This window comes from Pezoporus flaviventris, unplaced genomic scaffold (assembly GCF_033815535.1).
Source record: "Pezoporus flaviventris isolate CSIRO_AGI_PZ_B2104156 unplaced genomic scaffold, CSIRO_AGI_Pfla_v1 ptg000096l, whole genome shotgun sequence".
Classification (NCBI taxonomy): Eukaryota; Metazoa; Chordata; class Aves; order Psittaciformes; family Psittacidae; genus Pezoporus; species Pezoporus flaviventris.
Window position 1 is genome coordinate 3,374,376 of NW_026892644.1, and position 72,089 is coordinate 3,446,464.

Below are 72,089 nucleotides of genomic sequence, written 5' to 3' on the forward strand. Positions count from 1 at the left end.
AATGACTTTTTTTCCTTTTTAATGTAGGGAGAGTTATGGGAATAATTACATGGAATTATGTGGAAAAGAGAATGGGGTAAAGAACTAAAGGACTTAGAGTTGGATAAGCAGTCCACTTGATGAAATTAATCTTAAAGGTGTTTCTTTAGACATTTGTTGATGAAGCCAGTAGCTAAAATATTTAACAATTAGCTCAGTGCTGCCATGGAAATTGATGTGATTAATGATTAAAAAGCCTCCGTAGGAATGTTGTTTTTTGCTAAAAACTCTAATGTTGTACTTTTGTCTGTATAGCAGCACAAGATATGCAGCCATATATATGGATGAATGCTACCCTAGGCAGCAGAATTGGAATTCTAGCAAGAATTCAGAAGGGATGAATAATAAACACCTAAAAAATAGAGGTGTCATAAAAATTATAGTCTGGCATTTACTGTACCACACTTAAGCAAGTTTTGATTGTTTTCCCCAAGGTAATATTCTATTTTGCACTTGAGTTGGTTGGAAAAAACTTTATCAAAGGTGTTGGCTTTGGATTTGGGGTTTTATTAAAACAAAAATTTCTGATCTGAAAGTATATTGAAATGAGAGGACTTCTTGCATCCATGCATTTTTGTCTTCTTTTTGTGGGAGAAAAAGAGAATTCCAGTGAATTGAAAGTGCCTGATTTGATATATTGGAACAAAATGTTTCATCTTGTTTTGAAGTTTTTAATAGTTTTATTTGTTTTACATTAAATTTAGAGTGAAACATTTTGAATGAATGACACAATATTTTTCAAATTTTTCTTTTGCAGAAAATCTTTAAAAGTCAAGCTTGCAATAATTCTTTTTGTCATTTTTACTTTCTAATTCCCCTTTCCTGGTGGAAAAAAAAACCTAAAGTGTCTTGAAGTGAAGAATAACTATTTTCTGCCCACCACCAATTGTATCTAAGACAGTGTCTAGGCTAATTAAAAGCAGCCTAGATATGTCACAGAGGACAGCTGGTCTTTTCCACTTTGTCCACTACATCTCTCTGACAATATTTTTTGTTTTCACCATTGATGAATATTATTTTTGACTTTTCTTGCCTTTTTCCTCCCTCAATATTCTTCCTAATGGTTTCTAAAACAAATGGTGTTAACCAGAATTTGATCAAAAGCATACAAACAGAAAGGACCCTCAACTGAAAGCAGACCATGACCAAATAATAAAGTCCCACAGTTAAAGCTTGAAGAGCCTGAAAAAGATTAGCATGGGTATGGATTTCAATCTATTTCAGCATACTGATACAAATAAATAAAAAGTGGTCTAAGTTAGAAGTACAGAAAAGTGCAAATATAAAAATAAGCAAAGTTATTTCCATTAATATTAGCATGTAGAAACAGCGTTCAAATTTAACAGTAGGCTGACTCATTAACACTTAAGAGGTATAAACAAGACTGAAGTTTTCCTTGTGGCAAGCATCCTCTCCTTCGTGCTGCTTCTGGTAGGTGAAACCTTCATTTGAGGCACAGCTCTCTCTTGCTCTCTACCTGAGTGTCTGCTTTCACAGAACTTGAAGGCTTTTCACTGCAACACCTCTGTTCCTCTAGGTTAGATCAGCTGTAAGGTCACATACAGCCTGGCTTCAGGAAACAAGGAAAATGGCAGGGACTGAGTGAAAATTTGTTTTCCTCCTGCAGGTGTATTTACTTTTTAAATAAGCAATCATTTTACTTCTTTCAAAGTAACTTGCCTATTCCCAAAGAGGGGACGGGACATGAAGTAATTGCTGTCTGTTAGATAAGTGGTACCAGCAGCACCAGGCCCACATGTACTTAGCCTCTCAAAATGAAGTTACCAGAAAATCAAGGGTCAGCATGGGTTAAACAGGCTTCTACTAACAAATTCTGCCTTTTCTATGGCAACCCTTTTGTAGTTCTGCTTGCAGCTCCATCTTGCCTCATTCACTTTTATGCTTAGTGAAGTCTCTTAACCCAAGAGTCTCAACAGATAGGGCCAATCCCCACACCTAATGGCAGCCACTGCTCAGTTTCATTTACGAGATGCTTTGGCAGAGATTCCTGTCTGTCAGATAGATTCCCTCCCCCCTTCCACTCTCTCCAGTTTTGCTCATTCCTTCAATGAGATCATCCTCATTTTCTTCGGTTTTGCTCATTCCTTCAGTTGTAGATCATCCTTTCCTGACACACTCACCTTCAGCAGCCGCACAGTTAACAGCATACCCTCTGAAGTACTGATGTTTCTTGGTGAAACATGCAATACTTATCTTCACAGTACCATAGCAGGGTCTGTACAAATGCAGTCTGCCATATTTGCATGAGCAAGATGCTGTGAAGAGTTCTTCCCTTACAGTGAGAAACATTGGCTTATGTTTCTGATATGTTTAAAACTCTGAACAATTTGATACTGTCCTTGAAATACTGCTCATTACAGCATCATGCTTTTGAAAACACCCAATTTGAAAGCTTCAAGCAGTTGGCCATTTTAACAGTTTCTATATAGAAGGAAGCAGAAAAAAAAAATGAGAAAAAGTTATTATGTCCATTTGTTCATATTGTTTTGAAGACAAGTGTGAAAGTATTTCTCTATAAAAGATCAAGAATAGAAAAAGAGGGAAATAAAGGAAAAGAATAGAAGATGGAGGTTGGTTTGTGCCCTGCAACTTAGGCACTACCAACTGTCCTCATTGGACTATTAAGTAAAAGAACTGGTAGGACAATGTCTGCTGAGGATTTGAGGGTGGGATGGCTGGGGATAGTGGAAGGCAAAGGCAAGCTATGAATATGGACTGGCTTCTTTTTCTTCAGAAACATACACATGCCAGTGGGTAGCCAAAGAATTCACCTCCAGATGATGTTTCACCCCTGCACAATACCTTCTTTCTTGAAGAAATTTAAGCTTGACTCCCTTCAGTTCACCTTACACACCCTTCTGGTAATGTACTGAGCTCTTGGGCCTTGCAGATGAATGGGATGAAAGTGTGACAATCACATTGCAGGATCTCAGTATTTCAGGGCTGGGATAATGAATGGGAAGCTGCTGAGTAGCACTTCTGATTCTACCATTCTCCACATTCAAGAATGCATGCTATGGGCCTGCAAGGTGTAAACCACAGCAAACTAAGCATGTTATTCTCTTCTAGTCCATCAATAGGTCAAAGTGTCCAGCTTTCAGAATAATTTTCAGTTCAGTATCTTCCTTATCACTGGGGGGGGGGGGTGTGTTACCTCCCAGTTTGATAACTCCCAATTTGGGAATTACCTATTACCTCCCTTGGATCTTTGCAGTCCTCCCCTAGAGCAAATAAAATTCATATTGATGAATTTTATAATCTCACTGCAACCCATTTGTCTGATGTATACAGCAGGGCTGGGCCAAGCCAGGCATCCCTCAGAAGGTCTGCCAATATGCAGTCTCTGAATCATGGCTGCTAACAACTGTATATTGCTTATCTGAAACTGCTACTCTGATTTTTTATGTGGACAGATCTATATTCAAAGCAAATAGCTTGATTTGGTGATTCATTTTCTTTAGATAATCATGTATTTTCATATTTATCAATCACCAACTTCCTACATGAACATAGACTTATTTGAATTTCAAGCACTGGGAGACTGCCAAATTATGAAAGTAATAGTTTATCTTTTGTCTAATATTACCAGGCAAATAATGACAATGAACATTCATATTGCCTTCACTTCCTTGAACCTCTACCAGAAGAAGCAGCTGCCAGCACAAGGTAAATGAACTAGGGCAAATCTTGTTTCCTTGTTCTAGAGAGCCTTGCCTTCTTTTGCACTCCTTCCATAAGGCTTTAAAGGCCGTCCAACAAGTACCAGTGAAAAGAACTGTAAAGTTTCAGGAATCAATACTTCCATTCCAAAACATACTATAGTTTTAGAAGAACAATGTTAAATTAAGACTATTAAATGTTCACTTACTTACACACACAAGCGGTTCTCATTGCATGCGCAGTTTTACGGCAGATTTAAGGTATATATGGAAGTACTTTGAAGTGAGGTATACTGTAAAATAGCAAGTAACAGTATATATATCCCATGTGAAGTAGAAGGCAACTGAGCCCTCGGGATACATGCTGTCTCACAGTGTAGTGCAAGATCGCACAACCAGGCAGCTACCCCAGAACTCACACACTGAAATTTCCTCCCTTTGCCTAATCCCACATCAGTAAGTGTGCATGCCACCATTGTCATCTTGTACTCAGGGCTTTTTCTTTGCAAGCCCAAGGGCATACTTTTAACTGGGGGGTGTTAACCGCAGACATTTAATAAACAGTGACTACTTAAGCTTTCATCTGTAGCTTCTTCTAAAAGGAACTCACACCTTCATGGAGAAAAATCAGCCCTCATGATGCTTTTCCAAGTTATAACCAGATATTTTTTTCCCCCTAAAGAGCAACAAGCCCTGTCACAGTGTGACACAGGTAACAAACTGTGAATCTAATTAAGTGTGTAATTATATAGCAGATTGCAGCACAGTATGCTATTAGTTAAACCAACTGATTTGCATGCCAGAAGCATGGCAGTCCAAGAACCATGAACCATGGCACTCAAGGCAGACTGAGCTGAACACATGAGTGACCATTTCCAGGGGGGGTGAAGAATAAACCAGGCTCAGTTCATCCAGGCTAATGACACCTGCATGCATCCCACAAAACAAAAAAGATGGCAGGCACACAGAAATTCAAAGTCTAAAGGAGATGCAAAAACAAACCCTGTAGTGTGGCAGCTATCACAGTTCCCTTGCATCATAAGTTCATACATATCTGTCTTAGTCTTTTTTAGATGAGGCTGTCAGTGTAGAGCTCTAACACTTTCTTTGAAATATGGTGACTTGACAATACCTTTTCAAAGCTGTCTGTGTAAGACAAATATTTGCCCTTTAACAAACTCCTCTTCCCAAAAAATTAATAGTTTTGGGATATGTGCCATCTAACCACACAGTTCTAGATTTGAGTTCTCATACTTGCATACGTAACTTTTACAGTGAGAGTTTCTAATTATCCACACAAAACTGACTTACATTTGCAAATCTCGTTTGAACTGCTGCAACAGATACACACATGGCATTAGAAGCAAACAGCAATCATGATACTGAACCCAGAGCTCTGTGCATCCACCATAGTAGGGCACAAGTAAGCATGGTTTCGCTTCAAAGCTGCTGCCATTATCGTTGTTGCTTCAGGCACTTAGCAACAGATGGCACATATTGGGGAGTTTTGCAGGCAAACACACACTATAAGGTACCATTTTGCCTTTTCTGGGAGGAGATTTTGGGAAGACTAAGGACTGCAAGTAAATTTACAGTGAACAGATGGAAAAACATGCTCTGAAGTAACAGCAACTCTCCCAAATATTAGAGAAAAAAAAAAAACAGTTTGAAATCTAATCTGAGGTTACAAACATGACTGTAACTACCATATCCGAGTAGACAGAATTTACCAGGTTTGAGGAAATACAAAACCATTGCTGAACTCACATTTGCTACAGGGAGTTGAGCTGAATACTGAAGTGCTGTTAGTGTATGGTTTCAAGCACAAAGCTTTAAGCAAAGCCCCAGTGCCATACTTCCCAGACATGAGAGACAGGGTATGACCCTGTTCTAACCTGGGTGATTGATGGACCCCCTATCTCATTGGTAGTCTTCAGGCTTGCATGGTGTACTGAGGGCTTCTGGGTGGCTGACTGTGAGCAGCTCTACCCTTTAGTTCCCAGTGATTCAGTTACCCACTGATCCTGACTGGATTGTTCTCAGTGCAAGCAGAGTGCTACACTGCACTGATAACACTTAAGCTTAATAATAGGATCATGGAATGGTTTGGATTGGAAGGGACCTTAAAGCTCATCCAGTTCCAATTGCCTGCCATGGGCAGGGACACTTTCCACTAGATCAGGTTAATCCAAACCCCGTCCAACCTGGCCTTGAGCATTACCAGAGATGGAGCAGCCACAGCTTCTCTAGGCAACCTGTGCCAGTGTCTCACCACCCTCATAGTAAAGAACTTCTTCCTAATGGTTAATGTTTCAAAAGAGGTAGTTTCACAAAGAGGGAGGAAAATGAGGAGGTAAATCTAAATTTGCCACTTGAGTTTAGAGAAGTCAATCAAATAAAAAATGTGAATGAAAGCAGTGGTGGCTTTAATTATCTTATTATTGATTATCACAGTTCCACCACACATTTAATCTGTCACCAGGGGATTTAGTTTGGCCAGAACTAAATCCCCTGGTGACAGATTAAATGATTCTGTCTGTTCTCTGATTTAGTTTCTCCTTAAAGAGATCGACAATTTATAGTCTCTTAAATAGTTACTGTCTCCAGACTGGCTCTTCTCCCCATTCCACCGGACATTAAAGAAGAAATCCTTTTTTCCTCTTCTAATTCTTCCTCTCAAGGTGGATTCCTGTTGCACATGCAGTAAAGCCAAACCAAGGAGAAAAGCACTACTGTTCTACCCATTCCACTAAGGCTTACCTGCATGGTAGTAGGTAACTCGGTGCTTTTGTTTATATTTGCTCTGAGTTAAGCTGTCCCACTCCTTTGTGGCCACACATCCATTAAAACTCCTGCCTATTATGTTATTTTTACTACCTGTCTTCAGCACTCTCATGTCATTTTGCAGGAGCTGAGGTGATTTTCTGCAGTTCTGAAAATTCAGCCAATGACTGGTTTTCAGGGCAAGAGTAGATCCCATTCCATGCTATGCCACAGCCATAGCTGTCTTCTTGTATTACAGCATGGCAGTAGAGTCCTACATCCATTGCTTCCTTGCTGAGGAATCACACATCAATTGCTTCATCACACAGTGAACTTTCGAGTTCAAAAGTGTTACTAGTGAGAGTAATATATTACTACTGTAGCACCAAAAACATGGAGTTATTATTTATGTCCCATTATGCATCACCAGAAAATTGAAGTCCATCTCTTATGGCTACTCTCTCTTCTCATTACAAAAACTGGCCAAAAAAGTCACATTTGTGAGGGGGGTTCAGGAAATTAAAAAGACTTATACTTGAGATAAATCAAAATATTTGAAGCATCTTGTTTCAGTGTTGAACCCTGTGTATGACTAGAGGCCACACATTAAGAACCAGGAAACCTAGACATTCTGGAGCATTTTGATGTTCTTTCAAACTCTAAGTTCAAACCAAAATTGTCCAAAACATATGTCTATTACATTCTATTGAAGTGGCATATTAAGATGGAAAAAGCATATGTAAACACTTTTTATTAATCATCACCACTAGGCCAGATTATCATTTCAGTTGTACTGGCAAAATTCTGACTGTCTTCATTGTGCTTGTCAAAATGGTAGTCCTGTGATTTCAGTAAGACACAGTATTGAAGATGCAGAAAACAACCAGAAATTCCTCTTTCTTCAGTGTCTTTGGCTTTGATTCAGGACAGGGAATAAAAGTGGATTTTAGAAATTTAAATTCAATCTGGTTAAAATGTGGCATTTTTAAGAATGAGTTTCTGGAGCAGAAAAATACAGATCCTAAGGACCTTCCTTTCAGAGCTTGTCCATTTCCAATCCTGAATATCAGGGCCAGATTGTTCACATTTAGTTTACAGAGAAATTAGAAAGATAAAAACCAAATAATATTGGGTTAGACTCAAACAAATAGTCAAACAAACCCTGAATACACTTTCTACTTGGATAAAATGTTTGGCACCTTTTTGATAACAAAATTACTTCAGGCTGAAACTCTATATAGCTTCAATGAGTTTACTTTACAGGAGCTCCCTTTAACAAACAAGTGTAAGTCCTAGGAGTGGTTACTCTAAGAATTAAGACAACCAGTTCCACCTAACCCTATTTCTACAAGAGCTCATATCCTGTCTACTTGGAAGTTGCCTTCCATTAGCAACTCATGCTGTTATTTTACTGTTTCTTTGATAGATGTGTTACTGTATTGGACTCGTACTGGTTTGTGGCAACTACTGAGGTCAATCTCCTTGTTTCCAAGCACTTGACTGAATTTTATCCATGTCGTCACATGGTTGGTGCAAACTAATTTCACATAGGTAAACACAATGCAGGCTTAGTGTGTCACACTGCTGAATCTAATAAACTTTACTGAGAAACTGAATCATGTCCAGGAAAATTATATTTACAGGAGAACAAGGATGTATTTCATTTCAGCCATTCACACGAGTACATCTTGACAAGAAGTTTTGCATTAACTATATGACCCAAAAATGGTCTAATTCAGCCTGAGATAAACCATGTGCAAGAAGAAGTCAGACCCACTTTCATTTCTTCTAAATTTTCATATCTAACCAAAATGCCAAAGGTAGAAAGTTAGAGATCTTACACCAGTCTTTCATTAATGCGTACCCAGGCACTTCCAAAGGACAACATAAGGCACTCAGGTGGGTTGAAAGACCCTTAGATGTAACTACTGCTCTCCAGTGACAATAAAAGAGCAAAGACAGTTCCCTTCCTAACTGAGGAAACTCGGGGGGTGATGCCCCAAGACTGCAAGTAGTTCCTGCAGTAACTACTACCTTGGAAAATCATGTGTAAATAAACTCTTGAAAGCAGCACTGCTTTCAGTGCTGCATTATGAGCATAGCAGTTTTCAAGGAAGAACATCCTCCAGTCAGTGCTGTGCCTTCCGTTGCAGGTCTTTTGTCTTTCCCCAGTCCTTAACCGTGTGCTGGATATTCCACCTTTGTCCTGTGCAGGTCTGCATTACAAGTCTATATGAATATGGATTGTCTGCTGCGATTTCGAGGCATCTTTTAGTGCTCCTGTTGATTACAGCCGATCCCTACAAAAGGAAAGGAAAGATGAGAGAAGCTGAGGGCTTATAAATTTAGTGAGAAGCTGAGAGCTTAAAATTTAGTGCTCAGTCAGGAAGCAATTCTCTTGACCTTTACAAATGTGTCTGAGAAACACTAGTAGGTCAGAGACCTGAGAAAAAAAAGTTGGGTTTTCCTCAGGCTGATAATGCATGACAGCTTATGGAACATTATGAGGCATATTAAAATATATGCAGAGGCTTATTTTGTGTCTGCTTTTTCAAGCTGGGGGGAGGGAGTGGGTATTTTTTGTGGGTTTATGGGGTTTTTACAGCTTAAATAATTTTAGTAGATTTTAATACTCTATCCCACTTTGAAAGAAGAGAGCTAATAACAGGTAAGAATATTAATATATTATCCCTAAGTCAATATTTCAATACCAATTACTGTGAATGAGGTGAGGTGTGATTAAGTCAACTCATCAGGCCAGAAATGAGGCTTTTCCTAAGGTGCTGGGCTCCAGAGCAAACAGAATGTTAGCTGGCTCCTTCACGCAGCCAGTTGTTTCACTATGATAATTCTTGATGCACACAAGGAACTGGAGGTTTACTTTTAAGGTGGGTCTAAACCCCCCAGAAAATATATATGCACCTTTTTCTAAGTTTCATGGTTACAGACCAGACTAAAGATAAAGCCCATGTTCGCAGAATTTCTGGAGACCATGTAGATCTATACTATTTGGGTCACTGAATCCTTTATCTTTCACCAGTTCAACTCTAATATTCTCTACCACTTGCTCACAAGATTTGTCTCCTGCTTTAGGTTTTCACTGCGAGATGCAATAAACAGGCCCATACATTATGTGTAAAATTAATTAATTATTAATTACATAAAGCTAATAAGGTTTGAACTGCCTGAGAGGGCAGAAGCTGCATGGCTTCCTTTCCCACCTCTCCTTCCACTGTTATCACTGTTGCCTGTTTATCCTGCCCCAGCAGCGTGACAGTACCTGTCTTAGACTAGCTGACTAAGCTGGTATTATCATATTCTGTATTCAGAGGCACTGAAAGCATCATTTGGGATCTTAAGCATGTCAGCATCAGTTGGCATAAATCCTGCACAAATGGAACCTCTTAAATTCTGGTAACTCAGTTTCAGCTGTGTGACCATCCCCTTGTTTTTAAAATGACACATCCCTGAAGACTCAACCACCTTCACCACAGCTCTTGCAGTGGCACCTGCAAGCCCTGAAAATTAAGGCAAAGTTATTCAGAAACAAACCTGCTTTGCAAGGAAGTGTCCAAGGATTCATTATAATGGGAGAGCTTATTGAAAGGTGGGGCTATAGAAATCCACCTACCTGCCTAAAATCCCAGTGCAAGTTCAGACCTTTATTCACAGCTATGTCACATTTCTCTAAAACAGGCTGGTCCCCATTCCCAGGGTCTGTTAGGCATCTATCACCTGTATTCCGTCGGGCTTGTAAACCTCCTACATACATTTCTCCAGTGCTGTGATAAAAGATGTGCTGAAAGGGAAGGTGACACTGCTGTCAGTAAATTCAGATACAAGGGAAATCTCATAAGCAGGTGACAGCAGACAGTTCCAAAACTGATATTGAGAAGTGTCAGCTGTACAGCACCAGCATTCGTTGAGCTCTCAGTAATTAAACCAGGATGAATTTGACCCTCTACAAAATCTTTCTGCTTTCCAATGAAAAACAAAATCAAGATGCTTACAATTGAATGGTAACCCTTAGCTTCCCTCCTTCTGAGGGGACGGTCAGGGTGGTGTGAGGAAGAGATCTGTCTCTCTCCCATTTTATCCCAGTGATCTTCTATTAATCAACAAGATCAATCAGTATCAACATGAGGTCTCACAGTTTTTTGGCAAGGCTAAACCAAAAGCCTTAGTTTAACACACATAGATCTCCATGGGAACCTGCTCTGCTTCCAGTTACATTGGGCAGCACAATTTAATGAAATAAAGGTTAATATTTCCCTTTAGATATCACAGAGATAATTTCGAAGTGCTGATTGCATGGTCCTGTGGAGGCCTGAAAGGAACAGTTAGCAGAGGCTTTTACGTGAAGAACTGGTCAGTTGCTTGTATTACCTGTGGTGAGTATGCATGGCACGGATACATAATTGGTGTGTTTCCAGGGACAGGGCCTTGATCAATACAGATGTCTTCTTTCAATGTGTTTTTCATCTGCAGAATAAACCAGGAAATTTACTGTGAGGTACAGCAATCCCGTTTGCAACTCTTCACCACTAATTTTAGAAACTGTTCTGAGAGCAAGGTTACTTTATTTGGAACTCTGCACTGGATCCTGAAGTGGGAGATACAATATGGGTTTAGAAAATAAATCTCAGATTACCTCAATAGAAATAACACACTGTAACAAAAAAAAAAAAAAAAAGCAAACATAAGGTCCGTCAAAGACTCATTGACATCATGCCATGTAGCACCATGTCAGAAGTCACCAAGTAGCTCCAGACAGGTAAGTACCAGTGCTCAGCTCCAGCAAGACATGCAAGCTTGAGTATAGAAAATGCTATCTTGATTCATATGTGCATGCTTTCCAAATTATCCTGGTAATCTCTGCAGAAGAGAATCCATACTACTATATTGAAAAATTCAGGTCCTTGCGAAAAGATATTGATCCATTCTTGGTTGGTCAATAGATGAGTGCTGTACATAGTAGAAAGCCACACATCAAGCACTTTCCCAAACTACTGTTGTTCTCCCATCAGCACACACACAATAAACACAGTTTAGAAATTCTAGACCAACAACTAATATGACAAAGAATTTATAAAGCTTTAGTGCCTAGGAAAAAGAAAATCAAAGTATTTTTAAAGTTTCTAGGAAAATATAATCAGCAAAACAGTGTTCACAACTCTTCCTAATAGTAGAGCTAATGATTTGTTCCATGTTTCAAATAAATATACTCCATACTTACTGTTCCATAACCAACAATGTTGGGAAGAAATATTAAATTAGGGTAAATGTTCTTTATGTACCAGTCAAAGCCTTTACAGTTCAGTTTTTTCCTTAGGTCCTTTCTGGAAGAAACATCTCCAAAGTCTATTCCAGGATTCTGCAAGAACACCGTGTTTAATTTCAGGACATTAAGATGGCCTGGGAAACTAGGGAAAATACAAATTTATTTATCCATATTGTCTATTTATAACATTAAAACTATAGCTAAAATTTCATTTGTAAAAAAAATGTACATTTTTTTTAAACTTCAGGATTTCAGAACATGTTTTGCCTATAAATGCCAATAAATCAGTGAAAAATTAACATATCATTTCATAAATATAGACTATCAGAGCTAGATATGACTAGGAAGTAGTTTCCTTATTTCATACCAAAAAAACAAACCCTAGCTCAAAGTGAAAAATAAGACGGAGCTTGTTAACAACTTTAATACGATCAATAGTCTCTTGACTGCAATACTCATCTCATGTGGGAGCAGTCAAGATTCAAACTATTGTTTACAAGACTGTGTAAATTCTTATACAAAGTGGAAAGCTCCAGCAGGGAAGTTTGGTATAGATCAGTCCAACAGGAACTTACACCCTGTCTTTAAGCACTTTTGTAAAATGCAGCCTGTGGCCTAGATAAGTTAGGTTAGGAATTTCAGATAGACTTGAACCACTTTTTGATGACTGACATTTTCAGATGAAAAATTCCAAATATTTATGGTAGAAATTAATTAAAGAAGTTTTCATTTATGCTATATGACTATATGTTTTAATTTGTTTCTTTAGTATCTATTCAAGAAAACATAAGGAGTTGGGAGTCTATTCCTTTTTTAAAGATTCATAAATCCATTGAAGTGCAGGCTGGGAAAATTCATAAGGTTTTTTTATTAACTGAAGTTATCAATATTCAAAAGACCTGGTCTTGACATTTCCAGTATCTTCAATACTTTGCGCAGGAGGAAAGTTAAAACTGTATTGAGAAGTACCGAAGTTAATCAAATAGACAAAAAACCCCAAACCACTGTAATTTAAGGGATTATTATTATTTTAATTCCCTGGTATTACCATTTTCAGCTTTCCAAGAGTGCTATAAAACTTTCCCCTTTTTCTTCCAGGAAAACAAAAGCAGAACTTTGGGCTGCAGAAAGGAGAACTCACTTAATAAAAGTAATTGGTTATGTGATGAAGAATAATTGAATTCTCTATTTAAAGTTTAAATATCATTTAAAAAATATCCAGGGACACCCATTGCTAGAGACATGCTTTTTCATGCAAAATTATTAATAGTTCAGGTAAAATATTCCCTACATTCCCTAAAGAAGTTAAAATACATGTTAAATAATTTCATTGTAAGCTAGGCATCAGCTCTTGGTTTGAGCCTAAGTGGAACATGTCTATAATCATGCCTCTTGGATGCCATCTATTTCAACAATTATTAATATATCAATATGAATTTTTTTTCCACATGCTCTTTTTTGACCACTCTTAGACTCTGGATTCCAATTTGAAAAACAGAGAAATGCTGTTACCTCAATTGGAAGATTCCATGCAAAGTAGACCATGTACTTGTAATCATCCATCCACACCTCCGCTACCCGCAAGGCGTTGCGTTTTACAGCAATGCTCAAGTCCGGCAAGTAAGGCTTGTGAGCTCTTTCCAAATGAGCAATTCTTGAACAGGGCAGCACTTCTACTTTACCTCCACACTGCCAGGCCTAGGTCAAGAAGAGAGAATTTGAGGTAAAGTTGCCTATCTATTCTTTGCACTTTTTTAAAATCAAAGAATCACAGAATAGTTCCGGTTGGAAGGGACCTTCGAAGGTCATCTAGTCGAATCCCCCTGCAATGAGTAAGCACATCTTCATTTAGATCAGGTTGCTCAGAACCACATCCAGCCTGGCCTTGAATGTCTCCAGGGATGACGCAGTCACCACCTCTCTGGGCAACCTGTGCCAGGATTTTACCACATTCACTGTAAAAATTGTTTTCCTCACATCCAGCCTGAATCTCTCTTTAAAAAAGCCATCACCCTTTCTTTAAATCCATCACCTCTCATCCTACAGCAACAGGCCCTGCTAAAAAGTCTCTGCCTAGAAAGTGCTTCCATTTCTGCTCCCCCAACTCCTTCATCAAATAAACTGACATGCTGTCAACATTCAAAACTCTATTTCCTGGCTAGAGTGAGTGAAATGAATTTTCCAGTACCTTTCATTTCACTATGTGTGGCCCTATCAGAGTCCAGGAGAGTAAAGGCATGTTCTTTCTTCTTTCTCTTTGCCATCACCATTTACAAAACTACTCACCAATTGCCTGTGACAAGGCATTCTGGTCAGTTGGCATAGATGCAGTAAGACAAACTGTTTCATACCTCCAAGTGATGATCTCACTAGAAGCTAGACTGCTAAATAGTGTAGTGGTTATGGACCTGAATGCTTCAGAAGTGGTGACATTTCCCAGAATATGCGAAGAGCAAAACTGGTCCTGCAAAATCTGACACACTAGGGACAATTCAAGAGAAAGAAAAAAGTCCAGTGGACTCCTGGAAAATGTCTTCATGGAATTTGAAGAGATGCCCAAGCAGGACAAAACCAATGATTCAAAAGTACAGAAGCTCCAAAAGCACAAAAGTCCCTCTAGCCTAGTATTCTGTGCCTACAGTGACTGCAAATTTATTTCTAGGGAAGGCTGAGAACAATACAAGTATGTATGTTACCTCTCATAGCCCCCAGTTATTTTCAGGTGAGGGGATTTTGTGCATATTCCCATGATTCTTTTCTGTTTACTAACTCTGAGTAGGTTTTTCATCCATAACTGTTCAGCCTCCCCACAAATGACTGCAATTTTTTAAGACCCACAATACCCTTTGGAAGGAGCTCTGTTCCTGGTCTCTTGGACTGGCCTGCTACTGGAAGAATTAAGTACTTCATTCTCATGTTTGTTTTGAAACTGGTTACTGACTTCTTTCAAAGCCCCCTTGTTTTCATACTTAACAGAGAAAGAGAATAATCAAACCCTTTTTTCCTAGACATGTAAGTCTTGCTGAAAAGGTTTATAAATCTCATGTCTTATCATCTTCTCTCTTCTTTATAGGGATAAGCATTATGTTCATTTTTTTCTTCTCAGGTCTTCCAGAATATCTCCAACCACCAATACTTTTAAAAAATACTCATCAATAGAATTTTTAGTGCTCTTATTTGTTCCCTAATAACTAAATACACTCCAGATGAAATTATTCAGGGGGAAGCCTCCATTCTTGATTTGAAGACACCAAAATTTGAAGAAGACACTACTTTCAAGGGCAGATAGACCTATTTCTGGTTTGGATTTTTTTTTTGGGGGGGGGGGGGATGTTTTGGGTTTTTTTCCCCTAATGCTTAATTTAACTTGATCTTATCTTATTCTTCTACTGAGCAAGGAGACATTAAATTTCTGAAAGAACCACATCTTGAAAGATTCAGTATTCCCTCACTGAATTAGGATTTTGTGTTAGGAGTCAAAATCCTTGAGAAATATCAACAAATGCCTGCTGATGCTTTTGGAAATCTGTCACTTCCATTTAGTACCCAAAATAAAACAGAATTGTTCTGAAATACTAACCCATGCTTGGACAATAGCCAGTGACCTGCGTGCTTTCAAAAAAAATCACATACTAGTTTTCACTGTCTTTCTAAAAAAGATGAAAAAATAAGCTTACCCTTAGGCCAAGTTCCACATTTTCTCCTCCATATATGTGCATTCCACTGTCCAGTACACCAATCTCACCCAAAAATTTCCTATCTGCAGCAATAATCCCCATTATAGATGGACTTCTGGAGAACCAAACAAGTAAAATAAGAAAGAAGTAATAATTATGGGAATAAAGTCAATTAGCCATCAATCACATCTTGAACTTACAGAAGGATTCTAGCTGTATCCAAGAAGGAGCAACAGATTTATTTCAGAGCAACATGCAGATCAACATTCAAGAGTCCTGAAGACAGCAAATAAACTTGATCAGTGGTCTAAAAAGCATGATATAGTATCTTTTAAAGAATTAGATCTATTTTGAGTGATGTCACAAAAGTTTTAACATACTTAAAACAAGAAGAAAGAAATTAGAATGAACAGTTGCACAGAAGAATTGGGTTGGACATTATGGAATTTTACCTAAGGAAACTTAAACACTAAAGCCCATTGCAAAGGGGGACTGTGGAATCACTGTCAATTGAGGTTTTGAAAGACAGATGAGATGACTGGCAGGACCGATTCCCCTGTGGATGAATCCATCCTACATGGGGGGGAAAGAGGACTGAAAGGGGATTTGGCACTCTCTTGATATCCCCATTCTTCATGACCAAACCCACTTCTATTTTCTCTGGTCCAAGATCTGTGGACATTCCCCCATGAAACATTCCTTAACCTACATTTGGCTTGCTTTTATTCCATTCTCCTGCCTGAATGATTATTGCTCACTATATATTTATAACAGAGAGAGAAGTGTGCCAATTTCACCCATAGTTCTTTCTATAGGTATCTGAGCAGACTTGTCTCCAATGCTCTGCTCCCAAGTGTAGTAGTACATGAACAAAGAAATCTGCCACCTTATCTGACAAATGCAGGACATAATTTTCAAATGTTTTCTCAGTGCCTTTCCTCCTCAGATCTATACAGTAAATTTTAAAGCCCTTCATATAAATAAATGTGGTGGATTAACCTTGACTGGCTTCTACCAGGTGCCCAGGAAGCTGCTCTCATTCCTCCTCTGCATGACAGGGGACAATAATAAGATAAAATAGCTCATGGGTTAAGATAAAGATAACGAGGTTGTTCACCAGTTACCATCACCAGCAAAATAGACTCAGCCTGGGGAATGCTAATTTAATTTATTGACAAATAAAAAAAGGACTATAGTAAGAAAGACAAAACCAAAACTAAACCATCTTCCCATCATCCTTCCTTCTTTCCAGGTTCAGCTTCACTCCTGGCCCTTCTACCTCCTCTCCCTACCCCAAGCAGTGCATGGGGATGAAAAATGGGGGTTATAGTCAATTCATAAAACTTCATCACTGCCACTCTTTCCTCCTCACACTTTTCTTTTGCCCCAGTTTGGGGTCCTCCCTTGGGATACAATCCTCCATGAGCTGCTCCAACATGGGTCCTTTTCATGGACTGTAGTTCTTCAAGAGCTGCTCCAGATTGGGTCCTTTTCTGCAGGGTACAGTTACTCAGGAGAAGACTGTTCCAGCACAGGTCCCACACAGGCTGAAGTTCTTGACAGAAAACCTGTTCCTGCCTGAGCACTTCCTCACAGGTGGCACTACCTGCCAGGATCCTACTCCAGCATGGGCTTTCAATATGGAAGGAAAAGAGCATCTTCATAGAATCATAGAATAGTTAGGGTTGGAAAGGACCTTAAGATCATCAAGTTCCAACCCCCCTGCCATGGGCAGGGACACCTCACACTAAACCATGTCACCCAGGGCTCTGTCCAACCTGGTCTTGAACACTGCCAGGGATGGAGCATTCACAACCTCCCTGGGCAACCCATTCCAGTGCCTCACCACCCTAACAGGAAAGAATTTCCTCCTTATATCCAATCTGAACTTCCCCTGTTTAAGTTTTAACCCATTACCCCTTGTCCTATCACTACAGTCCCTAATGAAGAGTCCCTCCCCAGCATCCCTATAGGCCCCCTTCAGATACGGGAAGGCTGCTATGAGTTCTCCACGCAGCCTTCTCTTCTCCAGGCAGAACCACCTCAATTTTCTCAGCCTATCTTCATACGGGAGGTGCTCCAGTCCCCTGATCATCCTCGTGGCCCTTCTCTGGACTTGTTCCAACAGTTCCATGCCCTTTTTATGTGGAGGACACCAGAACTGCACGCAATACTTCAAGTGAGGTCTCATCTTCCTTCAGGGCATATCCGCCTGCTCCAGCGTGGGGTCCTCCACATGCTGCCATGTGTTTATCTGCTTCAGCGTATTCCTCCATGGGCTGCTGTGTGAATATCTGCTCCTGTAGGCTCCTCCACGGGCTGCTATGTGGATATCTGCTCCAGTGGGGTCCTCCACAACTGCCCTATGGATACCTGCTCCACATGATCCTTCCTAGGATGAATCCTCCACATGTTGCAGGGATGCAAGCTGTTTCACTGTGGTCCTCCCCACAGGCTGCAGGGAAAATGCTCCAGCACCTGGAGTGTCACTTCCTGCTTCACTGACCTTGGTGTTTGCAGGACAACTTGTTTATCTCATATTTCTTCCTCACTCCTCTCTCTCACAGCTCCTGTGCAGCATTTTTTACCCCATTTTACATACATTACTACCACCAGCATTACTGATTGGCTAAGTTCTGGCCAGCACAATGTATATTTTGGAGTGAGCTGGAACAGGCTGTGTTCAACATAGGGGCAGCCTCTCACCTCTTCTCACAGAAACCAATAATTTATCCTTTCCCACCACCAAAACCTTGCCACATAAGTGCAATGAAATAAGATAGGGCTACACAAATCTGATTACTATACCTTATCTCATAGGGGTTTTTAGTATTGTTTGCTAAGTGGCTGTTAACAGATGAGAGAGTCAACAACACCTGACATCCTTGTAGAACAAGGAAGCAAATGGTTTTATATATTCAGGATGAGATGGCTACTATTATCATAGTACCAGCAACCATTCCGTGTTGAATACATAAACTAATCTAAGCAGTTAAGGAAGGTATCAGTAACAGAAGCAAATACATTGGCTCTTAAGCGTAGCAATAAGGGGTCACTTCAGGTGTAACAGCTGGTGTATGTGCTCATGTTTTTTCTTGCTTCTATGTGACTCACAAGTGGTTAAGGGTTGAAAAAAGCTGCCCAAGATCACTGCAATCATATACCACTCCAACATCTCCAAAGAAATAACTGCACAACTTAAACCCATCCGAGTCCTCACAGATCAGACACGCAATTGGCCAGCAGAGTTGTAAGATTGTTTGGCATATTGTTGGGCAAGTGTGGAGAAGGGCCACACTTCATCTTGCACAGTCGATAAATATTGCTACCACACTCCTAGCTAAGGAACATAATACAGAAGAATGAATGAGTTGGGGATTGCCTGAAAATCTGACAGCAGAATCAGCACAGGGCTGATTCAACAACCCTGCAACTGGTGTACTGAGATTTTCAGGGCTGCTAAAGAACCCACATTTCCAAACCAAATACTGAGATATAATGTGCTTCATAGGTATCTATCCCACCACCTATGAAAAATCTTCCCTCTGCTTGCTCTACATTTGTATCATGTATCTTGGCTCACCCTCAAATGCTATTCATACTTACTGGACTGGAGCTGTTTCATCTTTCAGAGCAAACCATTCAGCTGGTAAAGGTTCATAAAGGCACCAGAGTGCCCAGTCAAATCCATCTGCAGCCACTGAATACTGAAGAAGCTCAAAGTCATCAAAACGAATATTGTCAAATACTGGTGATATTATAATAGTGCGATCTTCTTTTAGTCGAGACAGAATAGGTTCAGCCCTACCAAAATTAACAAGCAGAGTATATTCAGCTTGAAAAAAATGGAAATCTAATGAACAGTACTAACTTTACAGCCTGTTTCTAAAACTGGGTTAGCTACTTTATGTAAGCTATTTACTTTAGCCTCTGCAAAAAGTTATATGCCAGTCTTGGAGTACTAATAGCCCAAATTGTTAATGCCATGGCTCAACTCTCTCTCCTATTAGACTGCTTCTGCATTTTAACTGTCACTAATAAAAATAACAGTAAATTTCACTTTTAAATCTCTGAGTTTATTGTTACCTGGGAGCCCTGGGTTCAGCAGTAGCAGTCATTTTTCTCCTTCTTAGTAGCTGGTGCAGTGCTGTGATTTTAACTTTCAGCCTGGGAACAGCCCTGAGAACACCAGTGTTTTTAATTCTCGCTAAGTAATGTTTAGTCTGACCAAGGACTTTGTGAGTCTCATGCTCTGTCAGGGAGGAAGGGAAGCCAGGAGGAAGCAGAGACAGGACACCTGACCCAAACTAACCAAAGGGGTATTCCATACCACAGCACGTCATGCCCAGGATGTAGAACTGGGGGCAGTTACCCAGCAGAGCTAGATCACTGCTCGGTCAGGCTGGGTATCGGTCGGCGGGTGGTGAGCAGGTGTATTCTCTTCCCTTGTTATTTCCTTTATCATTATTATTATTGGTGGTAGTAGTAGTGGGTTTGTGATATACCTTAGTTACTGGACTGCTCTTATCTCAACCCATGGGAGTTACATTCTTTTGATTCTCCTCCCCATCCCTCCAGGAGGGGGGGAGTGAGAGAGAGGCTGCGTGGCTGGGCTTAAACCATGACACTGGGTCTGCTTCCTTCAGGCTCCAGACAGTCCCCAATATCTCCATGAAGAGACAAAAAAGGAAAAGGAAAGGACCCCAGGGGGTGCTGTAAGTCCTGAGGTTGGTCATTCACCATCTTTTCCCTGTGCCTTGATGGTACATCTGGCGTATGAGGGAAAGGGTGTGACCGATCAATGGACCCTATGATCAATGATGGAAGAAGGCTCAGAGAAGAGAGGCAAGGATGATGTGCTCATAAAGCTCAGAAGAGAATGTAGGGAATGACCACAGCTATCATAAAGGAAGCTAAACTTATCCCAACCAAGGGAACCAGAGAATGTCCTTTCCTGCAGGTAAATGGCAGTATCAGTTGAGTGGGTCTACCGGTTATGTATGTGACCTTCCTAAAATAATCAATAGAAAGCATTATCTTCCTAAATTAGACAGACCACCATGGGAGAAGTGTATATCTGGCTCAGCCAACACAGAGTATAAAAACTGAACATCCAGGAAAATGAACATTAACGAGAGCAATGTGTTGGAGTTGGCTTCAACCCATGTAATCTTTCCAAGCAACTGGGGATGCCCAGCATCTCAAAGGTGAGCATATAAAGAGAAGTAATGTAAATCTCATTTGTAAAGCATCTTATTGAACATTACAATTGCTATATCATGCTTGTGCTGTGATTTCTGTATATTGCTGTATCACTTTTTTAAACCAAAATCTCATGTTTCTTCAAATAAGTAAATTTAGTATTAAAACATTAAACTCTCCTCATATAGAATATATAAAAGAACCTGGTCAGAGAGTATTGGACTCTGACAGAGGGAGTCTTTTTGCTGGACCCCAGTTGTTGTTAGCCCTAATAGAACTGACCTCACTACTCCTTACATACTCTTGACATCCCAGCCTATCCCGATGTCATGGTTTAAGCCCATCGGTTGAGATAAGAAGAGTCCAGTAACTGAGGTATAATACAAAACTACTACTACTACCACCACCAGTAATATAACGATAAGGGAAATAACAAGGGAAGAGAATACAACCACTCATCACCCGCCGACCAATACTCAGCCCAACCCAAGCAGCGATCTGGCCTTCCAGGTAATTCCCCCCAGTTTCCATACTGGGCATGATATGCTGTGGTATGGAATACCTCGTTGGTTAGTTTGGGTCAGGTGTCCTGTCTCTGCTCCCTCCTGTCTTCTTGTGCCCCTCCTCACCGGCAGAGCATGAGATTCAAAGTCCTTGGCTGACATAAACATTACTTAGCAACAACTAAAAACATCAGTGTTATCAGCGTTGTTCCCTGCACCAGCTACTAAGAAGGAGAAAAAGGATTGCCACTGCTGAATGCAGGGCACCCAATGAGTCCTGAAGCCATGACTTCAGCATTACCTTTAAGGCTGTAACAACTAGGGAGTGCCAGTGTGTTATCAAAAGAGAGATACAGAGCACATAGAGCCATTCCGGCCTGCAAAAGGGCTGGGATAAGAATCTTGATCCCAGAAAGTGAAACATGAACAACAGTCAGCCAGTGAATTCAACAACCCCGGAGGAAAGAATGTGAAGAGATTTCACATAAAAAAGCACCATAGACATCACTACCTAACCAAATATAAACATCCATCATCAGCTGCTTGTTTTGCCTCCCTTTGCAAATAGAGTCCTACAGAACTATGATGCACTATTAAACTAACAGGCAAAAGCAAACAAGTGTTAGTGAAATCTGGAATAAAAATCAAGCCAATTTAAAGTCATAGGGCATTATGGCTGTTTAATTTACTTATAAAGGGTCAAAGCTGCTCACAGTGGAACTAAATGACCTTCATCGTTCTTAATTTCACTGTATAAAGTCTTTGTTCATAGAAATGTAATAAATACACAAAGGTAGGCATTTCTCCTTTCCTCTTTACTAAACAGCTTACTCTGTTACCTGTCTTTGCTACATATTTCCAACAATTGTATCCCTTTTCCTCTCAGAAATAAATGAGTGGTGGCTGTTAATTAACATGTGCAAGCCAGAAAAGGAGAACCATATGCAGGATGCCTGTCTCAGCTAACACAGTTATACTCCTTATCCCCCTCTCCCCACTTCAGAAACTCCCCTGTCTTCATAGGCTTACCATGCCATGTTCACCTCAATATGGGCATCCAAAATTGCAACAACATCTGCAGTTGATGCCTCCCAGCCAGAAATCCGGGCTTGTGTTAGGCCTTGTCTTTTCTGATGTCTGATGATCTTCAGCAGTTCCGAATGCTTTGCATTGTAATTTTTGACTTCTGTTTCCAAAGGTCCTTTCAGATCATCTAGAACCAGCCCCCAGATTTTAGTCGTTAAAAAAAAAACCCAAAAGTAAAAGAGTTCATCAGTATTAAGAAATCAAAAAGATTATGTAGGCAATGGCTTTCTAACATTTTTCAGATCCAGACTGAAACCTGATTTGTCGTTTGCAATAAAACAGAATTATTCAGGTACTTACGAATTCAAGCGGCTTATTTTAACAACCAGTTTCCTTCCTTTCAGCAGTTCCTATATTTCATTTACATACAGCGCTATCGTATGGCTTCTAAACTGTACACATATACATCAATGTGTAGAGACTTCAGACATGTGCCATAGCAGCAACCAATTATTTGTCTTAGTGCAGTAATTTCTTTATGTATCTTCTACCATGTGGAAAGGAAAGAGAAAATATACAAGCCCTGAAAATGTGAAATGCTCCTGTAAGAGATGTAGGCATACCATCTCCCTCACCAAAGAAGAATATAATGTCAGAGAAAAGGAACAAAAAGCCAGGATCTCCTAGCATCATTTTGGAAATTCATTTAATTGACTTCTTTATTTTGAGAGGTCTACCCTCTGTGCACCCAAAAGGCCACCAACATTAATTTAACACAATAGTGGCATAAATTAGCAAGACTCCTGCTTTCCCTGGGTCACTTACCATTTGAACTGTAATCATCTACCAGGATGATTTCTTTCAGTAAATGAGCAGGTGTTCTGTTAATTATACTAGTGATTGCACGTAAGATGATTGACAGTCCTTCATTCATAAATATAAGTACAACGCTAAGTGTTGGAAGGTCCTTCGGGTATGTTTTCATTTTACAGCTGTAACAGAAGACAAACAACTTTAGCACAGTTTCTAAAGAAAGAGAGCAAGGCAGCTGCAGGAAAGGAGAATTGGGATTTTCACACAGTGAAAATCAGCATAAGCGCAAGGGAAAAAAAGGAATTCCCAAATCCAAGTTTCATTATGCATTTGGGTTGTGTTATGTATGTATATAAATCACCAGGGTAAAGTTAACATTTCTGTTAAAAAAGAACAATTACTGTTTCTCAATCCAAAATAATTATAAAATATTGAACCTGAAGAATACAGTTAACTCAGCCAGCAATTATTACCTTACAAGGCAGTGGACATGTGAATAAAATCTGGCTTTTTGCATTTACAAAAGGAAATCACAATGACCAAACCTGACAGTAGACAAAAGCAAATTAGGTAATTATCCCTCTGTATGTGCAATAAAGAACAACAAGGTAAGACTAGCTATACTTATGCATGTGAGAAGGATTCCCTTGTACAAGGGATCTCTTTAGAAACGGAAAGAGCTTCAAAAGCCCTTCTTACAGAGCAAACCACTCCTTGTGGGACTTCATGCTACCCCACAATAAATTGTTCCCAGTACTGATACAAACTTGTTTTGTGCTATTTGAACACCTCTGGCCTTCTTGCTTACTGTCAAAAGATATATTTATTTATTTTAAGTATATATTTGGGATGTTTGTCAGCTCTGCTAATAGTTATCATCCTGGCCACTGGGCAGATGGTGAGGACTGGGTTTTTCTCATGGTGCTAAGCACTAACTCTCTTTAGAATAGACAACAGAGCATAGCTGGATTCTCTGGGTGATCATTCCTTCCCCTTAGAAACATGTTTATGAAAATACCAGACGGCTTAAGTTGTGTAGCTGCATACTGCAGCTCTGTGAGACATCTTCATGCTTCAGGTAGACCTCTACAGTGTCAACATTTGCACATGTGGAATGTATTTTTGTTGGAATTTCTCCTCTAGCTTTCCTACTCATTAGCACAAAAGCCTGAGGGAATATCTGCAAAACATGGTCTCTACAAACACCTCCTTATGATGTATTCGTATTTCTTTACGATGCCAAGCAAAAGAGCACCAGGCAGAGCATCCATTCTTTGGGACCACGTAGACTTATCATGTGCTTCTTCCAGCCACCTCCATGGTGGCTGCTCCAGAGAGGCCTCCAAAACAATCCCCCAGCAGAGTGGAGATTGTTGAGCTCCGGGCTACCTCAGGACAATCAGTGGCTGGCTCACTACTGCACAAGGCCCTTCTCCCTTGACCTTCTCCTCTGCAACACTACCCCACAGACACACACAGTCAAGGGCAACTTATTACTGCCTGCCCTAGATGGAACCAGGCCCACCTGGAGCAGGACAATGAGGACCCAGTTGCATAAACCTCCCCTTTACACCTTCTGGAGGGCTGCCGGTAAGACAACTCCCCTTTTCCAAGTTTGATATTGTTAATCCATGCCCAGTTTGCAACTCTGTCTGTTCCCCAAGTCCTTTTCTGAAATGCTCTATCAGAATTAGTACCAGTGACTATAGGTACAAAGGTTTAGGCTTATAGTATAAGTGTGATATTCCTCCATGTTTACATTAGTAAATTTCTGGAAAGCTTACTATTATCTGTTGCAATAAATCATGTACCTTATCACACTATATAGGAAAAAAAGTGCTTGCTTTTTTTAGCAGATATTTGTTCTTAATGAGATTTTTAATGGCTACTTATGCCAGCTTCCACAATACCACTGGTCTGCTTAAAAAAAATGCATTATCTATTGGCTTCAAGAACCAACTAGTTAGAATCACAGAATGGTCAGGGTTGGAAAGGACTGCTTGCCTACATTTTAATCCTTTAGATGTTTACCCCACTATATTTTCTGTGTAGTTAAACCTCAGACTGTTTGATAACTTAAGAAGGAAACAGAATGAGAAAATGAGGCTACAAAGAAAACTCACAAGGTCACTGGTCTATTATGCCTGTGCCTACAGTACTAAAGATAAGAGTGCTAGACATCCAGCTCACATGCTGAATCTTCTATCACCCTTCATGGAACTCACTGACTAATAATAAGTTCCAGCCAATTCTCCTGATGGGTTTCTAATCATCTTTAAGTAAGCAGTATAGGTATTCCCCACTTCCTTTCTGCAACATAGCTAAGAAAAACAAGCATTTTGTTAAAAAGGACAGAATTTTACAATGAAAGGGTTTCCTTCTTCATTGATTATATTTTGGGGAATTTCCAAATAAGGGCAAGGGGGTTAAAAATCACCACTTAGGATATCTCAGCATCTAACAGGCTTACATAAAAGACAACGTAAGAGAAAAGAGAAAGCATGCTTCAGGTGTCCTGCCTTCAGGTTTGAATAGAATATAAACAGACCAGAAGGTCTCATACCTTCTGAACTCTATGGTTAGTTTTTCCCCTCTTTACTGACAGTTAGAAGTCCTATATCAATTATAATGTTAACATTACATTCTTTTCCCTATGTGTTGTCTCTGCACTGTGACTTCTTTTCACAGTCTTTGCAGTATTACAAGTCTGAGTGAGATTTGGAAGAAAATTACTGAAAAAAAACCTAAATAAACAGAGCACAAACTGAGATCCGTTAGCAGATGATTTTAAGTTAGTCCAAAGCAATCTAGATCCCTTTCCCTTTAATTTCATGTCCCTTTGTGAAGGTAGAGAGGGCTTATACTGCACCTGGGAGATCTGGTGTCTCTGATAGGTCTATCCAGAGGTAGTCGATCACTGAGATAAACATTATACCCATAATTTAAGAAGAGATTCTGTGCAATAGTTTGCTCATCTTCACTTAAATCTGCACCCCAGCGTTGGAACAAAACTGAGTCTGGGTACAGCAAACGGTGTGCAACCTTCTTTTGCTCCTTTGCATTATCAGCTTTGTGGATTTCAGCCTTGGAGTTATCTTGCAGCTTCAGATCATGTTCTATTTGTTTTACATTCTCATGTAATGCTTCCATTGATTTTGCTGATTGAAAATAAAAGAGGATTGATTATAACAGCAGTTGAGAACACTCTCAATCATCATAATTGAGCCAAATTCTCCTTATAACGCTGCAAGTCAAGAGAAGTGCAAAGTTACAGCTAAACTAGTTATTCACATGAGAGTAGGATCAGACCCTCCCTCCTACACATGAACAGTTATTAAACATCACATTTCACAGCACCCTGCATCAGATTCTGCCCTCAATTGCAAGAGCACAGAGCAAGAGACACTGCACTGGCATCAGTGGAGAAATCTGGCAGGCGACACACAAATTGTTAAATCAGGCCCAAATCATTCCCATGATGTTATGCTTGAGTTACATTAATGTATTAATGACGCATAGCAGGATTGCCACCAAAGTCAGGCTGTTGATACCACATTTATTTTGAAAGTAAATGCAGTAAATGAGCCCTTTGCCCTCTCCTTTAATAAGCTTACTGGAATCTTCTGACTTATGCTCAGAAATATATGAACAGGATGAACCCTAATCTCTCACGGCTCTTTTAGGTTCACAATATTGTGCCACAAAGAAAAGTCACAGCCCAAGTGAGATTGTTCTTGAAGGTAAATACAATAAAAGAGGCCTTTGTAGCATCTTTTGAATTTCTGCTTTGAACATGGTAAGTCCTAATCTCTTTAGGTCCTGTTAAGTTCACAGTATTTGACTGTGCCATAAAAAAAGGCACAGAAAACACGCAGGAGCTAAAGCTTTCTACAGTGAAATTACTGTCCTGGTGAATGAAGGGAGAGGAGTGGACATTTATTTAAATTCAAGTAAGGATTCCAACAATGCTTCTCACATCATCCTCATTCAGAAGATAAGGAAGTAAGTGCTAGATAAGTGGATACCAAGGGGGATTGAACTGCCAAGATCAGAAGGTTGCAACTGCACAAAATCCGGATGGAAGCCAGTCACCAGTGCTGCACCCCAGGGGCCTAGACTGGTTCCAATACTGTTTTAATATGGTCATTAATGGCCTTGAAAATGGGGCAGAGTGCACCCTCATTGATTCTGTGCACAATACCAAACTGCAAGGAGTGGGTGGTACACCAAAGTCCTGCTGCTATTCAGAGGGACCTGAAGAGACTGCAGGAATAGGCCAACAGGAGCCTCATGAAGTTCAACATGTGTAGATGCAAAGTCCCCTGCATGTGGGGAGGAACAACCCCATGGACCAGCACCAGTTTTGCAGAAAAGGACCTACTGGACACTAAGTTGAACATGAGCCATCAGTACCCTGGGGCTGAATTAGAAAGAGTACTGCCAGCAGTTCAAGGGTCCTTCCCCTTTACTCAGCACTGGTGAGGCCACACATTGGAGTACTGTATCTACGTCTGGGCTCCTCAGTACGAGAGAGACATGGACATACTAGAGCAAATCCTACAAAAAGCCACTAAGATTATTCTGAGAGTGGGCCACCTGTTATACAAGGGGAAGCTGAGAAGCCTGAGAAGGTTTGGGGGTGGAGGGGACTTACTGATGAATATAGATATCTTATGAGAGGTGCTAACAAAGAGTCTCTTTCCTGGTGTCCTGTAAAAGGACAAGAGGCAGTGGGCTCAAACTGAAATACAGGGATTTCCATTTAAACGTAAGATGGGGGTGGTGGTTGTTAGTTGTGTTGGGTTCATGTTGTGGTTTTTCGTAAGTGCTGGTGTGACAAACTGAAACAGGTTGTTCCAGATAGGTTATTAAGTCCCCATCCTGGAGATATCCAAACCCCAACTGGACGATACCCTGGACAGCCCACTCTAGCTATTCATGCTTCAACCAGGGGAATTAGTAGAATACACCATATCCAGAGGTGCCTTCCAATCTCTACTACTAGGTGGTTCCATGACTAATTGAAGGCTTCAGCTTTCTTTCAAATGGCTCTAAAATAACCTACAGAAATATGCCCCACTATTGATGCCCATGAGAACAGGTGCCAGTGAAGACACTGTCAGCAATAACAATGACATTACGGGATACTGGTGCTTAGGATAGGGAATATTAAACCTGATCTAGATGTACAGAGAAAATTTCTCACCAAATTCAAGGGTGCAAGTGGCATTTTAAACAGCTAGTTTCAGGCTTGGATGATCAAGACATTCTAAGTTTCTTTTTCCATTCTACATAGCATGCATGTAGCTCTAATGCTAGGAGATCTGGACAATGTGGCAGTTAAAACAATGTCAGCCAGTAGGGTTCTGGCTGCTTTAGGCCTCCTACAGCTACCATGAGGTGATGAGATTCAAGCAACAGAAAAAGAATTGGAAATCTAGGGGGTCCAAAGGAAAAAGAGAGGTGGATTCTTCAGCCCTTATGCAGACAGCTCTATTGTGCCCACTTCCCAGAAGTCCAACCTACAACAGATACCTGAAAACAAAGTCAAAATTCACAAACGCCATTGTGAGAATGAAAAGGCCCTTTCCAAATTAACACTGCTCATACACAAGCATATCTGCTGGGACGCAGCTGGACGTTCACTGTGGTGGGATGAGATAGAAACAGTCCTGCCAGCAGATTTCAGATAATGCTGCCTGGGAACACAGTCCGATCAAGCAGAGTTCATCAAGGTCTTTTCCCCACAGCAACCCCATTGTGTCTGTGCTGAAGGTACATGAAGATTCACAGTTCCTCATTCTGCTCACCCGCACAGCAGAAGCCAGGGAAATGGGGCATTTCCAGTTTCTCTCAAAAAGAGATGGCAAAGTAATGGCAGGAATAATAACCACCTGAGACCGATATGCTGGTACAATTGCTGAACACTTCTAAAAGAGTTCAGGTTCAGGAGCTGCCTAATATGCAAAAAAAACCACCATGCTGACTGTGCAAGATTTCATTGTTTTGGGTATAAGCAGAGAAGCTATCAGATCTTTTTTCAAGCTTACAAGAACATAAAACAAAAAAAAAAAATGCTCTAAAGTGTCCAGAGAAACCCAGCGGTTATTGCTGCTATTATTCAGTCCTTCAGGAAATCTAGATACTTAGTCCTCAGAAAGTTAACCAGCATGTCATTTTACTTACAGAGGTTATGAATGTCCCAGTCCAAATGGTCCAGTCTCTGAAGGATGGTGTTTTCTTTCTTCAGAGATTGAGGATTTACTTCCAAGGAATCAGGTCTTCTCTTTCTTTGATCTTGCAGTAAGTGCACAAGATAACACACAAACCCTGTGCTCACGATTAACAGTGCAAGCTTACGTGATCTCTTCCAGGGTGCCATTGTGAATTTAAAGGAACTCAGCGTAGTACTGCTGGTTGGAGTTTGCCTGTGGTTCTGGGTCTGCACTCAATCTTCTCTCCAACCGTACTGCTTCAAATAGCCTCTACTTGGTTGAGAGCTAAGACTGCTCAGATGAAGTAATTAACAGTCTAATGAGTCATAGTAGTGATGATGATAAGGTACAGCTACAGGTGATTTCTCTTGCATGCTTACATGTATCTGTGCAAGTCACTGGTGCCAGAGAACACATGCAGCTCCCACTGGCTTGTGTAATGAGTCACGTGAACTGAGTGAGAACCTGGGGTGATGCTGTAGGAAGTGTGGAGTAGATGTCAAAAAACCTGTCATGCAACAAAGCACATGTAAGCATGAACACAGTTCGAATAAAAAGCAAGCCAATTCTGTTTCCTGGTCACCAGCAGCTGGGGAATTGTGAATCTAACCAAACAAAAACATTAAAATACATTAAAATGGATTTTCCATCAGATTTTGAGCTGGCTGTAAGTAATTGTGACTGGTATAGGGCACTTAGGGCACTTCAATGGCCCTCTCCCACACAGGCCACTCCTACAGCCCACCTACCCCTGCCAGCTCTACCTAACAAATTCACATAGTACACGTATGTGAATTTGAGGTAGCTCTCGCATACAGAGCTTTCCTTTCCATAAAAATAACCAGGCTTTCTCACACTTCCCGCATCGCTGTCCTACTATGGATCCTCTGCTGGCCACATTCCCTCAGGGCCATCCCTACCCTGGCATGTGCCCCCCATGGAGCACAGTCCCTTCAGAAGTAGCTCCTTCCAAACTTGTATTGGCAGACCTATGCCACCTTCTCAGCAGTTCCCTCTGAGTGTCTCCCACTGCTCCATCATGGAACTCCATAGGCTGCAGGAGGACATCTGTTCCACCATGGTCTTCACCACAGGCTGCAGAGGAATCTCTGCTCTGGCACCTGGAGCACCTCCTCCCTCTCTTCCTGCACTGACCTTGGCATCTGCAGAGCTACTTCTTCCATGTATTCTCACTCCTCTCTCTGGCTGCAAGTGCTTGTGCACAGTGACTTTTTCCTCTTCTTATACACAGCATGCCAGAGGTGCCACCATCATCATTGATGGGCTCAGACAGGGAAAGCTTCTAGCAGCTTCTCACAGAAGCCACCCCTGGAGCCAAAACCTTGCCACACAAACCCAGTACATCACTCTACTGTGTTAATTGCTGCTGGAACGAGAAGGGGGGAGAGTTGGAAGAGTGTTAAAAAAACAAGGAACAAGATCGAGATCCTTCCTCAAGCAAGAAAGGGCAGGACATGTGGAACTATGTCTCTCCTTGCCGTTTTCTTGCATTTCTTTGTCCTCATACACCTTCCCAAGACCTGAATGCTGCAAATGCTCCTAAGCACTGTGACTATTCACCTGGCAAGCCCTCCTGCTCAGAATCACAAAAAGGCTGAGGTTGGAAGGCACCTGTGAAAGCCATCTGGTCCAGCCCCCCTGCTCAAGTAGGAACACCTCGAGCTGGCTGCCCAGGACCATGTCCAGATGGCTTTTGAATATCCCCACGAATGGAGACTAGTCCATGTCTCTGGGCCACTTGGGCCAGTGAACAGTCACCCTCACAGTAAGTGTTTCCTGAAGTCCAGATGCTGTCTGAGTCACAGGTCAGTTACTTCCTAGGGGTATGGGCATATTATGTGATACTAGGAAGAGCATTTGAGGATTGTACAAGGTAATAAAGTGATTTTGGGAGGAGCAAACATAGAAGAGTGGCTGGTCAGTATCCTTGTCTGGCTCTGCCCTGCACCTCATCTGTCCTGTCTTCTTACTAAACTGTATTTCTAAGCATATTCCTGGTTGAGGGACTCTCTATTCTGTGCACATTTGTGTGCTTGGAGGTCTAAGTGCCACCAACTGGAGATCACATGTCAGAGGAACGAGTAACAAGTGGTGTCCCTCAGGAATTGGTGTTGGGCTCAGTCTTGTTCAACATCTTTGTCACTGACATGGACAGTGGGATTGAGTGCACCCTCAGCAAGTTTGCCGATGACACCAAGCTGTGTGGTTCGGTTGATACCCCGGAGGGAAGGAATGCCATCCAGAGGGACCTTGACACACTTGTGAGGTGAGCTGATGCCAACCTCATGAAGTTTAACCATGCCAAGTGCAAGGTCCTGCACCTGTGTTGGAGCAATCCCAGGCACAGCTACAGGTTGGGCAGAGAAGAGATTCAGAGCAGCTCTGAGGAGGACTTGGGGGTGTTGGTTGATGAGAAAATGAACATGAGCCAGCTTCAGTGTGAGCTTGCAGCCCAGAAAGCCAACTGTATCCTGGGCTGCATCAAAAGGAGCGGGACCAGCAGGTCAAAGGAGGTGATCCTGCCCCTCTGCTCTCCTGAGACCTCACTTGGAGTATTGTGTGCAGTTCTGGTGTCCTCAACATAAAAAGGACATGGAACTGTTGGAACAAGTCCAGAGGAGGGCCACGAGGATGATCAGGGGACTGGAGCACCTCCCCTATGAAGACAGGCTGAGAAAGTTGGGGCTGTTCATCCTGGAGAAGAGAAGGCTGCGTGGAGACCTCATAGCAGCCTTCCAGTATCTGAAGGGGGCCTATAGGGATGCTGGGGAGGGACTCTTCATTAGGGACTGTAGTGATAGGACAAGGGGTAACGGGTTAAAACTTAAACAGGGGAAGTTCAGATTGGATATAAGGAAGAAGTTCTTTCCTGTAAGGGTGGTGAGGCACTGGAATGGGTTGCCCAGGGAAGTTGTGAATGCTTCATCCCTGGCAGTGTTCAAGGCCAGGTTGGACAGAGCCCTGGGTGACATGGTTTAGTGTGAGGTGTCCCTGCCCATGGCAGGGGGGTTTGAACTAGATGATCTTAAGGTCCTTTCCAACCCTAACTATTCTATGATTCTATGAACTTGTGTGCCTGTAGTGCCAGCAACTGGAGTGACCAGAGTGAGTGAAGCCAAGTCTTGGCAAAGGAACTGGTGACCCGGAGTTTATCACAAACTGATAGCTTAATCTCTCTTTCATATCCAAAACCAACTTAAGGCCATAAAGCATAGGAATGTACATGAGAAACAGGTAAGGATCATAAAGGCACAAGGAAACAGGCAAACACCTTTTGTTTTCTTTTTCACTCAGTGTTATCACCATGCTAAGTTACTGCTCTGTTTTCACACTTTCCTGGAACACAACCCTGTACTTTGCCCCGGACAGCCTCACCACATGCAGGACCATCCTCAGATTTAAGTAACAGCAGTGTCTGCTTGAGGTGGAGCTCCTAAGAAAATGCTATTTATAGAACATGTATCTGTTCCTGTTAAACCACCCCTCCCCTAGTAAGTCTTCATGCTGTTAGCTCAAGACAGTAGGCAACTCCACAGAGACGAGACCCTGGTATTTACCTACTTGCAGAAACACTACAGCATAAGTTTAAGCCTTACACACCAGTTAATTCAATGGCAGACAGACATCACAAATGCTGTAACAGGGACAAAATAAAGTGCCGATGCCCTTTTAGACATGAGAAATCAGATACATATCCAGAAGAAACTAGATTTTTTTAAAGTGAGAATCCTTCCAACTGTTCACTGAAGCTCCTGTTTACAAACCACTCGGGGCCAAGGAAGCTTGGAGAACCTTCCTTCATCTGTAACACCCCTGGCAGATTTTCACAAAGCAAAGAGTCAAAAGGCAGAGTCAGCTTGCAATAGCCAGGTTCAGGGATGATCCTGAGATAAGTGAACTCAATAGTTTTAAAGCAAGGAACACTCACCCCTCTTGCCAAAATCATACAACCACAAGCTGGTTTGGGTTGGAAGGGATCTTAAAGATCATCTAGTTTCAAACCTCTGCCATAGACAGGGACACCTTCCACTAGACCAGGTTGCTCAAAGGCCCATCCAACCTGGCCTTGAACACTGCCAGGGATGGGGCAGCAGCAGCTTCTCTGGGCAACCTGTTCCAGTGTTTCATCACTCTCACAGTAAAGAACTTCTTCCCAATATCCAATCTTAATCTCTCTTCTGTCCTGTTACTACATGCCCTTATAAAAAGTCCCACTCCAGGTTTCTGCTCCAAGGTCTCCCCAGAAGCTTCTCTTCTCCAGGCTGAACTCAGCTCTCAGCCTGTCTTCATAGGAGAGGTGCTCCAGCTCCCAGATCATCTTCATGGTCCTCCTCTGGACTCGCTCCAACAGGTCCACATCCTGCTCCAGTGTGGGCTCCTCCATGGGCTGCCAGTGGGTATCTGCCCCACCATGGACCTCCATGGATTGCATAGGAATCTCTGCTCTGGCTCCTGTGCCACCTCTTCCTCTTCTTCTGCATTGGTCTTTATTTTTATAGGTCTGCTTACCTCACATGTTCTCGCTCCTCTCTCCCAGCTGCTGTTGCACTGAGGTTTTTTCCCCCTTCTTAACTATGTTATCCCAGAGGCACTACCACCATCGCTGATGGGCTTAGCCTTGGCCAGCCATGAGTCTTTCTTGGAACCAGCTGGCATTGGCTGTTCTGGACATGTGAAAGATTCTAGCAGCCCCCATGCTACCAAAACCTTGCCAAACAAACCCAATACAGTATTCCAGAAACAGCTTAGTCCTTTCACTTACTTCCAAGGATAAAAAACAATCCTTCAGCTCATCTTTCATGATAGCACGGAGGTAACTCCATACACAAAACATCATACCTCCTTCTCCTCAACGACACTGGCCAAGACAGAAAATTAGATACCCTATATTTCTTAAATGATACAAAGTAATAAGGAAAAAAAAAATGCAAAGGAAAAGTTTGGTTTAGTTAGGTTTTTGACAGCTCCAAGAAGACACACCATAGATAGGCCAATAGATTGCTTGATTCATAAATTCCAAAAAGCTGACCTTCAAATGGAAATAAATAATGATAGCTGGCCTGTTTCCCCTGATGCATAGAAGTGTGCTTACCTGTGCTAAGATACTCCAGCTTCTTTTAGACTTTCAGAACCCTTTTTTATTTTCTTTCAGGGGGTGGGGAAAAGAGGAACAGGGAAGTAGAAATGTAAAGATGAATCACAGCAACATACTGGGTTGGTTGTTTTGAGTGAAGGCTGTGCTGCCATTCAGTGGGGCCTTGATAGGCTAGAGAATTGGGTGGGGAGAAACCTGATGAGGTTCAACAAAGGCAAGTGTAGGGTCCTGCACCTGGGGAAGAAGAACCCCAAGTACCAGTACAGGCTGGGGGCTGACCTACTAGAGAGCAGTTCAGCTGAGAAGGACCTGGGAGTCTTGGTAGATGGCAAATTGGTTATGAGCCAGCAGTGTGCCCTTGCAGCCAGGAGGGCCAGTAGTTTCCTGGGGTGCACTGGGAGCAGTGTGGCCAGCAGGTCAGAGGGTGATCCTCTGTGGTGTGGCCAGCAGGCCAGAGGGTGATCCTCCCCCTCTACTGACCCTGGTGAGGCCACATCTGGAGTATTGTGTCCAGTTCTGGGCTCCTCAGTACAAGAAAGACAAGGAGCTGCTGGAGAGGGCTCAGTAGCCACAAGGATGATCAGGGGTCTGGAGCATCTCTCCTATGAGGAGAGACTGCAGGAGCTGAGCCTGTTTAGCCTAGAGAAGAGCAGACTGAGCAGTGATCTCATCAGTGCAGATCAGTATCTCAAAGGCGAGCGCCAGGAGGATGGAGCTAGACTCTTTTCAGTGGTGCCCAGTGACAGGATGAGGAGCAATGGCCATAAACTGAAACACAGGAAGTTTCACCTCAACATGAGGAAGAACTTCTTTACACTGAGGGTGCAGAGCACTGGAACAGGCTGCCCAGGGAGGTTGTGGAGTCTCCCTCTCTGGAGACATTCAAAACCCATCTGGACATGTTCCTGTGGTTCCTGTGTAACCCGCTGTAAGTGACCCTGCTTTGGCAGGGGGTCGGACTAGATGATCTCCAGAGGTCCCTTCCAACCCTAATGATTCTGTGAAAAGAAATAATTTCAGTTTCTTCATGAACACTTACAAAGAGAAGACAAAAGTATTTTCATGGAAGAAACAGATTATGCTTCTGTTGAAATTTTACTGAAATCCAGGAAAAAATAAAAGACCTCTGGACAGAAACAAGGCTAGGAAAAAAAAAAAGAATGAGATCTTGAGAAGGAAAAATATAAGCTAGCAAGAACACAGCATTATGAAATCCAGCAAACGGTGTAACGGGAAATGAATTAACTACACTAGAGTGAAATATCTGGAAGAAAAGGTAGGGCAGTTCAGGATTTGCGTGCCATCACACATAGCAAGGAAAGTTCACCAACTGTAAACTCTTCAGATCACAGCTGAAATACTATACTGGTACAATTGCACAGACATTTCAGAGCCACTAAGAAGAAAGAAAAAAGAATCAGAGGGAGCAAAGAGCACCTTGTACTGTACACATCAGGGTTAAACCACAAGTACTGTACTACGCACTCTAAATAGAAGTACCTTAATACTACAAGTGTAGTACAATAGTATTTAAATACTGTGCATTTTAAAATACCTATTTTTTAAATATTCAGTTTGGTTAAAAGTACCAACAAAGTACTTCTTTCGTAATATGAATGCTTTCTGCACGATTTGGGTATACTGGCATGAACAGGAAGGAGAGAGGAGATAAGCACATCTGCAAGAGCTGTACCACTCCACTCACTTTCAGGATCAGAGCATGATCCTTCACTGGTCGTGTGTCACAGCTAAGATACCACTTTGATATACTGAAGAAAGGGAGGGAGGGGAAACACTTTCTAAGGTGCAGAATATCTGATGCACTGCCCAGAGCAGGCTCCTAGGGGCACCAGCTGCCTTCCAGTACAAGAAAAGACAGTGCATTGGAACTGGAGTAGATGGTCCACACCAAAAAAAATCCTGCATCAGCCAAGAGGGGATGCTGTGAATCACTTTATATTCCTATTGGTTCTGAAACCATTTGAACCCATAGGTTTCAAGTATGTTACCTCTGGGGAAAAGATCATGAACTGGCATTAAGTGGTCACTGCCATAAACAGAATTCTGCCCTTGTGAAGCAGCCCTGTGTGCACCATGCACTACAACACTGAGAGCTGTTCAGCATGTTTCTTTCCAAGAAGCTCCCCCTCACTTGATACCTGGTGATTTTCCTCTCGAAAATGTACTGGGCTGTATTTTTTCCTGACATATTTTTATTCTTTCCTGTCCACATTTATAACATCTTCAATGTCAATTCACTTGCCTTTATCCTCACAGGTCTTTGCCAAACTTTCTGATTTAGAAACAACTACAAGTTCATCGACAGCTACAAGTGTCACTAATGCATAACCTGACTCCTCCTGCATATTACAGGGAAAAACAGCCTTCAGACAAAACTGCCAGGTGTTCCTTCTCTCTCAGTCACCACACTGTGGATGTGCAAGCTATTACCATCTCTGTATTTGGGTTGTAGTCCTTAAGGTTCTGCAGCTGCATTTAAATCCACATTAGCATTTAAACCCCTTCAGTCCAAATCCTTTTTTCCTGTTGGAAGAAATATATATGGATGTTCTGCACACAAAGAAATGGAACACTGCCAGGATTCACTAATTTTGTAATTAAATTTGAGGATATTGCCATATGTATCCCCCAAATATTCTGCATTCATTGAGGTTCATTCATCCTGCTTTTCATAATTATCTGTATTTATACAGCCAGGTTTTAAAGTAACACAAACTGAAAACTGCTCAAACTTAATTGAGTTGATCTCCATAGCTAAAGACTGAACAATGTGGTTTCCAGCTTATTCCCAGCCCTACAGGTTTCACCGCAGCTGATTAAAAAATTTTATTTAACTGTTTTTTCACCTCTCAACTGGAACAGAAACATCTGAGTGCTCACAATTCTGTTCACATTCCTGGGCTGCATGAAAAGCCCCATAGTATAAAAGCCCTACTGTATCCTGGGTTGCATAAAAAGTGTGACCCTTTCCTATCCTGAGACCCATCTTCTAGTTTTTCTCACCCCACACCCTCCAAAAAATCCCCCAAACAATCCATAGTCAAACAAGCTTTGTGCATTAACATTAAACCTTTCTCCAAAGCCTTGGAAGTAGATCAGCTGTGACTTACTGCTGATGATTTGCATACAAGCAAAATGGAAATGTGTGTCAAAACAGGCCTAAGAAAGCACAAGGGAAAGCAGAAGGAGATTCACAGGAATCCAGAATGAGCTTCATTCAGAATTTTCTCCAAAAGGCGTTTGTTTATTACAAAAATTTTAATGCTACCACCCTTGTTAAGCTTTTCCAAGAAAGAATGGGGATTAGGATGAGTGAGTCCCAGGCTACGTCTAGTCATTAGAAGGACAAAAGGAAGCCATAGCACCACCCTGTCACTCTATTCTTGGCTCTGCACCAACTTTCCTTTGCTATCTCATCAGTGTCCTTCACCTTCTGCCTCCATACCTCAAAGAGGCTACATTAACACCATCATTAATAACTTTTGAGTTCTTACAACACTTTGAATTACTTTAAATACAGCATTCCTATGACCTCATTTCACGTAATGCACATCCCTGCATATCACTTACGGCAGGGGGAAAGGAAGAAGACAAAACAGAGGGGAGAGGTAACTACAGGATAATTGTTGTCAGTCATTAACCATCTGAAGAAAGCTTTAAGGCCTTCCAAGAAGAAGTAGGCAGACAAGAAGACTTAACTGTATGCAAGTCACCTGTCTGCTCTTGAAAAAGCATAATTTTAGTGTTATTATATTTTCATCATAAATATGCACATATTTAGCAGTAAGTCCAAACCAGAGTCCTAACTGCTTATACAGTCTTTGAAGAAACATATGGTCCAAATCCTTCTTTCCACCTTAGATGCAGATACTATTCCCATCCAAACAAGCTGTTCCCAAAACGCAAGTATCCTTCAGTCCTATGTGCAGAGGAATCTAAAAAAGCAAAGTGGATTAAGTTTCCTGCTTTTGCTAACTCCTTCCTCCATATCTATCTCCCTTCATACTGAAAAATCACTTTGCAGTTACCTTCCCAACAAAGGATAAAGGCTAGTGGTATTTCCCACAGGAACTCAAAATATAGAGGCACTCTATCATTTCTATGAAGACCACCATTACCATTAGAACCATCTCATTATATTCTACTACTCCTTACAATTTCTCTTCACATCAGCCCCAATATACTGGTGTCCTGGGTTCAGCAGTAGCAGTCATGTTTTTTCCTTTGTGTTAGCTGGTGCAGTGCTGTGTTTTGACTTCTAGTTTTGAGAACAGCGTTGGTGAAGCCGATGTTTTCGGTTGTTGCTAAGTGATGTTTACCCTGACCAAGGACTCTGTGAGGCTCATGCTCTGCCAGGGAGGAGGGGAAGCTGTGAGGAAGCAGAGACGGGGCGCCTGACCCGGGCTAGCCGGGGAGGTATTCCATACCACAGCACGTCATGCCCGGGGTGGGGGGTAACTGGGAGTTACCCGGAAGGACAGGAGCTTCCAGGTGGAACTCGTTTTCTTGGCCGGTGGTATCGTATTCTCTTCCCTTGTTATTTTCCCTTATCATTGTTTTAGCTGATAGTAGCGGTGGTGATTTGTTGCTGGACTGTTCTTGTCTCAACCCGTAGGAGTTGCACTCTCTCGATCCTCCTCCCCGTTCCTCCGGGAGCGGGGAAGGGGAGAGCCCCGGTGCAGGGAGGGGGGGGGAGACGAACACGGACCTTGATTGTTGTCAGCTTGGCACCACTCACTGGGAGTGAGTGAACAAGTTACCTGACTGGGTTTAAACCACGACAGTTCTTTTTGGCGCCCAACGTGGGGCACGAGGGGTTGAGATAAGAACAGATCTGACTGGATTGATAGTCACTCGTCACAATGCTGATTTATTGGCTCTCAAGGTTTTTCCTCTTGATCTCACAGTTTCAGTATACCATATCTTACGTCCATCCGGTATTGGCTGTATTAGTGTTTTTCAAGTGTGGGGCTTGGGCTAAGGTTTTTATCCCATTGTACTTTATGGTAATGACTTGTAATACAATAGAATCATTGATCATGAAACTGATCTGGCTTATGTTCCCAGTGTGGTCACCACCTTTATACTTTGGGAGGTATATGATGGAGGTGCTTAGCAATTACACATCTTTTTTCTCCTTCTCAGGTGCTCAACCTGTGAAGGAGACATCCTTTTACCCTCCTAGTCGTCCCCCCAGACCATTTACATTTGAGAGTTTCGAATTTTTTAAATGGCCTTTTAATGCTCTTGAGACTTGTTTGCTGATGGTGATGGGAATCACCATGCTAACACGCATACAGAGTGTGTTTTGCCCACTACTGATTTCAAGAGTTAAGCAGATTCAGGTTTGGGTCTTGTCTGGGGTCAAACGACGATGTAGGAGGACCGAGAGATTTTCCCAGAGGCTGGACAGCCATGAGTGGCAGGGTGTGTGGGATAGTATGGGCAAGTATCTAGGTCAGTGGGCCCCCCCAGTATTTTGGAATTTCACTACCGAACAACTGCAAAATCCAGAAGAATTAGTAAAACACTTAAATGAGGTGTGTGGTCATTCTGGCCATACCAGAGATGGACAAATCACGGCAACGTGCTGGGGCTTGGCCTATGCTTACAGGGCCTTGTTCAACACTATCCAGCACCTTCAAAAGGAAAAGAATGTCGGCGGATTTGAGGGCAAAGCGACAGTCGCTACTCAAACTTTGGCTGCAATGAACTGCGCAGCTACCCCAGTGGCAAGTACAGCAGCTGCTCAAACTTCAACTGCAACAGACAGCGCGGTTACCCCAGCTCCAAGCACGGTAGCTACACCACCCCCAGCAACAAGTACAGTCGCTACTCAAACCACAGTGATAATCACTGCAGCCAAACCAGAGGACCAATTCGTACCAATATCGGTTGCCCCTGTACGCAAGAGAACAAGCAAAAAGGAGGCAAAAAGGGTGAAGCGAGATGAAGAACCAATGAATTCACCACCCGGTCCAGAATCTGATCAGGAGTCATCCTCACATGACGAAGAAGAAGAAGAAGAGGTAACTTCTCGACCTCGGACCTCAACCGAGCTGCGGAATATGCGAAAAGATTTTACCCGTCAACCAGGGGAGCACATCATCACCTGGTTACTCCGATGCTGGGACAATGGGGCCGATGGTCACGAACTAGAAGGTACAGAAGCCAAGCAGCTGGGATCACTTGCTAGAGAAGGGGGAATTGACAAAGCAATTGCAAGAGAGAAAAAGTCCCTCAGCCTTTGGAGGAGGCTCTTGGCAGCTGTGAAAGAAAGGTTTCCGTACAAGGACGATGTTACGAGTCGTTCGGCCAAGTGGACTACTATAGACAAAGGCATCCAGTCTCTGAGGGAATCGGCCATCGTAGAGATGATCTATCACATCAAGCCGAATAACGGGGATACACCTATAGATCCAGATGAAGTTGAATGTACACGACCCATGTGGCGAAAACTTACACGGAATGCACCGTCATCATATGCCCATTCATTGGCAACAGTGACCTGGAATGACATAGTACCACTAACAGTGGATGAAATGGTTCATAAACTCCGAGAGTTCGAAGACAATCTCACTCCTTCCATCATCTCAGCTGTGAAAAAACTGTCCCAGGACCTCGACAAATTGAGGGACGATGTATCTGATTTATCCAGCTCCTCACGTGTACCAACACGCGTCTCAGCTATTAACAAAAGACGTCCTATTGTTCAAGAGAGGAGATACAGAACGTATACGCCACGGGGTACCCTATGGTTTTACCTGCTGGATCACGGAGAAGACATGACAAAGTGGGATGGAAAACCTACTTCAGCTTTGGAGGAACGGGTGAGTGAACTGAAGAGGGGAGCAAGGGCCAAGACTGATCGTCCCATGAGAGCTATGGCTTCAGTTTCTGGTGAGCAGTTTCCCAGATGGAGTGGAAGAGCTGATTTTACTCCAGCTCCTGTGATAACGAAGAATAATCCCTTTCAACACGACTTAAGTGTCCAATGCTGTGACGACCATTAGAGGGGCCCTGCCTCCAGCCAGGTGGAGGTAGGGGACAATCGGATTTACTGGACTGTGTGGATCAGATGGCCTGGCACATCAGTCCCACAGAAGTATAAGGCTCTAGTAGATACCGGTGCACAGTGTACCCTGATGCCATCAAGCTGTCAAGGGGTGGAACCCATCTATATTTCTGGAGTAACAGGAGGATCCCAAGAGTTGACTGTGCTGGAGGCTGAAATCAGCCTGACTGGGAGGGAGTGGCAAAAGCACCCTATTGTGACTGGTCCAGAGGCTCCATGCATCCTCGGCATAGACTACCTCAAGAGAGGGTACTTCAAAGACCCAAAAGGGTACCGGTGGGCTTTTGGTATTGCTGCTTTGGAGACTGAGGAAATTGAGCAGCTGTCCACCTTGCCTGGTCTCTCAGAAGATCCCTCTGCTGTGGGGTTGCTGAAAGTTGAAGAACAACAAGTGCCAATTGCGACCACAACAGTGCACCGGCGGCAATATCGCACCAACCGAGACTCCCTGATTCCCATCCATCAGCTGATCCGTAGACTGGAGAGTCAGGGGGTGATCAGCAGGACCCGCTCACCCTTCAATAGCCCCATATGGCCAGTGCGAAAGTCTAATGGAGAATGGAGACTAACAGTAGACTATCGTGGCCTGAATGAAGTCACACCACCATTGAGTGCTGCCGTACCGGACATGCTAGAACTTCAGTATGAGCTAGAGTCAAAAGCAGCCAAGTGGTATGCCACGATTGATATTGCCAATGCATTTTTCTCCATTCCTTTGGCAGCAGAGTGCAGGCCACAGTTTGCTTTTACTTGGAGGGGTGTCCAGTTCACTTGGAACCGACTGCCCCAGGGGTGGAAACACAGCCCTACCATTTGCCATGGACTGATCCAGACTGCACTGGAACAGGGGCAAGCTCCAGAACACCTGCAATACATTGATGACATTATTGTGTGGGGCGATACAGCGGAAGAAGTCTTTGAGAAAGGGAGGAAAATAATCCAAATCCTGCTGAAAGCCGGTTTTGCCATAAAACGGAGTAAGGTCAAGGGACCTGCACAGGAGATACAATTTTTGGGAATAAAATGGCAAGATGGACGTAGACAGATCCCCACAGATGTGATCAACAAGATAACAGCAATGTCTCCACCAACTAATAAGAAAGAAACGCAAGCTTTCTTGGGTGCAGTGGGGTTCTGGAGAATGCACATCCCAAATTACAGTTCGATTGTAAGCCCTCTCTATCATGTGACCCGGAAGAAGAATGATTTTAAATGGGGCCCTGAGCAGCAACAAGCCTTTGAGCAAATTAAACGCGAGATAGTTCATGCAGTAGCCCTTGGACCAGTCCGAACCGGACCAGATGTAAAAAATGTGCTGTACACTGCAGCTGGGGAGAACGGTCCTACCTGGAGCCTCTGGCAGAAAGCTCCAGGGGAGACTCGAGGTCGACCCCTCGGCTTTTGGAGTCGGGGATACAAAGGATCTGAGGCCAGCTATACCCCAACTGAGAAAGAGATACTGGCAGCCTATGAAGGGGTTCGAGCTGCTTCGGAAGTGATTGGCACTGAAGCACAGCTCCTCCTGGCACCCCGGCTGCCCGTGCTGGGCTGGATGTTCAAAGGCAGGGTCTCCTCTACACATCATGCAACTGATGCTACATGGAGTAAATGGGCTGCACTAATTACACAACGAACTCGAATAGGAAATCCCAGTCGTCCAGGCATTCTAGAAGTCATCATGGACTGGCCAGAGGGCAAAGATTTCGGAATGTCACCAGAGGAGGAGGTGGTGCGTGCTGAAGAGGCCCCACCATATAATAAACTGTCAGAAAGTGAAAAGCAGTATGCCTTGTTTACTGATGGCTCTTGCCGTATTGTGGGAAAGCATCGGAGATGGAAGGCAGCTGTATGGAGTCCTGGACGACAAGTTGCAGAAACTGCTGAAGGAGAGGGTGAATCGAGTCAATTTGCCGAGGTGAAAGCCATCCAGCTGGCCCTGGACATTGCTGAACGAGAAAAGTGGCCAGTACTTTATCTCTATACTGACTCATGGATGGTGGCAAATGCCCTGTGGGGGTGGTTGAAGCAATGGAAGCAGAGCAACTGGCAACGCAGAGGTAAACCCATCTGGGCTGCTGCACTGTGGAAAGATATTGCTGCCCGGGTGCAGAACCTGGTGGTGAAGGTACGTCATGTAGATGCCCATGTACCCAAGAGTCGGGCCACTGAGGAACACCAGAACAACCAACAAGTGGATAAAGCGGCTAAGATTGAAGTGGCTCAGATGGACTTAGATTGGCAACATAAAGGTGAATTATTTTTGGCCCGGTGGGCCCATGACACTTCAGGCCATCAAGGCAGAGATGCAACATATAGATGGGCCCGTGACCGAGGGGTGGACTTAACAATGGACACTATTGCCCAGGTTATTCATGAGTGTGAAACATGTGCTGCAATTAAACAAGCCAAGCGGTTAAAGCCTCTTTGGTATGGAGGACGATGGTTGAAGTATAAATATGGGGAGGCCTGGCAGATTGACTATATCACACTGCCACCAACCCGCCAAGGCAAGCGCCATGTGCTTACCATGGTGGAAGCAACCACCGGGTGGCTGGAAACATACGCTGTGCCCCATGCCACTGCCCGGAACACCATCCTGGGCCTTGAGAAACAGATTTTGTGGCGACACGGCACCCCAGAGAGAATTGAGTCAGACAATGGGACTCATTTCCGGAATAACCTTATAGATATTTGGGCCAAAGAGCATGGCATTGAGTGGGTATATCACATCCCCTACCATGCACCAGCCTCTGGGAAAATCGAACGGTACAATGGGCTGTTAAAAACTACACTGAGAGCGATGGGTGGGGGAACTTTCAAGCATTGGGATACACATTTACCAAAGGCCACCTGGTTGGTCAACACCAGAGGATCTGCCAACAGGGCCGGCCCAGCCCAGTCAGAACTTTTACATATTGTAGAGGGGGACAAAGTTCCCGTGGTGCATATGAAGAATTTGCTGGGGAAGACAGTCTGGGTTATTCCTGCTTCAGGTAAAGGCAAACCCACTCGTGGGATTGCTTTTGCTCAGGGACCTGGATATACTTGGTGGGTAATGCGGGAAGATGGGGAAGTCCGATGTATACCTCAAGGGGATTTGATTTTAGGGGAAAACAGCCAGTGAACTCAATTGTATGCTGTTGCCTGCTGTGTAATGCTTTTATAGCCCATCAACTAGATGTCTCCAGATCACCAGCGACTGGCCCTGACTTCCCTCCAGCCATCATCCCAACAGAGAATGAACTTGGAACATCATGGACCGAATGGACTCGGCAGCATTATAGGGATTGGTCCATGCACTAAGAAAATGATTTTTTTTCCTCTTGGTCTGTATGTATATGGATGTATATATGTGGGAGAGCGATGGTGTATTGAAAATGTGGGATCTGAGCACGACGTGAATGGTATGGAATAAGGGGTGGATAATGTCCTGGGTTCAGCAGTAGCAGTCATGTTTTTTCCTTTGTGTTAGCTGGTGCAGTGCTGTGTTTTGACTTCTAGTTTTGAGAACAGCGTTGGTGAAGCCGATGTTTTCGGTTGTTGCTAAGTGATGTTTACCCTGACCAAGGACTCTGTGAGGCTCATGCTCTGCCAGGGAGGAGGGGAAGCTGTGAGGAAGCAGAGACGGGGCGCCTGACCCGGGCTAGCCGGGGAGGTATTCCATACCACAGCACGTCATGCCCGGGGTGGGGGGTAACTGGGAGTTACCCGGAAGGACAGGAGCTTCCGGGTGGAACTCGTTTTCTTGGCCGGTGGTATCGTATTCTCTTCCCTTGTTATTTTCCCTTATCATTGTTTTAGCTGATAGTAGCGGTGGTGATTTGTTGCTGGACTGTTCTTGTCTCAACCCGTAGGAGTTGCACTCTCTCGATCCTCCTCCCCGTTCCTCCGGGAGCGGGGAAGGGGAGAGCCCCGGTGCAGGGAGGGGGGGGGAGACGAACACGGACCTTGATTGTTGTCAGCTTGGCACCACTCACTGGGAGTGAGTGAACAAGTTACCTGACTGGGTTTAAACCACGACAACTGGCACCTCAAGACAGTGTATGAGTGAAGTTAACTACACTGAGCAGAAATGTTACTTTTTCCTATCAGGATACTCGAGTGCTGGAAGTAAGTGATGTTTTAGTGATACCTATGTGCAGTTTCCTTTTTGCTTTCCATCAGAGTGTCCTAGGTTGGGTGGGGTGTGTACACATGTACATACGTACATGCACACACAGAATCATAGAATGGTTTGGGTTGGATCTTAAAAAGATCTAGTTCCAAGCCCCCTGACATGGGCAGGGACACCTCACCCTAGACCATGCTTCCTAAGGTTCTGTCCAACCTGGCCTTGAACACTGCCAGGGATGAAGCATTCACAACTTCCCTGGGCAACCCATTGTGCCTCACCACCCTCACAGTAATGAGCTTCCTTATACCTAACCTGAACTTCCACTGTTTAAGTTTGAACCCATTACCTCTTGTCCTATCACTACAGTCCCTGATGAAGGGTCCCTCTCCATTACCCTGGTAGGCCCCCTTCAGATATTAGAAAGCTGATATACAGATACACACACACAAACATATATATCTAACATGACCTTCACCAATTCTTCAGCCCTTATTGGTCCTAAACCATCTGTCTCCTAAGTGCACACACACTCACAAAGCCATGCAAAAATTCCATCTGCTCCATAAACAAATGCTGCCAAAGATCTTCTTTCTCACAAGACCCTCTAAAGCAGGCTGAAGGTGGGCAATAGATTATTATACTATGTGCTGGGAAAGGACTAAAGCAGGTTTTATTTCAGCCAGAGACAGTACTAGAGCCATGGATTATTATGCCACTGTACCTAAGTTTGTCAATGTACAATTTTGGGCCTGCCCTGAAAAAAGCCCTTCTGGACAGTCTTCTGGCTTCGAGCAGGCAAGAAAGAGAGATGAGAAACCGCAAAGTCCGAGCAGGAGACGCGGCGCAATAAGCAGCAGCACCCATTGCACTTAAAGGGCCATTGCCGCTTTCTGCTCTACCAGTGACCTCTTGTGGGGAGGGTGGAAAACAACAGCCCCCTTTTCCCCTCTTCCATACACTTTGCTTGACACCCAAGGGTCTTCAGCACAAACCTCGAGTCCACACATTTAAGGACGTTCAGTACTTCACAAATTGTAGATTGTCTGAATAATTACTGCAATCTGAGAAACTAGGAATAGAATAAGAAGGAAGATCTCATTGATAAACAAGTAGAATAAGAATCACTGGTGAAGCTGTATTATAGCAGTTTTGCTAGACTGTATTACAAGTGATTTTATTTAATTACTACACTCAAGACCCCTAAAGAAATAGCATTGGAAAGATAAATAATGAGAAACCACACTGTAGTTTCTACAAGGTAGGAAGCAGAAATGCTGTGTAAAGCCAAGTACTGTGGAAAATCAAACTTGAGGCAGCTGAGCACTAATGTAACACTCCAGTTTACCTGTATTCCTACCTGATACGGAGCAGGCTGCATAAAGCAGATTTTTCATGGGTGTTCATCACCTGCATGTTCTCCATCTAATGGCTACCTGAATTAAGATCTTGTAGGAGTAGTCTGTGGTGCAAATGAAGACACTAGAAAAGCTGTGCTTTGAATGTGAAAACTCCAGCAACTTTTTTGATATAGAAACAAAAAGATTTGATCAAATTCAGGCAGAGATCTTCCTTTGATCTTAAAGTGATTGAAAATAGAGAGCAATGCTTCACCCTCTTACTGAAAGAAAGATGATGTCCGAGCACATTAAAGACTTAGGCATATAAAAAACAGTTAAGACTTCCTCATGAAAATATGGAAGAAATTACATTTTCTCATGTCTATGACAGGCAGCACATACAACTATCACAAGAGATCAAATGACACGTAATAACTTGTTTACATGTCTGACTGACACTTCTTGACCTTAAAAACAGCTTTTGCCATTTTGGTTGGTATATTCTACCCGGGCTGTGCTCAGTTCAGAAAACAAAGCTCAGAAGAGTCAAGAACCTAAAACCGGTCTTTATCTGAGAGCTCATAAACTGAATAGGTGGCAGTACCAGCAATCCCTGTTGGAAAGACCATATTCTAGGTGACATAGTCCTGAACTACAACGTTCTTCAAATCACTTGAGCACCTACTGAACAAGAGTGACATGTTTACTTTGAGAGCCAAAGGAGAAACTGGCTCATGTTAAGACACATTCCCTCTAGTCCCAATCTTCAAAATATTTTAATGTTCAGCAGCTAAGCAACAATATGCAATTTATTTGCATGACCTTTTAAAGAGAAAAACTGCATTTCAGTGACAGACTTCCATAATTGAAAAGACAACACCAGTGAAATATAGTTTACGTGATTAATGTATTTTACTCAGTATGTACACAGTTCTCCAAACAAACTGGATCATAAAAGGCAGTTTAACAAGTGTCAAGAAACCACCTTATTAGCTGTTACACTGGACAGGTCTTAGCTGGTTTTGCTTCCTCTAGCTCAGCGTCCAACCAGCGGAATCTGCGGTGACGGCGCAGAACTTCAATGGCTTTGTGTTCTAGAGGCGTTGGTTCAATACCCAGGTCTTCCAAACCAGGAAGGTCAGGAAATTTCATGTCTGTTGTATGAAACTTTAAGAAGAAAGGGGGGGGAGGGGGAAGAGGGAGGAAAGAAGAAAAAAAGTAACTGACTTGATGGAATAAACAGCATTACACCCAACACAATCAAGGGCACACTAAAAAAAAGTATTGTGTACTTACGCCTCCTATCACCTTTTTTCTTTTATGAAAACAAAGTAGTATAAATCCACAGTACTAGAAACATTTTAGTATGCCTCAAAACAATTTTCTACAAATGGCAGCCCTTGGGAGATTCTACTACAGTTTTAAGGCTGCTGGTTTAAGAATGCTTCCCCCAAGAAAGAACGCTGCAATACAACACACTGCCGCATCCTGTAGTAGATCTAATGACCTATTCAAACACAAATGTGGACTCAGCCAACTGTGTGTCAGTCCCAGTTCCTTGACTGCTTTTGGCTCAGTGTCTTCCTCCGGAAATACGAAAAGATTCAGTGTGGCCCCACAGAACTATGGCATAATTACACAAGGTATTGTGTACCAAATGTAATTCGACCGGAGACACAGATGTTCTGCATCCAGCAAAAAGTCTTTCAGGCTTCAGATTTAGATTCAGGAATAAATAGCAGTGAGATATCCAGAAAGTGTCTTCATTTTTTTTTTTTTTTCATTAGGTGCACACTATCAGGAAGATTACTGCATTGCAACCACAGAATCAAGCCAAACTTGTAAGTGCATATTTGAACTGCAATTATATACATTCTGCTTTGTCAAGAAAATGTACTTTGAATTATCACCTTTGGTAGGTTGTTTTTCTCTGTTCATGGTTTAGAACAGGGTCCTGTACAGAACAAATATTTAAGTCCATTACCATATTCACAACACATACGACCTACGTCTTAGAAAACAGGGATTTCTCTTATGCTGTTATTCCTTGAAAGGTCTTCAAAAGTCAACCACATCTAATTTTGTGTAGATTACTTAAGGATGAAAAGCTGTGAAAGAGGAACAATCAAGACACAGAAGTGACATGGAGAAACTCTCTTACACTACCAATGCTATAGCTAACTGCAGTAGTTTTAATGATTTGGATGAAACATATCTCTAGAAACTACAAAGGCAGCTAGAAGGAAGGAGATGTTAGATCTACATCCTGGGTAAATACAGACAATAGAACTATGATGCCAACTCTCTCAAGTATGGGGGATGAGTCAGTGGTTTGGGGGGGCAGGGAATTACACTAGACTGTAAGTTTACCTCCTTTATTACACATACTATCCACAGCTTTCCACAATTATTTCCAAACAGAATAGGAAACCAGTTTATTTCACAGATGGAGAAATATAACACAGGAATTAATTGCTTATAGCTATTCAGTAAGCAGTGCTAAGCATAAGACTCAGTTCCCTGAGATTCATGGTAGTACTCTATCTCAAATTAATTTGGGGAAAATCAGGTCAAAATAAGTTATTAATACTGCAGCATCACAAAGACATTAGAGTTCCAACTCTGCAAAATAGTTGGGAGAGTACCTGCAACCTTCAGAGAGCAGCAAGCTCAGAGACTGTCAGAGTACATGACTATCTTTGCTAACTTACACATATGCCAACAGTTTTGACATTAATACTTGCTAAATCCTAATTTTTCCTCACTTGCGGTTGGTTTTTGCAAGTTATTCCTCCACCCCCACTTAGCACTGAGAAGTCAGGAATAAACATAAAGCTGCAACATGTTCACAAGAAATGCACTCTAGAATTTGAGCTGTATCCAGTATTGTCAATTCAGCTTGTTAAAAACATCATTATCTGGATGGTGTAAATTATTTTAATGCATCTAGAGGTACATAAACTCACTAGTTACATAAAAGTGGGGAGTACATTCATACATACATTTCACAGTATCCAAACTGTCTGAAAGTCTTTATAATCAAATTCTAGCCACTGAACTGAAATTCAACACCATATGACGTACACACATTTCAGCACTCTTTGAATGCAAAACTACAACTGCAAGTTACAAACACACAAAACATTTTCCAAGAAGAATTTGTGGATTGTCCTACACTTACCCGGTCCACTTTGTCTCGTGTTAACCACGGTTCAAACGGATTCATCTCAAAGAATCTTGCAATTAAACTGTCATTAGAAAGAGTATTACACAAGCATAGTCATTATCCAGATGCACAAAAGAAAACAAGAACTGGTAAAAATATTTCGCACTTAACAGACTGTGAGCAAGAGCGTGTTCTGTAGCTGTTCTCACAAGCTATTAATTCATTAGAGTAGTGAACGTGCCAGCCAGCAAGTTCTTACTTGTGCTTCTGGTAACTTCAACTGTTTGCTACTGAATTATTCGGTCTCCTTTTCCTTTGGAAGGGAATGGAGGAGCAGATATTTAAGTAAAAATGAGTGTTGCTGGGTAGGGAAAGTAAACCTCCATATCCAACTCCCCACACACCAGAGGGTTCAGTCTTGCCCCTGCCTTTCATCCAAACTCTGTTCCCTAGTAGTGTAGGCAGTAATCCAACTAGTCACAAAGTTTGAGTCAATGCCTCCATGAGAAAACATGCTTGCTGACAACCGAGTTAGTTAACAGCCGTACAAACAAAATGATGGAATCAGGAACAATCTGCATCTATTAAAAATTATGAGGATTAGTATATATTTGCAGTTTAGAGAAATTAAGTTTCTCTTGAAAGAAAGAGAATATGGCAGAGAAAGTAAAATAATGCTACAGCTCCTCCCCAGTGTCTTGGGACCAACAGTATTTATTCGAGATAGAATCTCTTTCTGGAGTGGTCACCTGGCAGATTAGGGTTACTAAGCTACTGCACAAAACTAGGCTTTCAGATGCACTCTTTTCTCAAAAATATGAAATACTACCTAGCTTAGCCCATTAACATGAACTTCAGCAAATGTGACTAAAACTAATAAGCAGCTCAACAGTAACTTTTTAATAAGCTGCTCTGTATCAGCTTAGCCACACTGAGGTGATGCCTCTACAGCCAGTTCAGATCAGACACAACAGTTTCAGATGTTCTAGCATTATTCATCATCAGTTACATGAATTATATTAGAGGAATGAGTCCTATTAGCTGATTGGTAGGAGGGTTCTTTTTTAGCTAGTGACTTTTTTAGCCTATTAGCTCTCATTGTACTGAAACTGAGGAAGAGCAGCACCCCAAACATTAACACATCTCAACCATGCTGAGGTCAACTTCTGAAATGGCATTTACTATTTGAGGTAGGTCTTCAAAAGTATATGATTATGCCTTAAGGACTATATCCAGGCTGATTTATACTGCACATCTTCATGTGCTATTACTCAGTAGCTGCAATTGAGCATATAAGCTTCTATGTGGCCTCTGAGGCCAAAACGCACAGCTGCAGAAGCTCAGTGCATGTGAACAGAGCCTTCGCAATCCATCCACTGCAGTCAACTGAAGTGATGCTACACCTTTCCTTTCTTATCTCCCAATTCACTACCATCTTCTAAAGATGTTACTGCCCTTATATGGCAAACAGACAAAGAAATGCTTGCTCACAACTGCACTGCTCAAATTTCCAATCCAAGATCTCAATACAAACTTACTCCAACCTGGGCTCAAATCACTACAAAGGACTGAACTAGATGGTCAATCAATACCCATACCCACCTTTACCCCAACTCCACTTCCAGGGCAGCAATGCTAACTAGACTGGAAGAACAGCCGACAGCAGCAATACCTTAAGCTGCTGCTGAAAAATCCGTCAGGGCTTATGGTCAGTAACATACACACAGATTTTCCCTGTGGTGTTACTATAAATTTGTTTAGTTTGTTACTGATTGTCCCAGCTTAGGACCTTTTGCTACTTGTTGACTCAGCAAAGCCATTCAGTAACTCTGGACTAAATAACTAAGCTTATTACAAGTATACATTTCACACACTAGCTCATCAAACACAGGCCTGTGCCTGAGCTGAAGACTCAAAGCTAGCTAACAAGTATCTAGAGAAAGCCAGTTTCTACAATCCTACCATGTTAAATAACAACTGGCAATATTAATTAACCAACAAAACAGACATTTATGCTTCCGTGGTGGATCCCAAGTTCTTAGAGAAAGAAGGGTCCCACTTACTGGTAGAGAGGACGTGGAAGCGGATACGGAATAAAGGTTCGAAAGGAAACCGCGTAGATGTATTCTACCATGTCGTACAGGAAATACCGGTTAGGTCTTAAAGAAAAAGCAACAAAAATTATAGGTAATTTAGGTGTACTTGAATACTTGCACCAACAGACAAAAATTTTAAAGCCCTCCACCCCCAAGCCTACCAAGGGCCTGCTTCCTTCAATCTAAACGATTTGACAGATACGTAATTTTCCTCACAAGAGACAGATTCTGGCTCTCCAGATTCTGTACTGTTTAAAATAAAGAACAATTAAGTTAGAAAAACATATAATCTGACATCAGCAATGGTAACAATGCAAGTCACAAACTGCAAAATTGTTTCATCACTGTATTTGAAAGCAAACTGCACAGAGGTCAAAGGAGGGGATCCTGCCCCTCTACACTGCTCTCTTGAGACCCCACTTGGAGCACTGTGCAGTTCTGGCGTCCCCAGTATAGAAGATGGAGCTGTTGGAGCAAGTGCAGAGGAGGGGCACAAGGATGATCAGGGGGCTCAAGCACCTCCCATATGAAGACAGGCTGAGAAAGTTGGAGCTGCTCAGCCTGGAGAAGAGAAGACGGCTTGGAGAACTCACAGCAGCCTTCCAGTATCTGAAGAGGGCCTATACGGATGCTGGGGACGGACTCTTCATCAGGGCTGTAGTGACAGGATAAGGAGCAACGGGTTTAAACTTAAACAGGGGAAGGTCAGGTTACATATAGGGAAGAAGCTCTTCCCTGTCAGGGTGGTGAGGCACTGGAACAGGTTGCCCAAAGAAGTGGTAAATGCCCCAGCCCTGGAAGTGTTCAAGGTCAGGTTGGACAAGGTCTAGTGTGTGGCGTTCCTGTGCATGGCAGGGAGTTGGAACCAGATGATCTTAAGGTCCTTTCTAACCCAAACCCCAAACAATTCTATGAGTCTATGTATTCTACCATGTCATACAGGAGGTATTGGTTAGGTCTGAAAGGCTGGTACCCAGGAAGCACTGGGAAGGGGTAGCTTATGTGGAGAGGTCGGGGCTGCCCCATGCTGGGGACAGCCAGCTCCAACAGACCCACCAGAGGGCACAGCTGAGCCCCTCAGACAAGAGGTGGCACCTCTGGGAAAATGTATTTAAGGAAGGACAAAAATGCCACAAAGGCCCAGAGAAGTGAGAAAAGGAAGCGTGATAAACAGCCCTGCAGACATCAAGGTGAGAGCAGGCACCTAAGCAGAGATTCCCATGCAGCTCATGAAGAGTCCATGCTAAAGCAGGTTTTTCTTGAAGGGCTGCAGCCTGTGAAAAGGCCCAGGCTGGAGCTGGGGGAAAGTGTGATGAAGTTGGAACAACAGGAAGGAACTGTTATGGACTGACTACATAACCTGCTGTTGCCCATAACCCTGCGCTGCACAGGGTGAGGGGGTAGAAGATTCAAGAATGAAGGACTGAAGTTGAGCCTGGGGAAAGGGTGGAGGAAGGGAGGTAGTGTTGGTTTACTATTTTTTTTAATTTATTTTACACTATTCAAACCTATTTAAATTGGCAAGAGATAAAATTAAGTTTTCTCAACTTGAATGTGTTCGGCCCATGACATAAGTGGGAAGCAACCTCCCCCTTTCTTTATCTCAACCCATACATCTTTCATGCAATTTTCTCCCACTGTCCTGTTTAGGAGGAGAAGGGAGTAGCTGAGTGGGCATCTGGCTGCTGGCCAAGGCTAACCCACCACAGTTATACTGAATAAAGTGTGTTCTTAGTGAAAACTAAGAATGAGAGAACTGTAGAATCAGCTAGGTTGGAAAAGACCTTTAATATCAAATCCAACCGTCACGCCAGGACTGCCAAGGCCACCACTAAACCATATCACTGAGGACCTCATCTACACAGTCTGTGAACACTTCCAAGGACGGTGATTCTACCACCTCCCTCAGCAACCTGTTCCACTGCCTGAGCGCCCTTTGGGAAGAAATTGTTCCTAATATCCAATCTAAATGTCCCCTTGTGCATCTTGAGGCTGTTACCTTCTGTCCTATCACTTGTTACTTGGGAGAAGAGATAGACCACCACCTCACTACAACCTCCTTTCAGGCAGCTGTAGAGAGCAATAAGGTCCCATCTGCACCTTCTCTTCTCTAGACTAAACAACCACAATTCCCTCAGCCATTCCCCATCACACTTGTGCTCCAGGCCCTTCAACAGATTCATTGCCCTTCTCTGGACCCGCTCCAGCACCTCAATGTCTCTTCTGTAGTGAGGGGCCCAGAACTGAACACAGGATTCAAGGTGTGGCCTCACCAGTGCTGAGTACAGGGGGATGCTCACTGCCCTGGCCCTGCTGGCCACACCAGTGCTGATACAGGCCAGGATGCCACTGGCCTTCTTGGCTGCCTGGGCACAACTGGCTCATGTTCAGCTCTGAAAGTCAGCACTTCCAGGTCCTTTTGTGCTAGAGTATGACTTACATATGCAAAACTTCACACAGCCCAAAAATCCAAGCCTATGATACAAAGAACATGAATTACAGTTTGATAAACCCAAGATCTCAGAGATATCAAGGTCTGAGGTTGCATGCATGGAAAATGACATGTACTTCAAAAAGAACAGCAGTACTAATGACCACAAACAGAATTTGTTGATAAACACTGGAAAAAAACAGAAACCCAAATTACTGCTACTTGAGCTTGTAAAAGCAAATTAGGAAAAAAACTTTGTAATGGATACACTTAAAGGTAGGTCAGCATATTTGGCATAATTCAAAAGAATTCAACGCTTGAAACTTTGTATGAGCTTCATACAGGCGGCTGGATTACTGGCTGACATATAAGAATATACATTATAGCCAAACGTAAAAATGTGAAAATAAACATACATACTGTTTGTTCCTTTACAAATCAGCAAACATCAACAATACAACTTCACCAAGAATAGAACTTCACACGAAAGTTTCATTACATTACCCACAATACTAGCAGATAGCAAGCTCTAGCGAGCATTAACATTCAAGGCAGAAGGCTTAATGAGTGGAGGAAGCAAAACCAGTGCCACAAAGGAAAGAGGGGAACAGGTAAAAAACCACTAGCTGCCACAGTTAAAACTCTATTCCACCACATAGCAGGAAGGAAAAAAAACCCCACCCAGAACATACAGATTTAGTCAAGGGTTATGCTGCAGAGTTCCTTTGGTTTTCTAACACTGATTTGGATCTTTGGTTTAGACCAAAGTCTTTTCAGTCACTGCTATGTGCCTGAAACTGTATTCCTTGCAGTGACAGTCTGGCATCCTCGTTTGAATTCCTGCCTCCGAAACCTGGTAACTGAACTCCTGGCCTTCAGTAAATTGCCAAAATATAAGACTTGAAAACTGCAAGAATACATACAAAGTTTAGGCAACCGCCCTCCCACTTGGCTGCAAACAGTGCTTTGTTTTGTGTGCAGTTCTCAATTTCTCCTGCAGTTGGTGCAGTTGTTTTTGTGAGACAAAGATGAACCTAAAAGCAGGCGCCTCTCCTTCCTTTTGTGGCAGGCAGCTTTGGATACATATTGACCCATCTTCAAGTTGCCCCAAGAGATACCATAGTCACTCAAATAAGTATATTCATCACAGTTTGCGGTTTTGCCTTAGTTGTGTCTGACACCTACATATGTATTCTCTTTGATAAAAAATTAGGTTTGAAAGGCTGTAGCATTCCCCTTGTTTCCACTTGTCCTTTAATGTGACACTTCGTATCATCCCTGTGATTTGAAAGCAACCTCAAGTTCCTTAACCTTGTTGTTATTGTCCCTTCCAGACCATTGGTAGCTTCTTTCTCTTATTTTGCTAGTTTCTAAGCAGAAGCTCCTCAGCATGATCCAAAAGAATTTGAAGACCTGCTTGGTGCCTCTTCCAGAGCATACAGCACACCTAGCATAGCTACCAGGATAACATCTTCCTCAACAGCTCAGTGACAGCACTGAAGAAAGTGAAATCACATGAGTAAAAACACAGACCAGCAATGATCTCTGCTTTACAGGAATAAAGAGCTGTCACTGCAACAGTGTCACAAAACAGAAAAAAAAAACACAATCTCAGATAAGCCTTTTGCAAAATCAGATACTAGGCACATTTTCAGTGTATAAGCGGGAGAAGACAGAGATACGCATGCAATAGAAAAGTTCAGCATCATTTACACCTTGACTAATTAGCAACTGTTTATCAATAAAGCTAATGCTCCTTTTACCACATATGTTAGATGAAGACCAGTTTCAGTGCTTATGTTAGAGCATCAAAACATGGACCCATTACCTTGGCATCTGCCATGTTGTTTATTCTTAATGCTAATGACCTATTCTGACTTGGAGCTTGCGTACACAAAAATATTCCAAGAGATCCACTGTCTCTATCTGTTCTAATTCCAGGTGGCTTCCACACAACTTTAGCATAATTTTCTCTAAATCCACGTTGTCTAGCGTGTTTCCCAAGACTGCCTATTTCTTTGTGTGCATGTACATAACATTAAATGCAGTGGGGCCCAAACTAGGATTTTCAGAGTACTCACAATAACAGCTTGAGTCATTTTTCCTCCCAAAAAGGAGGTGGAATTTATTGTAGCTCAAACTGTGTGCATGGATGGAGAAATTAAATGTACTGTGCAGCATGCCAAAAAATGACACCAAAAAGAAGTACTTCAGTTAATTAGAATCAGAAAAGTAACCTACCCAGCCAAGGCATATGTTTTTCCTTTAGCATCAGGATCCTTAATTGTGTTAATAATTGCCCTTGCTACATCAACCACCTGTAAGAAACAAATTCAGACAATTACCAATAGAAAACAGGAATGCATGCACACACTCCTCTTTCAGAAGTGATTTACAGGGGGAAAAGTTAGAAAATCCAACACACATGCACACACACAAGATTTGGGATTGTTTTGATTTATTCAAAACTTACATATACTGGTTGCTTCACTGTTTTTTTTCCCAGAGAAATAAGAGGCACACCACCAAACCAGCGCATGTCTGACAGAAAGACACATACATAACTTGAGAACAAAATCAGAACTCTTTCAGGTAAATAACCAATACATTTTGCACTACACCCGAGTGTTCATCTATTCTGAACACTGAGTTAGCCGTTTTAAAAACATAAACTTGGGAAGAATTACCATCCAATTCCAGTAGCACTGTTTTCAACAGTTTTCTCAACAACAATGGCTGTATTTACTGTTTACTTACAGCGATTCAGACATATCTCAACTTTGCAAGATAGAAGCAGATTACACTCTATCCTGTCTAGCAATTTTGTCGGTGATACATCAGAATCATTACTGGTGCTTCTGAGCCAAGAACAGCTCAGGCTGATTTTTACATTTGAGCATTATACCATCTTGAAAAATTACTTTTAGGGATAACTATTTTGAGGGTTAAGACGACCAGATCTTAGCTCAGACCAAAGACAGAAAACAAAACTAAGAAAAACCACCCAAGAAACAAATAGCAAAGACTAACTAGACTCAGAAAGAATTCAGTCATGAGGTAAAAATTTATTATGTTTCCTATTACACACCTTCAGCTAATAAATACAGTATACTTCTGATAAAAACATACCTCTCTGCTTCTCAAAAGCAAATCACATTTTCCCTCTGTACTCTATAGGCAGGTATACTAATCGTACATGGTTTTACGATTTCAATACATACTTGCGTAATGATTGAGAAATCGGTCCTCCCTCCCAAACATCTCAGACGGTTTCAAAATTATAGCATCTGGAAATTCTTCCCTCACTGCTTTCTCTCCAACAGCCTATCATTCAATTAAAATGAATACATTCATTAGATCCACTCTGAACAGACAAGAATGCCTTTTCAGAACATGATGCATCCTGACTACAGCACTGAAAGAAATTATACCATCAGTAGCTCAAAAATTATTTTTATCTGGCCATTTGATCTTTGAGATGCTATGCTAAAGGTCTCACAGAACATCCCAAAAGTCCCATCAACATGTAGATCATTTCTTGTACTCAAAATATAACACAGCCTCACTAGTGAAGTGACACAAATTTAAATTCAAAAAGAAAGAAGCCTAACCTAAATACTTTTCTTGCTTATATTAGATCAGAGCTTGGAAGAAAACAAAAGGTTTACATAAGCCCTACTACATTATAAGAACACTCCAAGAACTGCTTAAGTACAGTATGAAATTTCGGTGGCAGCTGTCTACTTTCCAATAGGTATGGTAGTTACACTGAAGCTTACCTATACTATAGAGTTGTTACACGCTGAGAGCTACCAAATTTTAACTGTGTTGTTTTTTTAAAATGTTTAGAATGAAGACAAGGCAGAATACAATAAGCTCAAGCAAAACAAAAAATGTGGGACAACAGTTCTATTAAAAAGATAAAAATCAATAATAAAAAATTATACCACCTAATAGGGAAAAAAAAAAAATACCAAAACTATAATCATGATATTCATCTGTCTCTGCACCACTCTTTTTGGCATCAACTACTTACTTTGCTAGGTCATTCCAGCCTTAGTTGTTTAGGCCTGATATCTGATCCCAAACCATCAAACTCGTTCCTCTTTCTTAATGACAACAACTTTAGATGCAAAGATATTCAAGGACAGAAGAAAGGGTTTTCAGTAATACACGATCTATTTCCCTTCAAAGTACATGAAGTACTAAGGGGGATTTCTAGCTCTGATAATCACAGTAACTCAGAAATTCCTCAGCTGCAGAAAACATTCCATAGTAAATTCATTCCCCAATTTCCTTTGAACAGACCCAGCAGGAATAGATGGGGGGGGGGGGGGGGGACGGACGGGACCAACAGAAAAAAAAAAAAAAAGGCATCTCTTGGAAAATATATTCAAAAGGATTCCAGACTTACTTTATTCCTGAGGTATTTGGAAGGACTCTTCATGCTAGCATTCAGGTGAGAGATATGAATAAACGTCTTCACACCAGCTTCCCTACTTATCTGCGCAATAGTTCTAGGAATATTTACAAATTCATCTTCAAAACTGAAGTTTCTAAATCAAGACAAAAACCAAATTTTACTTTAATAGCAATTATGGTATTACTTGAATATATTTCAAAAAACCTATCTTGATGCTCACTGTTTCTAAGAAGGTTTCCTTTCATGAGGGACTCTTCAGGTAACAAAAACTAGAAACCAGTGAATTGCAAAGGTAAGCTTCAATTACAGCTTTAGTACTGTCTGCTTTTTCACCTGCTAACATTAAATCAATATGAAAAATCCTCTTGCCCACTTGTCTCTGACAAACAGAAAGCTCTTTCCAAGTGAAAGCAGGTTTGTTTTGTTTTTTTAGAGAACTGCTGCATCTTGAAATCTGAGCAAAGCTGTCTTTTTACACCTGCTCTGTTCAAAATCTGACCTGATTTGATGCACTCAAATACTCTACAAAGGAGCTCAGAAATTCTTAGCAGCCTTAGTTTGGTCAGATGTACTGCAGAAGTAGACAAAACCAGACCACAGAATACACAGGTGCTTATGTAAATTGAAAATTTTACACTGACAGAACAATTAGAACCACTTCATAGCAGCTGTAAGGGACTTCAAGGAGAAACATGAAGAAAGAATGACTTCACTAACTTTATGCCATTCAAGGGGCCTAAAGTGGGGGGTTCAACTATTAATCTAGTTTGGCATCTGATCAAGAACAATACAGAAGCTCTGTCTCTAAGCAGAACTAACACTATAGGCTGGCAACAATCCCAAAATTGTTTCCAACTATCCCAAGACTGCAAGAAAGAGAATTAACTTCTCACGTCTTTATATTGTCCTTGTAAGCACCCTGCTCCATCCTTTCCATTTTCTTTGGGTAACAAACATCTTGTCCAAATGCCTCTCTCTCTGTCCTTATCTACTCCCACAGCTCTTCAGATCCCACTGGAGTCTAAAGAAAGCCTTAAAAATAAAAAGTTATTTTTGACCCTTCAATAACTAATCTGATCCTGGGAACCATCACTCCTGTTCCACACACAAAAATAGATTTTAGAAACATACAAGAACAAACAACATCCCTCCTGTAACTATGGAGTTTTCAAACAACATAGTATACACAGATGAGACTGTAAACTAATACTAGGCAAGGACGAAAGTATTTAATGGCAGACTTCACTTTTTTTGACTGATCTCTACTTCTAATCTTACCTTTTTCATAGACTTTGGGATGATAACAATATTTAGTCTGACCTTGTGTTTAACAGAGCACAGAATTTATATCAGGGTTCCAGCACTACCACTGATACCAAGATATATAAAATAACTTAAGAACATATGTGCAATACAGTGGTAAGGTATGGAACATCCAAAAGCCTTTAACATGTACAAAGATTCCTTGCATTTGAATCTACTGAAACTGACCAGAGTGACAAATCTGGGGGATTTTTAACTAGAATGAAACTTTTTGCTGTTGTCGCCACACTTCCTTTCAATAAGAAAGAAAACCTCCCTTACACAAATCATACTTTTTACGCAAATCCAGACATTTTAAAGGGGCCAGTACACAAGAAACACTTAGCTGAAAGACAAACAGATACCACAGTGTCCTTGGGCCAACTGTACAGGCTTTCTTTTCTTTCCTCACTTCCACATTAGAAAGAAACGTCTCCTCTTTTGACAGCAATTAGCATTTGAACCCTTACATTCGTAATTCAGCAACAGCGCAAACAATCTTGGCAAGCTGTTTTGTATATTTTTACCTTTACCTCAAAGAAGAAGATACCAAAAGTTCAAAAAAACTTGTCAGATGCACAAGACTTAATTTAGGTTTGGTGGGCTTTTCCCAAAATAAGCTTTGTTATAGACTCTAACAGTGGGACAAGGAGCTAAGTGACTATCAGAAAAAAAAAACAGTTCTACAAACTTGAATGCAAAATCAAAGCATCTCCCAGAATTATGTATATTTCACTAGATGAGAAACAGCTGAAACAGCGAGTCTGTTGGCAAGCACATATTTTAGGGAAAATAACTGTACACTATGAGACTACTAATTCTATTAATACAATTTGACTATTAATTCTACAATTTGAACATCAAATGACTTCACAAAAAAAAAAGAGCAGCAAAGGCATTAGACTTGTAAATGTAGATGAAACTGATGTCTGCACTTGTTTCTGTCTACTACAACAGCAAAATTATGTACCCTATAAAGGCAAATCACACAACTAATGACATTTTGTCTGGCAGTTCTGAACAAGGCTTTACACAAAGTAGATATAATTGCATGCACACACGAAAAAATCCCAAATGCACATGAGGCTATTACAGGTATTTTCAACCTAAAACAAACACAGGATTTTTTTATGGATCTCAAAAAGGAACTATTTTAAAAAATTATTTAAAAAAAAAATGCTTATGTAGCTAATAGTGTTTGTGCCAAAATTCTAGCAAGGAATTACGTTATTAATCTTAGAGAGTCTTAATTAGCTATTCCTGTTTATTAACATTTGCCAGAGAATAGGAAAAAACTTGATCACAGCTTATTCTAGTAGGCTACAATTCTTCACTATGCCAAAGTGACAGGATGAAAGTCCACTTCTGTAATAATGTAAATATGAGCTGACAGAAACTAGTGAGCCTCTGTCAGCCATAGGAAGGCATCCATTAAACATCTGTAAGGTGTATGAAAACAGCACATAGAACTCTCTGGCAGAACAAAAGCTGTAGGCCAAAAAATTATAGAAAGAATGCACTTTTCAAAAGCAGATCATAACCAGGACTTTAGTTAATAATTTAAAGAAATAGAAGAACTTTTATATAAAAATTTTCAGTTTTGCCTTTCCATAAAAGCCAAGTATAATGTCAGAGTCACGGCATACTGTATACATGCTGGAAAATGCGGTTACAATGTCCAATACCTGGTGTAAATCTATCTATAGGGTGGGGAAAAAAAAAAAAAAAAAAAAAAATGGAAAATTACTTTGTTTCCCACTCCTTTCCAACAAGATTAATGACCACATTGCTGTGTTCCACGGCTCTTCGGATAGAGTCTTTGTCCTTACAGTCCCACTCCTGTAACCAGAGCATCAAATGGGAAAAAGATGAGATAATGTGTAAATAGGCATAATCAAAGAAAGCTCTTTCACACCATTTCCATTTAGAGGCTAAACAATAGCTGGAGTTCTGACTTCAAGAATGATTAACAGATTTCCTTGTATAGCAATGGTATTGTATTTGATCTAAAGCCAAAGCAAAAGGCTTACCAAGAAGAGAAGTTGCCCCAGGTCACCCATGGGCCGCAGATACATGAGGTCATACTGATCACAGCGATAGGGGATGATTACTTGAGATCCAATGCGACCTAAACATTCACAAAATAAAGTCTGACTTATCCTAAACAACTACATAACTTTAAGTAGATGAACTCCTGAATACACAAAACTTCCTTTTTCCCTGGCAGTAAAACACAACACAGATATCTTGAATAGCTATCTGCACAGCTAAAAGTAGAACAGAAGTAAATGTTTGAACCTACATCACTGGAATTCTTAAGCAAGGACACACTTGAGTATTTGGGCTTGTAAGACAAAATAGAGAAGCATGTATTAAGCTTGTTAACAACAACAAAAATCAGAGCATGTGCTATAAATATATTACAATACCTAAAAATGTGTCACATCTAAGGGCATTTGCATTTTTTAAGTTGTATGGAAAGGGGAAAGAAAAAAAGCAATAATTGTTATCTAAAACTTGAATTCAAATGGGTTATTTCAAAGAATCCCAAATTCCTAGAATGTCCTAATAAGGCCAAAACAGAAAAAGTCAAATATGTGTTGTACCTCTCCTCAGAAACAGTTGACTCAGAAATAGTACTTGAAGGAGAATAACTTATTTTAACAACTTTAATGGTTGTTCTAAAGCTTCTAGATTTCCTAGATTAAAACAGTTTTCACTAATTGCCCTATCTTGACACTTTAGTAGACCAAACACTACAGAAGCATCACACTCTTAAGATCCAAAGTGCCAGAGATTTCTAGCAACCCTGCAACCTGAAGAAAAATTAGAGGGTTTTTTGTTTGTTTTTTTTTAATTAGTACTCCTGGGGAACATTACCTAAACGATTGACAACATATCGTCCTAGGAAACCTGTAGCCCCAAAGACAGTGGCCACAATGCCACTAACAGATGATCGTCCACTTCTTCCATGAGGGATCAATGCATGATGAACTCGGCGGTTCTGCTGCAACACAGATGGTGCTGCAGCTAGCACAGAAATGCCAGGGCCTACAACACAAAACGGAAGAGAGCATGTGACATAAGCTAAAAGTTAGCAGTGTCAAACTACAGTTAATGTTATTTCTCTTGTTACAGATCCATTTTCTCTAATCTCCCTCAGCAACATTTCCCATGTCAAGACTCCTGAGAGGCTATTTCAGAGACATCTGGATAGGTCAGAGGACAGCAGCCTTGAGGGAGCTGTTGGTAAAGACCAAACTAAGATATACAAAAGGAGCAGACTAAGGCTATTGGTTCCTAAACAGTAAATAAAGCTTTACTAGCTAGAATTAGTACTTGATGTACAAGGTGAAGTACAGAGGTTAAGCAAATAAAGAATACTTGCTACAGGCAGGTCCCACCCAAGTACATCCACATCCTACTCCCAGATCTCAGAACTGAAAGACAAAAAACTCAGCATCACTCCAGATGCAGTTAACCAGACTTTTCATCTCAGTCTAAATATATCAGACCCAAATGCTGGAAGAAGCAGCAACCCTCCTGTATCATAGCTCTGAGTGAAGGGAAATGAAGAGAAGAGATTCAAAGAGACAGATTCATGATGCAAAGAGTACTGCCTTAAAGCTGTTCCTTTTCTCAAGAAGCTATGAAAACATGAAAGCCATGAAAATATGACATCACTAGAATATTCACAGAAATTGACAAGGTCACTCCAATAGGGATTTTGAAAAGAAGAAACATATGTCCTCTCCAACCACATTACCTAAAAGCAAGAAACAAACTGCTAGTAAAAGATTTCAGAAATTAGAAGTGTTTTAGTGTAATTACATGTGCATGCTCACAGGAAGAAAGGAACAGATGAAAGACAGAGTGCATGAACACACTACAGACATCTGACTGTTGACAAGAGATCATAAGAGCTGTCATTGGAAAACCAGCCTGAGGATATAACAGAAATTAAGTAACTGACCTTCCAACTCTTAGTAAGTCATGGTCATAAGCATTTTTTGGAGAAAGATAAGCAAGTTTAATCTCACAGAAATCCAAGTGTCAAGAACCATAATGAAAACAAGATTAGTGTTTGATATCAGAATGACAGATGCATTAAGGAACAAAATAAAATCCCACTTGTACACTGAAGGAGTACGTTTTATTCCAATATGGTTAGGTGTTACCAGTTGCACTGTGGCACTGGTGTAGCCATGATGAAAAGGACCAGTGATGTCTGAACATACATTACAGTTCATTAGATCAGCTGATATAATTCAAACCAGAAAATTCAGCAAGATTTCAGTGCCTGAAGGTGTTTCTCCATCTAAAAGTCTGTCTATCCCTCTTCTCTCTGTAACTCACAAATTAGAATAATAAAAGAAACCACATCCCAATTTTGTCCTGAAAGGTAGCTTGACACTCACTTAGCTAGAGCAATCACACATATTGTACTTACCAAATTAATATATTATGCCTAGAAAATATACTTCAATACTACCAATACAAACTTCAAGTAGGTATATGACTTCCTAAAAACAGTTCCTACAAAACAGAGGTAAGCTCAGGAACAGTTAAACTGGGCATGGTATCCGTCTTAAAAGTGGCAGATATGCAGGTCCTATCCATTACTGAAGCAGAGACCTTGAGATTAACTATGAGAAAAAAAAAAAAAAAGCAAAATATACACCATGATAAGCACCCACTAAGAAAAAAAAAAAAAATTAAATCACACCATTTGTCAAAGATGTGCTGGAGTCTAAAGAAAGTACACACTCTGTGGCATCCAATTAATGTCTGAAAACCTAACATGCAGTTTTAAAAGTGACACAATATGTTCATATTAAACTTTAGAATACCTCAAAGCGAAATTTTAAGGAACGTGCCAACTCATCACTGCCACACTGACCATGCATCTTCACATTCTGCTTTATCTATCATCATCTATCATTAATTTAACACTGCCCTCAAAAATCCTTGTGTATAATTCTGAGGAATGGCAGTGAAGGTGAAGCAGTCATTTCACTGGATTTCCAATACAGCATATATTAAAACGCATTATCACACTGTGCTCACTATGTAATCTGACACAGGCTACAAAAACATACAGCCCATACCCTAGGTTTTCACCAGTTCAAAACTCCTGGAGAGGAGGGTTGCTTTTTATCTTTTTAAATGACAACAACAGAAAATGCATGCAAGTGAAATCACTAGTGCATACTGAATACTCTGTACAGAATAAAGCCTGTAGCTATGTAACAGGTACCTGGACAGTGAAAATTAACCAAGCTCAGTACAAGCGCAAGCATAAAGGATAACACTGAGGGAGAGAGTTGAATGGTCTTGTTACCTTCATTCTTGTAGTGTTCTAACAACTAGGATTTTGTTACTTTTTTAGGAAAAGCAGACTCATGGAAAAATGTTCTTTATAACCACCAGCAGCATTCCTTCAAGTATGCAAAAAGCTACATGGTATGCCGAGATACTGAAGAAGCGAGTTTGATGACCCATACTCCTCAGTACTTTGTTTACATAATCTCTTTCTAAAGGTTTGTAAAAAAAATAAAATAAAAATTATACAATATTGATATCAAAATTCATATTTACAGAATTAACACTATCACTGTTACTTCTAGATAGGAACACATTTCAGTTCCTACAATATAAAACCTAAAAGCAACAAGATTTCAGTCCACTGTGAATACCTGTTGAAAAAAGCGTTATTAAACCAATCAGCCTACATGAGAACGATTAAAAAGTTAATCTGAAAAAAAATTTAATGTCTTTCAACTACTTTGCAGTTTCTTTGCTGTTATTTCTGCAAAATAATATTGGTGACTGGCTCTTCATGATGCTATCACTGCCACACTAACAAATAACTCCCAATTAGTTTTGTATTCTCCCACCTTTTTGCATATACCTGTTGTTGTTTGCTTTATACTGTAACACCTTTAATAGTATACACCTCTTCTTGTTCCAAAACTGCACAAGATCTGTCACAAATTGACACCACAATATATGGCCACATGCCAAATGACTACTATTTTATGTTTTAAAAATAGGTTTAAAGGTATCTATGAGACTCAAAGAAAGCAGGCTACAGATCTTCACACTGATTCGTGAGTAAAGGACCTTCCACATGGTGTGGAAGCCTATCAAAATGCACATTGAGTAACTCACGGCTTAACATAGCCATATAGCTTTCACAGCCCATGTTGACACCTTCAGACTGAGCAGCACCGCTTAAAGCTCTGTGCTCCTGTATAACACTGACTTGTACCAGGATTCTTTCCCAGAATAGTACAGTAGGATTTCTTCACAAAACAGAATCTATTTGTCACTGAAAGTTTACTTTTACAATCCATATTTGAAGCTTATGAACACTCGCCTGAATTAAATCTCAAATATCCACAGTAAACCAGAAAAATCTTTGTCTTGAAAAGACACATCTCTCCAATCTAAAGTATGTTAAAGTCCTTCCTCACCTTTATCAACCTACAAAACCTGTTTGTCATCTCCCACTTTGTTCAACAGAGGAGCATGTGCTGAATCAATTTAACTATAAATCATAGAATCACAGACTGGTTTGGGTTGGAAAGGACATTAAGATCATCAAGTTCCAAGCCCCTGCTGTGAGCAGGGACACCTCACCCTAGACCATGTCATACGAGACTCTGTCCAACCTGGCCTTGAACACTGCCAGGGATGGTGCATTCACTACTGCTTTGGGCAACCTGTTCCAGTGCCTCACCACACTCACGGGAAAGTTCTGTTTTGGCATCAAAGGCCAAAATACAAGATTTAATATAAGTCTGCTACTTGAGCATGCTTACAAACCATGGCCAAAATGTCAAGGTCACCAAAAAAAATCATAAAAGGAACTTACACTTTTAACCAATGGGGCATTTCATTTGCTGAAATTTAACAGTTCCGATAACACAACTTACTGTACAGCTTACACTGTACAGCTTGAGCCAATCCTACCTTTGGGCTGTAAACTCCAGCTCCCTAAAGAAAAGGAAGGCAGAAACCCGACCTTTCTGCCGCAAACAGTTGTATCAGCCAGCTGCTTTTCAGACGCTGCCCTGTGAGCTCCTCGCCCCGCTCTACACCGAGAGCAGACGTGTAGAGCGAGCAAGCGGCTGGCGTAGTGACACCCAGGCACGGAGCGCAAGAGCAGCCTAGTCCGCGGCACAGGCCCTCGGCAGCGGTGACACTCACCTGCCCTTGGCAACAAGAGGCTGCGAGGAGCCCGAGCGCAGAGAGACACGGCCGCCATCTTGCTTTACCCACCTCCCCTCACGCCGACGGCAGACGGATAGGGACAAACCTCGCCAGTGCGCCTGTAGTTCTCCGGGAGGCGGGAGTGCGCATGCGCGGGCACGTCCGCCAGAGTGCGCATGCGTGTCGCGGGGGTGCGCTTTGGTTCGCTGGGGCTCGCTGGGGTTTCCCTCTCCGGCGGTTGCGCTATGTCCTCGGCCGGCCCCGCCGAACAGGAGTGCTATCAGCCGTATCCCCGATTGCTGGGCTGGGGCTAAGCCGGCCCGTAAGGGACGGGGGGGGGGTTGTTCGGGGGCGGGATGTGGTGTGGTGAGTGTAATGTGGGCGCGGCTGGGGAGGGATGCTTGAGGTAGACTGCTCTGGAGAGTGGGATGGAAGCACTTCGAGAGAGGGATTTCGGGGGAGGATGACCCCCAACGCATGCAGGTGCATTTGAAGCTCCCAGAGTGAAATACTGATTAATGTCTACGGGAACTGCTGTTTCACAGGTCTTTTCACCTCCTCATTGCCCATCTGAGTGGGAAACGAGCCAAGCCCTGCAATTAAATGACAGTAACCTTGGGCGCTACTGAGCTGCGCTGATTGAAAACGTTTCCAGTAACTTGCGCCTTGAATTACCTGGCCTCGTTAAATTTGCCTTAAGAAGGGATTAATTTTACGATTACAGCCACGCAACCACTCTAGAAATTCCTAACCCCCTCTGTCATCCTGGATCTCCAGCGTTTCACTGGGACTTCCTCCCTGAAGCGAGTGTTGCTGTGAATGTTGCATCATGCTCACACACAGGGCACTCTAAATCTGCCACTCGCGCTATTATAGACTTGTTTTTCCCATGGGTTCCCATTGCTTTTTGGTCTGCGCGGAATACAAATGGCCATTCCTTTGTAACCTGGCTTACTCCATTGTGGCTGGTACTCATATTCACCAAAAAGTTTTTAAAACTTCAGCACGGTAAAAGGCAGAACAGTCAGGGAAGATTTCTGGCAATTTGAACAGTTGCCAAAATATGCTATTTTAACTCAACTTCTGACACAAATACAAGAGGCAGTTCTACCAGAGCTGTGGCTCAGCAGGTGATTTGGGGTTTGGGGCAAAAGTCCAGGTGCTCTGTAAACTCTGACTATTCCCAGTTCTCAGCCCCAACACACTTTTTTAGCGTGCAAGCCAGATGCACACCAAAGCAAACATCCTCATCTCTTTTTGCTGGTAGCGGAGAACCACAGCAGAAGGCCCCCTCTCTCCCACCCCCAAACTACCTACCCACACTTTCTACCTTCATCGTGCCTGATGGTCTCACCACAGCTTTTTTAGCAGCCCAGGCTCCTCAGCACCTTCAGGGAGTCCAGTTTGTATGGCTATACTTAGATAGATTACAAAAAATCTGATAGCACACAGCTATGTGAAAGGGGCTGTCTGATTCCTGCATCTCACTCGCACATCTTGATCCAAGTCAGAGCCTGTTGCTGTGGGGTCTTGACCCTTAATTGTTCTCTACAGTGGCATAAATGTCCATGGAAAGTGCTTTTATAGCAAATTGTAAGCTTGGACTAGAAGGAGAAGGATGAATAAGGCAAAGGACCATAAATTAGGAGATGTGTCTTCTATGCTTGTCACCCACTGATTTTAGGTGAGATGAGCCAGAGCTCTGTGGCTTCCACTATTTCTAAAATAATATTTTCCTATTTCAGCAGTGCTATTGTAGGGATAAGATGTGCTAGTTGACCAGAGATGCTTATGTCTTATGGTGATGTAATCATAAAAATAAAACCAGTAAGATAATGGACACATCCAACTTGTTACAGCTCCAATTACAAGTTAACTGGGTTAAATGTGCAATATACAGGGAGCTGAATTTGATTTGGAGCAATTTGGAACATCATATTGCTGATTAAGGACTATCTCACTGTATTTGAATCCCAGGGAAGTTAGAGCCAAACGTCTAAAAGCAGCCTCAGGGCTAATGATCACCTAAAATGTGTGAGGATTTATTAGGAGTCCCGTGCTGGGTGTTTCTGGCATCTCTCACATCTCCCACATCCGGGAGCAGCAAGCTCAGTTACAAATGCTGACTTTAAGGACTGGCAGGTATGAATGGTGTGCCTCAGTTTCCACACAATCCTACCTGTTCCCTTGGTCTCCTTGCGGCCTTACTGTTGTTATGGAAATACTGATGTCACTCTGCTTTCTGGCTGGAGCAAGGTAAGCAGGAGACCAAAGAGCCTGTCTGGTTGGAACAACTCAAACAACCCATCCATTGAGAACTCTCTGGGCCCAACAAACACACTGGTGTTGCTGAGATAGAAAAGTCCAGTCAATTCTTCAGATGATTCAGTGCATGTACAGGATAAATAAGAGCGTGAGTTCATGCCTGGAAGACCCCATTTGCTGTCTGATTTCACCATCCTTTGAATTCATCTGGCTGTTTCAGAGGTTTAAGAAACGTCTCTAGACTGTTCGTTTCTGAAACTTCGCTCACCATAGTCTCCTTTGTCTGTAAATGTGGCTTCTTCAAGAGCTGTGTGAGGGTATAGCAGATACCCTTCTTCCTCTGAAAACATCTTCCTTTTCCGCTGGGTTTCTCTGCCGAGGTGTTTTGAGTGGCTTAGGCCAGCAGCCAGGAGGGGTGCAGGGTGGAAGGCAGGAACTAGCTTTGCTCTGTACATGCAGTATTGCATCTTCTTCATCATACCTTGCATCTGTTTCATTTGCTAACTCCTGAGCAGTGTTTGGTTTGTAAAATATTAGGTAATTTCCCCAAGGTGTTAGCTTCTTATGCTGCAATTGAGGCACCCCATAAATCAGAATGAAAGCCATTTCTAAGTGGAGGAAAACAGACATGCTGCAGAGATCTCTGCACAATAGGCTGTTTCCTGTGATGCTGCTTATGAATTTGACTTAGAGGAAGCTAGACTATATACTGTAGATGGCAGAAGGGGATCACAGAATTGCCAGTGGATCAAGCACAGGGTTAGCCCTCAGGGGACGAAGGGCATGTTCCCAGTTTCACTGCTCATCTGCTCCATGACATAGGGAAGTCACATCACACTGTCACACCTCAGCTTCCCCACCCTTACTTACCAATGTACTAGAAGGCATAACTAAAATAACAGGTAAAGGAAATGCCAGTAAGTAATCACAGCCCTTCATCAAGATTTGTAACTGCATACTTCATAGCTGATCCTGGCCAGTTATTTCTGCTACTTTATAAGTACTTACATAGCCAGCAGATATACATTAAAGTTACAAAGAAGGTCAGTGAATTGAGAGCTCACTCATTTCTGTTTCTTGCAGCCTATTTGTGGTTTTGCCCAAGTTTGATCATGTTTGCACTAGTATTAAATCTGAAATGGCTCTGTTGAGTTCAGTAAATAAACTGACCCTCTGTAACCTAAAGGGCTCTTGCCACAGAACGAGGACTATTATTAGGGAGACAGAATAAGTCTTGGGTGAGCTGGGATGTATCTTCCCAAATGGCTCAGCTCCCTGCATGGCAGATTTTGACAATCCAGTGTTTCTCAGCAGGAAACTGGCACAGCTTGTGCCAGTAGTCATGCTGTATTTGCCACCACTGAAGGGCCTCAGACAGGATCATGCACAATGAACTCAGTAATGATTTTGTCCAACACAGCTTCTCTGTGTTTAATCTAGTAAAGCACAACATCAGACCCCTTCCATGTGTTCATAAGATACAGTGATAGAAAGAAAAGATATCAGATAACAAAATTCCTTTCACAGTGAACAGGAAAAGTTTCTTGGAGAATAGCAGTCTGCACAGCTGGAGGACCACACAGATCAACCTCATTTGCCAGAGTACAGCAATGATCTCATTTCAGTGCATGATGTAGTTAAAACAGGGAGGTCTAATTAAAGCTTGCTTTGGATGGTGAAATAGTATCAAGAGCAGGGAGAAGTGGAAGGACTGGCTTACTCTGTGGCTATCAGCTTAACAGAGCTAGGAGGCAGACTTCTCAGATTGTAAGTTAGTTCCTTTGGAAGCATTACTTTCTATTTCCTTACAAATGGACAAGTAAGAGCTGTCAAGAGCCTATGGGAACGTCCAACTGGAGGATTTAGAAAAGGACTCAACAATCACAAAGTGAGTAGTCAGGGCAAAGGGAACCAAGTTAATTTCTATATTTGGTAACAGGACATCTAACTCCTGCATGTAAGTACAAATAGGTTCACTATGGGAGTCTGTAAATCTCACATGGAGCAAACACAGACTTTCCTATTGCTGCCATCAGCTGATGTAAGGTCTTTCATGAAGTACTGTGCTTGGGCTTGTGCTTATGACAGGAGCTGCTGAGTGTGCCACAGACAGAATAGAAAACTTTGTGTTAAAACATCCAAAACATTGCTTCTGGATGCTGAGGAAATAAAATCCTCTGAAATTAATATGTTGTTTTTCCCTGTAACTAGGTAAAAAGGTGCTGTTAATAGTACACTGGGTGGGGTGTAGTATTTCTGTCATTTCCATCTACCCACATTTTAAAGTTCCTTGAGTAAGCAAGGGTCTAGAGTTCATATTGATTGCTCT

At 41.9% G+C, this 72,089-nt stretch overlaps 2 protein-coding genes across 2 annotated transcripts; both read right to left on the reverse strand.

Moving 5' to 3' along the window:
• Nucleotides 1-6,436: 6,436 nt before the first annotated feature.
• On the reverse strand, nt 6,437-29,965 carry GALNT8 (polypeptide N-acetylgalactosaminyltransferase 8). Its single transcript, XM_061476360.1, has 11 exons — nt 29,171-29,965; nt 25,854-26,142; nt 22,997-23,163; nt 22,175-22,358; nt 19,047-19,244; nt 15,441-15,555; nt 13,276-13,461; nt 11,719-11,856; nt 10,869-10,964; nt 10,114-10,281; nt 6,437-8,782 (listed from the first exon to the last, which is right to left on the reverse strand). Exons 1-11 carry the CDS (start codon nt 29,364-29,366, stop codon nt 8,612-8,614), a joined length of 1,908 nt encoding a protein of 635 aa, XP_061332344.1. The 5' UTR covers nt 29,367-29,965; the 3' UTR covers nt 6,437-8,611.
• A 17,785-nt stretch (nt 29,966-47,750) lies between these two features.
• Nucleotides 47,751-67,632, reverse strand: NDUFA9 (NADH:ubiquinone oxidoreductase subunit A9). Its single transcript, XM_061476342.1, has 11 exons — nt 67,493-67,632; nt 63,161-63,331; nt 62,311-62,408; nt 62,028-62,119; nt 58,970-59,111; nt 57,777-57,879; nt 57,029-57,096; nt 56,797-56,873; nt 52,092-52,187; nt 50,044-50,110; nt 47,751-48,029 (listed from the first exon to the last, which is right to left on the reverse strand). Exons 1-11 carry the CDS (start codon nt 67,548-67,550, stop codon nt 47,859-47,861), a joined length of 1,143 nt encoding a protein of 380 aa, XP_061332326.1. The 5' UTR covers nt 67,551-67,632; the 3' UTR covers nt 47,751-47,858.
• Between the last annotated feature and the right edge of the window lie 4,457 nt (nt 67,633-72,089).

Coding starts and splice junctions, on each gene's coding strand:
- GALNT8 (XM_061476360.1), bottom strand. CDS start 29,366: ATGGCACCCTGGAAGAGATCACGTAAGCTTGCACTGTTAATCGTGAGC. Junction 23,164..25,853: donor AGAGACACCAGATCTCCCAG/GTGCAGTATAAG, acceptor CTTCTGTTACAG/CTGTAAAATGAAAACATACC. Junction 11,857..13,275: donor CATGGAATCTTCCAATTGAG/GTAACAGCATTT, acceptor GTGTTCTTGCAG/AATCCTGGAATAGACTTTGG.
- NDUFA9 (XM_061476342.1), bottom strand. CDS start 67,550: ATGGCGGCCGTGTCTCTCTGCGCTCGGGCTCCTCGCAGCCTCTTGTTG. Junction 62,120..62,310: donor TGGGGCAACTTCTCTTCTTG/GTAAGCCTTTTG, acceptor CTCTGGTTACAG/GAGTGGGACTGTAAGGACAA. Junction 57,097..57,776: donor ATTTCTCAATCATTACGCAA/GTATGTATTGAA, acceptor TCTTTCTGTCAG/ACATGCGCTGGTTTGGTGGT.